A 72089-nucleotide genomic window follows, 5' to 3' on the forward strand; every position below is an offset into this window, starting at 1 on the left:
TAACGATAATAATAGTTGTATTTCTATATTATATATATGTGTGTATATAGTATGTATTAATAAATGTTGTCATGACAGAGAAAAAGTTTCTTAGCCACAAATCTTGCCTTTGTTATAACAGAAAAATCCCGTGACACGAGGGAAAAAGAAATGAGGCTAGAATCGAAAAAAAATAGGGAAGCTCCTTTATCTCCTTTTACTTTTAGTTTGTTTATCACGAGGACATGACATTATTTAAGCTTGGGGGTAGAGTAATATATATTTTTTTCTATTAAAAAAAAGGTTAAAAAAAGTATATGTTGTTACTGAAAATTGTGTTTTTTTAAAATTAAAAAAAAAACTGAAAAAATAAAATAAAATTTGAGTTGCCTTATTCCTAAGGTAACTTATTTCATACACTTCCATGGATTTCTTGTTCGGTTCTTTGCCATGGTCGTAATATTTTGAACCGAACATTTTTTGTTTTTTAACTTTTAGTTATTTTAATTTATTTTGGTAAATAAGTTGGCTAAAGTTGATTTGACTTGAAAAGGATGAGATTTAGAAAATATGAATTTGATTAAGTACCATTTATGGGTTTTAAGATTGCTTTTCTAAGCTCATACTTACTTATTGGTGATTGAAATTATAGTTTTCTTTGGTCCCAAGTACATTGTGCGGTTAGCTTATATTGTCTAGTTCTCTTGCTTACTTGGAAATCTAGAACTTGCCTTGAATGTTGTTCGAGGCGAAATTCTAGATAGATCTTTGAGTTGAAAAATAAAAGTAGGCATTTTTGTTGAGCTAGAGCCTAAATTGACCTACCTTGATGATTTTTATCCCTAGTTAGCCTAGTTGAGCTTAAATAAATATCTCTTATTTTGTTGGTCGCCAAGCTTCAACCCTTAGCCTGTTTGTTATTATGACTTATTATTTACTCACCTAATTCCCTTTTGTGCACTTTAAGAGTTGATCTAAATATAAAAAGCTAGGCGTGAGGTGCAATTGTGCAAAGAACTGGTGAAAGAAAAATTGTTTCAACTTGTCAATCTTTTGAAATGTTGCCATGAGAACTAAAAAAGATAGTTGCTTCTGAAATTCAAAAAAAAAAAGAAGTGAAAATGATAAAACAAAATAGAGGGTTATTGCTTAAATAAGAGAAAAGGCAATTGTACTTAAACGATAAAATAAATATGTAGTGCCTACAGGGAATTTGAGTCACTATTATCTATATGTATCCTACCCATCCCTAACCCTACATTACAACCTTGCAAAAGTCCTACAAGATCTCAACTCAAAGATTCCTATATTAGTGGAGAACCACATAATAGTCAAGCTTATGACAATTTTTAGTAGCTTGAGGTACTTCTTTGTTGAGAGTGAATGCATTTTTCTATTCATGTCCTTCTCTGTTCTTATATCTATATATTGTGTGATATATGGGCATCTCTTTTCATTTGGTGAGACACACTTGGGATTAGAAAATATTGTGATTTCAGTTCTCAATAGGTGAACATGATTACGGTTAAAATTATTTGAACTCGTGGATTTGTCTTAGTTAATTCTTCTATGTCAAAACTTCTCATGATTTCACTTAAAGTGTTTAGTTACTATGTTCATTTGAGTCTTTTGCCCGAGGACAAGCAAATGTTTAAGTGTGAGAGAATTTGATAGAAGCAAATATCATGCATAAAATAAGTAATTTTAATACTAATATATATATTTTTGTTTGTAGGAATACCAAATGACAATTAAGGAGACATGTGGGCGAAAGAGATTCAGTTTCTGCATTTTACAAAACAAGATCCAAGACAAATAAATTATATATATATATATATATATATATATATATATATATATATATATATATATAAACAGAAGAGAAAGCTGAAAATCAAAAGAAAAGAAGCCACTGTACATGTAGTCTATTATCATGTATATAAAAAAGCAAGTGGAAATTTTCTAATGAGCTCTTTGATTGGCAAAGTTACAATGGATTTCACGAGCACACAATTTTAAATAATTGGAGTGGAAACTTGCCAAATTGGACACAGAAGTTTCGTAACAAATTTTAAACAATGGTCAAGTTGCCAACTTGATAAAATATGAGGTGAGAAGATTCAATGTACGTGACCTGACGAAACATCTATAAATAGCGCCACATTTAGCATCACCTCCAGAAGAGAACAATCTCTTTGGGAGCTTGGCATAAAACATTCTTTGAGAGCTTCTTCTTTTCCTTTCTTCTTTTAGCCATTACTTTGGCTTCATTTCTAGTTCCGAATAAATTATAATATTATAAATTACTCTAATTCATGTTTTTAATTAAATAGAGGGAATTATTCTCTTGAATATTTCTTTCTATTTTCTTATTTAATGGGCAAGAATATTTCCGTTGTCAATACTAACTCCATTAAGGAGTAACTTTTCTTGTGTTGGGAGAATGACGGATCTTAATATTTCTATATAATAGTAGATATTATTTCTCAATTTTACATGCTTGAGCTGAAGCTTTTCATTTAAATTTTATTTGCTTTATAGTTAGGTGTTATTTAATTTGTTAACATCTATCTATTTCATACTACATATTAACTTCTTACTAATTCTGTAATCGAAAGAGGTGGAAGAAGTAATATAGTTAATTTTGGTATTGATAGATATTAACTTTTAGTGACATCTAGCTCTTCTATGTTAAAATTGATTCTACACTTATTTGTAATCGAAAGAGGCGAATATTGTAGTAATCAGTTATAACAAGTGGGTTAACCGAAAGGGACTTAATAAAAAAAGAGCATGTTTTAGTTCAAGTATATATTTTTGGATCTTTAATATTATCATTTTTAACTATTAATTTGTATAACCGAGAAGAGTGCAATTAATTATTCAACTATAGTAATAATATATAAATGTAATCGTGAGAGACATTTATACATTTATGAGAAATAGAAATTGAAGATAAATATATCTACTATATAATAAAAATATAAAGTGAAGTCAGAATCCGAACACCTTTTTATTATATTTGTGAAAAATAAAATATTCTTATTGCGCCATTCATGCATTTTAAGTTAGTTAATTCACAACTCAACTCTTTCTGATTTTCTCAAATAATAATTAAAACAAGAAACGTCTGTAGAATAGATAAACCAATCTCTGTGGGTTTGACATCTTTCTATACTATTATTTGACAGAGTACGAGCAATAATTTTACATACACTAGAAACTCGTCATCCATGTAGCATATTCCTAAGTGTATCTTTCCACACCTAGGGCATGGGGGCCTCCGCTGCTGCTGGAATCTACCACCATGCCGGCCCTGTTGGTAGGAGCCCTTGTTGCCCTGACTGGGCCTGAAACCGCTCCACTGCTGCTGACTGGCCCTGATGGCGGTACACTAGTCGAAGACTGAGCAAAGGATTGAGATGGCCCTGACGACCCTCCCCTGAATGCTGACCTGCCACCACCAGAAGAACCACCAAAGTTGCCCGCAGACCGGGCCTTATTGCTACCCTCTCGCTCCATTATGTTCTTCAATTTGCAGGTCTCTGTGGCTTGAGAAAATGCCACCATCTTCCCATAGTTCATATCAGAATTCAAGGCAGCTGTAGCGGCCTCATTAATTATTAAGGGACTAAGGCCATGTACAAACCGGCTCACTCTAGCCTCCATAGTGGGCATCATGTAAATAACATAATTGGACAGATGTGCGAATCTCATATGATACTCCCACACACTCAGGCTATCTTGCCTCAGGCTCTCAAACTCAGCGGCACGGGCTACCTTAGTCTTGGCAAGTAAACAATGATCAATGAAGGCATCGGCAAACTCACCCCACCTCGCCGAAGGGCTCCCCTCTTCATAGGACTCCTCCCATAGCTCAAACCAAGAATATGCCACCTCTTTTAGGCGGTCGGAGGCCAACTCCACTGCCTCTGTCTCAGTAGCACGCATAACTCGGAGAGTCTTGTGCATCTCATCAATGAAGTCCTGGGGGTCCTCCTCTGGGTTAGTACCCAAGAACACTGGAGGATCCAACTGGAGAAACTTATTCACCCTGGAACTAGCAGAATCCCCTGGCTGACTAATAGGAGTAGGTGCAATATTTGATCTCTGGGCCTAGGATGCCACTATCTGAGCCAACATCTGTATGGCTCCCCTAAGATTCCCATCAAAAATACCAGAATCGGAAGCTGGGGCTAGAGGTGGAACTGGAATATCAGTTGAAGGGACTGTTGCACCCTCAGTAGGTGTAGGAACAGGTGCGGTCTGATCAATTGTAGTAGAATCAGGCAGTGTAGTAATTGGGGGGGATATCTTCACCCCTTGGGTGCTCACCCGCATCATCAAATATAGAATCAACTACCACTCCTGGGGTGACATTGGCTCTCTGGGAAGTTTTTGCCTTCTTCTTAGGTTCCATGTACTAAAAATTATAGCAACGCACGAGTTAAAGGAAGAACAATCTTACAATCAGCTTTATCACACGATCAAGAACATAAAAGAAGTGTATTATTCCTAAATGCCCAAATAGCATATTAATTATAGATGTGGTCGACAATACACCGATAAGAAGGACTCTACTAGACATGGCTCCGAGATATCCTAAGACACTTTAAAATCTTAGGCTCTGATACCAAATTTGTCATACCCCGAACTCCAGGAGCGCGACCGACGCTCAACCGAGTGAACCCAGTCAAGCAAGCCTGTTAGATACTTTCTACCCAAACTCACTTATGAATAAAGATAATACATATTTTTGCTAATTAGACAATAAAGAGATCATGTGTACAATACCAATTTATTACCATTAGTTACTTCATTTTAAAGTCTCAAATTACACATATTTTCATGGTCTGAAGCGGAACAAGTAATTCAAATACAACATAACTTGTTTGACTTTACCCAACACTAATATACAACCCACACTATGTCTAAGAAGCCTCTAATAGATACGAAAGAGTACTATGATAGTGCCGACAATAAGGCTCCGGCTATACTTCAAACACAATACACGAGGAACAAATGATACATGAACCCGAAATGAAGTGGGGCTCACCAAGTCAGCTGGGAAGAGGGTGTACCGCTATCACTGATCAATGTCTCCTGCTGTAGAACCACCTGTATTCATTGAAGATGCAGCGCCCCTGGCAAAAGGGACGTTAGTACATATGGAATAGTACTAGTATGAATGACAAAACACCCTCTCAATAGAACAATCAATAATACAAGCAAGAATAATCATAATATTAGTGGTAGCCTCAAATAACATCAAACTTCAAGTTAGGACCAAGATAATGTTCAAATAAATTTCTATATTTTAAGTTGGGAGATCTTTAGTACCAATATGTCACAGCTCAAAATACCAATACCACTGTACTTTTAGCACGGAGTCTGATCACGGCTCGATCGGCTAGGCCGGCTCATCCGAGACATCAACCACAATCACGATTTCAATTATAATTTCCAGCACAATCACCACCATGTGTGCGGCATGGCATCCGATCACGACCCGATCGGCTAGGCCGTCTCACCACAATGATGTATGGATCGACATCATCCTTTTCTACCAATCATCTTGTTCCATACTACTTTCACATCTTTTCATTTTATTGGCACTAGTAGCCACAATTATAAAATCATTCTTGGCACGTCGTCCGTATTTAGTATTTCATGCTCACCTTTTTCACTTTCACACATCATCATCATCATCATCAACAAGCCGTTTCAAATCAAGATTTTTAGTACACACGTGAGCAATTAAGAGTCTTAGGCACATAGAGAATTTTCACAAACTTTGGCATAATTGCCTTCGTTTGAACTTGACTTGAAATCGAAACATTTTTAATGCACAACCCATACTTTGAATACATTCTCAAATGATAACATAACATGATAAAAGCATTTGGGATACATATTGAACAAATATATTTCAACACAAGCTTATTCGGAATAGCCAATTTTATAATTAACAACTCGGGAATTACATAAATTACATGAATACCATGGGATTCAATTCTAAGAGAGGAGTTTAGCCAACATACCTCGATTTGAGCTTTCCTTAAATTACTACAACACGACAAGGAATCAAAGAAGTGAAACTTTTCCTAACAGTTCCATAGCCTCACGAAGATAAGTACAGACGTCTCCATACCAATCCGCGAGACTCTACTAAACCTACTTGTGAATCATATCACATATGAACCTAGGGCTTTGATACCAACTTGTGACGACCCAAATTTCCCTCTATATGATATCGTAATGGCACTTAGTCTTAGCCTAACAAACATGCAGAAACATCGAAATAATAACTTAAATCTCAAACATCAACAACTATATAAAGGAAAACTGCCACTCAACATATACAAATCCCAAAACCCGGTGAAATATAAGTCACAAGCTCTAGATACAGTGTGGAACACTCCTATACATCACTTTCTATAAAGATATAAAGAAGTAAGAAAAAGAACATGATAGAAGGAGACTCTAAGGCCTGCGGATGCGGGTATGTGTACCTTGAAGTCTCCAAACCATCAACACAACGCACTAATACCGAGGCTGATATGATATAACTGGATCTGCACAAAATATGTGTAGAATTTTAGTATGAGTACACCACAACGGTACCCAGTAAATACCAAGCCTAACCTCGGTAGAGTAGTGACGAGGTCAGGGACATACTGGAAATATAAGAAATAAGGCAGAAAATATAATGATATAATAAAATGGCAGGGAAATGAAACAATAAGAATTTATGGAAAGTAACATCATGAAAATCAAAGAAATCAAATACAACACGGAAGAAAACAAGAATCTTACAGATTAAGGAAAAATAACAACAAACAATACAACAAATAGAAAAGAACAACAGGTCACTCCCGAGGTACCGCCTCGTAGTCCCAAAAGTAAAAATAGCTCACAGTCTTTCCTTATATCACCACGGGATCCTTTATATTTTTGTTTTGAAAATTATTTTCCCGAAATAACACCCCGCGTTTTAGCCCACCTTATCACACCACATGGCTTCTAGTAATTCCCCTACTAGCCACGCGTATCAAGCCCACCTTATCTCACCGCATGCGTTTTAACACACAGACCTTATACCCACCGCATGTGTATCAATAATCACAATGGCACGGCAGAAACCTCGAGCAAACAATAATAACCGCACGACAGAAACCTCGTACAACAATAACAACATCACGACAGAAACCTCGTGCAATAATAGCCACAACAAGGAAGAAACCTCGTGCAACAACCAAACAATCACCTCAGCAATAATCACAAAAAACCAAAACAGAACAACTGAAACATTGATATTTCCATGATAGCAATTCCAAGTAAAGAATCCCATAGTTAAATAACGATTACGAAAAGAAGAAAGCAGGTAAATCAACTAAGAATGTAGTGCAAGTTGCGAATAAGAGATAAGACAAGTAGACTTGCGAAATTAGGCTAAACATGATGACTATACATGCTAAAGTAACTCAATTAAGGCATAAAAAGGAAACTACTTAGCTAAAATCGGATTTTCAATATTTAGCCCGTGTACGCACTCGTCACCTTGCGTACAGGGCCTTCACATATTGCAAATTACTATAACAGTACCAAATCCTAATAGGAATTTCCTTCACACAAGGTTAGACAAGTCACTTACCTCAAACCTCGCTCAATCAATCAATAAGAAGGTCTTTCCCTCGATTTTTCGATACGGAACGACTCAAATCTAGACAAAAACAATTACATACTATAAATATAACTATAGGAAACTAATATAAATAATGAAATTATGATTTTTGCAAGAATTGGAAAATCGCCCCAAAAAGTCAACCCGGGCCCGCCTCTCGAAACTCGACCAAAATTACAAAAATCGAACACCCATTCGATATCGAGTCCAATCATAGAAGAATTATTCAAATCCGATCCCATTTAGCCTTTCAAAACTCAAGAATTTGGTCTAAGAACTCTTACACTTTTTCCCCAATTTTCAACCCAAATCCTTAATTAAATGAACAAATCGAAGATAGATTAATGAAATTTAATCAAAAATGAGTCAAGAATCCTTAACCAAATGTTTTCTCTGAAAATCCCTCAAATTCTCGCTTCAATCCGAGCTCTTAAAGTCCCAAAGTGAAAATGAAATCAAACCCTCGATTTTGAAATTTTAATCTGCTACCCAGTTAAATCCTTCTTCGCGAACGTGGAAATTGCCTCGCGTTCGCGAAGCACAGAAGTGTTACTGACCAAATTCCTCTTACGCGAATGCAAGGGGAAACTCGCAAACGCGGTGACCAAAGCTTCTCAAACTTCGCGATCGCGACGCCCTTCTCGCGAAAGTGTAGACCACGCGTGAAACATACCCAGGTTTCCTTCCTCATCGCGAATGCGTTAACCGGTTTGCGATCATGTAGTACCAAGACCTGACCTCTTCGCGAACGCGAAGGGTAAATTTCCATCCATCTCTGAAAACTCTACGCGAACACGGGAACACCTTCGCGAACGCGTAGAAGGAAACGAGAAGCACCAGATTCCAGCAATCTTAATATTACAAAATGCGCCGAACATTATCCGAATCACCCCGAGGCCCCCGAGACCTCAACCAATAATACCAACAAGTCCTAAAACATTATACGAATTTAGTCGAGCCTTCAAATCACATCAATCAATGCTAGAACCACGAATCGCACCCTAATTCAAGCTTAATGAACTTATAAACTTCTAACTTCCGCGTCTGATGCAGAAACCTATCAAATCAAGTCCGATTGACCTCAGATTTTGTACACAAATCCTGACATTACGGAAATATTCCAACTTTCGGAATCGAAATCCGATCCCGATATCCAAAAAGTCCACTCCCAGTCAAACTTTCTAAAATCTTTCAACTTTCCAACTTTCGCCAATTAACGCCGAAATGACCTACGGACCTCCAAATCAACGTCCGGACACGCTCCTAAGACTAAAATCACCATACAATTGGAACAGACAAAACTCCATTCCGGAGTCGTCTTCATACAAGTCAACATACGATCAACTCTTACAACTTAAACATCAAACTTGGGGACTATGTGTCCCATTTCACTACGAAACTCTCCCGAACCCGTCACCAAGCACCCCGACAAGTCAAGTAACCACAAAATGAAACAGAGGGAGCAATAAATAGGGGACGTGGCTAATACTCTCAAAACGACCGGCCGGATCGTTACAATACATAATGTATATATATACAAAAAAATATACATTTTTCGGTTATTATTTTAAGAACAGCTATACAGAATCATTTTATCAACAATCTGCTTACCTAATGAAGAAATTAATTGGGTAACACTAGTCATGAGGAGGTCATTAGATCGAAATAACATTAGAACTTGAATGATTTCCTATTTCTCATCGAACTGTCTTACACAAACTGAAAAAAACAAACCAAAAATGTAAAAGTAAAAGGTGGTTTTTTCGATCTGTATAAGTTTTGGTAGATAGAGTTATTTGAAATTTATGATGATAGAAGGTAGCAGGTACCACGTGAAATAGTCATGTGTCGCAAACTGATTCGGACACCACCGTTGTTAAAAAAATGTAAAAAAATATATGAATTAGAAATACTATTTACAAAAATGTACAGAATAAAAATACTGTTTACTGTTTCTTTCTATTGAGACATTAACTATAGCACAGCACTGCCAATGAAAACCTACTACATTAATTTTTAAGACAGTAATCATATATTTGAAAGGAATCATTAGGTTTAGTTTTTTTTGACTTGGTTTCTCTTTTTCAATATTTAAATCATACTCTAAATCTTAAACGAAAACTAATGGAAGGTTCAACTTATATTCTAAAATTACTTCTTTTACATTAAATTTATCTTTTCGTAGTCGATATGACATAACTTCAAAAATAGATTGACGTAGAGAAAAATGAAAAACTGGACAGGCTTTAACTTTCTTTATTGTAAATTAATTTTATTAATTAATATTATTGAAACTGGAGAGCTACCAGCGAGAATAAACGCAAAAAACTACTACTCCATGTTTTTCTTTTTTCCAATTGAAGAAGCGTTTTTTGTCACCGAACTACTTGTTTAAATTTAAAAATTAATCAAGTTTCTTTTTGGAATTGAGAGATTGTAGAATTATTTGGTGATACGCAAAATTATTTTTGTAAAACAAAAATATTTTTCTTGTGCTTGGTTGGTGAGCGAAATTATTTTGAAAAAAGATATATTAAAAATTAATAACAACATAAATAAATCAGAGAGTATTTTAATGAAACTTAATAAAAATAATAATAATGTCTAACTGTTAGCTGGAACAAGTAATACACGTGAGGGGAAGTCATTTTTTTTTCTTTTGATTGATGAAAATGTTTCTCCATACAAAAACATGTTCCGGTAACCAAATACAAATAATGACTTCTTTATCTAAAACATCTTCCTAAAATAACTTAACTTCCGTCGTATCAAATATGTTTGTTGAAATTTAAAAGGTAGAATATGAGGACAGCGTTTAAATCATGAGAAAAATGAACCAAAGAGAAGAATCAAAGCGACTTGTTCAAAGGGTTGCTTCATCTTTCATGATGAAATGACAAGATAGTATCACCATTTTGACTAATAAGGTCCTCCTAACCGAGGATCCAAAATTTCAACAAGATGGATGCACTACAACAAAGAAATGAATCTAAAATTTATAGTTGACGAGTTTAACATTTAAGTTTTTACTATTAACCCATTAACATTATAGGTTCAGAATTAAATTCTTTTTTTTGCCAAATTTCAATGTTTCGGAGATTTTGAATGAAAAAAGGAGCAATGCTGTGTATAAAGCATCGCGCATTTATGCAGGGTTCGGGGAAGGGTCACACCCTAAGGTGTGATATAGACAACCTACTCTAATAAAAGTATTAGTGGCTGCTTCCACGGCTTAAACTTGTAGAGGCCGCCAGACCCAACACTTGCTTTAGGCCCCAAACATTTAAGGGCCCCAAAATTACTATTTCTCTATATATATCAGTATATTATTTATATAATTATTTTTTATTGTTGATAAATTTATTTCTTTATTGTCATATTAATTTTTAATAACTCAATTTTTTTCACTAATTAATATAACCAAAATAGTTTTCTGTCAATCTTATTTTACGTTTCTACTGAATTATATTTCTCTATTTATTAGTTAGTCACGTAACTATATCTAATAATCTAACTTATTATTTATTTTTCTCACATAAATTACACTCTCTCCGTCCCAATTTATATGAAAGTGGTTGACTGGACATGGAGTTTATGAAATAAAGGAAGACTTTTGAAACTTGTAATCTAAAATAATTCATAGAAATTTGTGGGCTAGAAATCATCTCATTAAGGATAAAAATAAAAATCTAAAGTTGAATTGCTATCAAATATAGGAAGGGGGCTGACTAAAAAAAAATGAGTCACATAAGTTGGGACGGAGGAAGTATGTTTTTTGGGTTCTCCCATTTCAGTTGTGATACAATCAACATTATTCATTCAATCTTTTGTACCGTATAAAACCAACTTCTCATTTTTTTTCATTTCACATCCTCGCTTATCTAATTTTTCAAAAAAAGATGCTCATTAAATTATACACACACACACACACACACACACACACACACACACACACACATATATATATATATATATATATATATATATATATTAAGCTTTGCTTTAGGCCTCGAATGTTGTTGAGCCACCCCTGTAAACCCGTGACTTATAAGTCACATGGAGACAACTTTATCATTGCTCCGAGGTTTTCCTTCAAATAAAAAAAAGAAAGAAAAAGAAAAAATACTTAATTAAAACACATAATGAGGATACTAGACACGGCCACAAATGCGAGATTTGGAACCTAGCGTTCAATACTAGGAAGAAAAAAAAGGAAAAAATAACAACATAGGCTTTAGATTTGAACCCCCACCTTCACATGCAAATGTGCACAAAATAATTATTACACCATAACTCTTTGAATTTTGGTGAATTCATATATATATATATATATATATATATATATATATATATATATATATATATATATATATATATATATATATATATATATATATATATATATGTGTGTGTGTGTTTACCTGTAAAATGGTATAGTATAATTTATACGTGGTTTATAGACAAGTGAATTGATTTTATACAAAAAATAATAGATGAATTAGATAAAAATGTAAGACTTAGCCTTGAAATTGAATTAAAACGACAGATATCTTAGTCCCGAACGTAGAACTTTCGGAGGCAATAAGGACAATATAAATAAGCAAGAAAGTAAAATGTTATTGAGCTTTTGATAGAATATAGTGTATGCTTGTCAAAAATTTGTGTCCCCCTTCAATGATAATTGAGCTCACTATTTATAGTTACACATAGGGAACAAGGTCTTAGGATCAAACCCCTCTTAAATGACAATTATGAGAGCTATTGAAGAATGCGTAACGATGGGGCAGTGAATGTCATTTTCTCTATAACAAATCATTCATTTAAAGCTATTAAATATTTTTCATTGAATATTACCGGATGACAAGCATTTATTTTGCCTTTATGAATATCATTCTTTCCGATGACAAGCGAGATCATTACCTTCAGGTCCGACTATCTTCTGTCTTCGGCTACACGTGTCGATTTCTCATGCGATCATTAAATATATATATATATATATATATATATATATATATATATATATATATATATATATATATATATATATATATATATAACTAATTTTTTAAAAATATACTCCCTCAATCACATTTTGTATGACAGACACTCTTTTCTTGTAGCCAATCCCAAAAAGAATGACATCTTTCTATATTTAGTAACAATTCAACTTTAAATTTCTCCTTTTATCCTTAATGAGATGATTTTTAGCCATACAAATTTTTATGGATTATTTTAGACCATAGATTTCAAAATTCTTCCTTTATTTGTATAACTCCGTTCTCAGTCAAACACATTTACATAAAGTGGAACGAAGGGAGTAACATTGTTATATATAGTATATCTAGAGGAGCATGGGTGCACGTGCACCATGCTCCTCTAGATAGATATGCCCCTGCTATCTAAGGAGTCTTTTGGTAGGAGGTATAAGAATAATGCTGAATATGGTGTATTAGTAATACTGATATTAGTAATGATGAGATTAGTTATGATAAGATTATTTTTTATCCACTGTTTGGTTTGATGTATTAAAACATTGCATAATTTCTAAAAAATATGATTGTTTATAAAAACACCCTCAATATTCTTTAACTTTGTACAATATTTTTATTGCAATAATTTATTACCCTCCACATTCTTTACTCTCTCTAAAGTCAATTTTTTTTTACAGAATTGCAAATAGCGGTTCTTTTACACTATTCCATTTGCGAATATTATTATTAATCTTTTGTACACATGTTTTTCAGAAAATAGTTTTCATTTACTAAACAAACACCAGATATTCTTAAATATTTTCCCATCAATATTAAAATAGTAAACTGAAATAATGATCATGCGTATTCAAATGTCATCTATGAAATATTGGCGGAAAGTATTTGGAATAGGTTTTGAGGGATTGAGGGAAATTATATCTTTAACTATGTTTATGCAAGTATTAAAAACCTTTGCATTGCTAACACGGGCGAATGTAGTGTGTTAGCGATGGGTTCAATTAAACCCATAACTTTCATGTGGAGTAAAAACTTATGTATAAAAATTCTTTAAAATTACAAAAATAGTAATATGAACCCATAACTTTAAAAGTAAAATGGGTTTAATGCTAAAAATTTCAAAAGTTAAACTCATAAAATTTAAATCCTGGATCCGCTTCTTTTTGCTAATACCATAATTTTTCTATGTAGTAGTTATATATAGGATAATACCAAATAGGATATATAATGTAACGACCCGACCGGTCGTTCTACTTTTTAGATCTCTGTTTCCCTAAATAATACTCCATGTATGTGTTTTTACTGTTTTATGACTTGTAGGGATGGTTAGTTCGGGATTTAGAAGGGTTCGGGTTGAAATCGGAACACTTGGCTCCTTAAGGTAGGCAAAAAGGGCTAAGTTTGACTTTGCTCAACGTTTTCAGTAAACGACCTCGGAGCCATGATTTGACGGTCCCAATAGGTTCGTATGATGATTTTGGACTTGAGCGTATGTTCGAATTGGGTTTTGAATGACCCGGGAGCGTTTCGGCGCTTAATGTTGATAGTTGGCACCTTGAAAATTTTAAAGTTCTTTAAATTGGGTGTGGAGTAGGTTTTGGTATTATCGAGGTTCGCTTGAGAATCCGAGTCTGCGAATAGTTCTGTATGGTGATTTGAGACTTGCACGCAAAATTTGGTGTTATTCCGAGTAGTTTAAGTATGTTTCGGCGCGTTCAGAGTAAGTTGGAAGAACTTGAAGTTCATAAGTTGATTCAATTTAGTTTGGGGTGTGATTCTTAATTTTGATGTTGTTTTATGCGTTCTGAGGGTTCGAGAGAGTTCGTTTTATGATTTCAAACTTGTTGGTATGTTTGGGCGGGACCCCAGGAGCCCAGGGTGTTAATCGGATGAGGCGCAAAACTCATTTGGACTTAAAAGAATAGCTGAAGCACCAGGCTTCTGGTGTAATTGCACATGCGGAGGGCTAGCCACAGGTGCGAGCACGCAGAAGTGAGACAACAATCGCAAAAGCGGCCCAGTATAGGCAGCCCAGAAACCGCAGTTGCGGACAAGGTGTGCGCAAATGCGCGACCGCAGAAGCGGCCAAATGACCGCAGAAGCGGGAGCAAGCACAGGTGCGACTCGTCTCCCGTAGAAGCGAGCCATTTTTCCGCAAATGCGGATTTAGGCCAGCCAAGGGAGGATCGCATCTGCGATGAGACTTCCGCAGATGCGGCCAATGAACCGCAGAAGCGAGAGGTTTTCACCTAGCTATTGAAGGTAAGTAATTCCTACCCAATGTAAGTTTAATACATAGATTATGGGTAGATTGTAACATGAAAAATTATGAAAATTGTTGGTTTTGTTAAAAAACCTAGGTTTTGATAAAAATGGGATTTAACCACGAAAATGGTTATGGAATTGAGTGAAAATTATATATTTGAGTTCGTGAGGTTATGGGTAACAATTTTCTTCGAAAATTTCCTGAATCCGAGCACGTGGGCCCGTGGATGAATTTCAGAAATCCTTCAATTGGGGTTGGGTAACTACTCTAATAGTTAGGATATGAACTTTTGAACCTATATTGATTGATTTATTTAACATTTGACTAGTTTCGGATTGTTCGTCACTGAGTTGAGGCTTTAAAGTGAATTTGAGGTCGTAAAGTGAGCTTTGAGACGAGGTAAGTCTCTTGTCTAATCTTGTAAAAGAGAATTTACCCCATAGGTGATTTAAATTAATATTTGCTTCAAATTGTGGGGACTAAGTACGCACGAGGTGACTAGAGTCCGTGCGTAGCTGCTATTCATGCTTATGTTCGGGTAGCTTAGGACCCAAATCATAAATTACTTGTAATATTTGTACCCCCTTTATTAATTTAAGTGCTCAAATTATATTAGAACTTGCTAGAGGAATTGTAAACGACCGAATTTCACTTACTTGAATTTTAGCAAATTATTTGACAGTTAGTGGAAATTTTATTACATTATGTAATAGCCCTGTTAGAATGTTTAAGCTAAATGCTTATAAAGTATCCTCTCTTCTTGTGGAGCGGGCCGAACGCCTCGGCAGTAGATAGATTCATCTATGGATCGTACCACACGTCCCTCGGCAGTATACACATTATTCTGGATCGAGCCGTACTACCTCGACATAATTCGTTCTTAATAATACTCGGAGTCTAATCATACTCGATATTATTTTATGACTTATGGGGTTACACTTATAAATGACGGAAATTTATTTGAAAATAATTAATTTGTGAAAGAATTATTTGATCCTGCTTGTTAATGAATTATTACTATCATTTACATAACTCACGTTTATTTAGCATTTTTCTGTATTCATATTGTTAGCCCATAGTAAGTGTCGAAGTCGAACCCCTCGTTACTATTTCTTGGAGGTTAGACTTAATACTTACTGGGTACATGTTGTTTATATATTTACGCTACACTTCTGCACTAATCGTGCAGGATCTGAGGCAGGTGCATCTGGCGGTCCTACCGACGCGCATCCCAAATATCCCGAGGCCTAGTGGTGAGCTGCTTCCTGAGACGTTCTGCAGCACCTAGAGTCTCTCCTTTACATTTATTTCTGTCTATTTTCATGACACCTAATCTCTAAGACTAGGTAAGCCGGTTACAATTACATTTCAAACCATTTATTTTTTTATATACCAAGAGCAGAAATAATTATAAATATAACAACCTCCCAAGATTGGTAGTACTGAGTCACAAACTCTAACTGAATACATGGAATGATCACGAGAACTGAATATACAATACTGTTTGATTAAAAATTAACAGTATAATGAAATGAAAAGACTCCAGAGGACTGCGACGATCAAACAGCTCTACCTTGGATCCTTACGGTCCCGCTTTAACTCTACTCAAGTCCGATACCTTCAATACCTGACTCTGCACAAAAATGTGCAGAAGTGTAGTATGAGTACACCACGGTAGGTATCCAGTAAGTATAAAGACTAACCTCAGTGGAGTAGAGACGAGGTACAGTCAAGACACTCACTAGTCTAATAACCTGTGCAATATATTATACAAAATAATACTGGAAAATAACTAGCAATGATAACAAGAACATCATAATTATTGCTCAGACGAATAATAAATACAAATACACCCAATTAAATCAAATTCTTCAAATAAACGTCATTCACATATAATTCTACCAAATAACTCTCTTTCAAATATAATTTTCCTCAAATAAATATCTTTCAAATACAATTATTTCATATAATACTTTCTAAATAAAAATCCTTCCAAATAAATATTTTGAATATAATGCTTCAATTAAAAAGTCACCATATGACACCTCATTTCATAATCATAAAAATACGGGTCTCGACCCATTTTCATATTTCTCATAAACACGGGTCTCAGCCCATTTTTTATATCTCCACAGCACTTCGTGCCCATAATTAAATTATCATATTTTTCTGGCACCTTGTGCCATCATTTCATATCTCAACTATACGGACAACTCACGTGCCAATATCCTCAATGTATATACGATTCACATGATCAATTTATTTTTCAATAAAGTAAGGTTAAAATCTTTAAATCAAGTAAGAAATCAATAAATGAATGAATTTATTTTAGGATCATTTGGGTGGAGAAAATAACATTTCAACTAAAATAAAATATCAGATAAACTACTGATTTGGATATAAAATTTATTAAATTAAAACATAATAGAATTTTCTTTTATTTAAAATAACTCAATCATAAAAAACAAGTACAACCCAAAAATACAAATCCTCAAAGTCTCGTAGGAAAAAGTCGAGGTCAACACAATACATCAAGAAATACAAAACACTTAATATTAAGTGAAATAATACATCACGAAAAACATAAGAATTTATAAATTTCGAAAAAATAAAATAACCAAAGGCAAGAGCAGCCATAGAGAAATATCAATAAAAAGGCACTCCCGAGGTACCGCCTCATATTCTCAAATCATAAATAAATTCACAATATCTCATTTCCTTATATTACTGCGGGAGCCTTCACATTTAATTTTAAAGAAATTATTTTTCCCGAAATAACATCCCACATTTTTAGCCATCATTATCACACTGCATGGCTTCTAGTAGTTCCCCTGCTAGCCACGTGTTTCAAGCCACCCTTATCTCACCGCATGCGTTTCAACACCCTAACCTTATATCACCGCATGACTTCTAGTAGTTCCCCTACTAGCCATGCGTTTCAAGCCACCCTTATCTCACCGCATGCGTATCAATATCATAATATTTCACAAATCGCACCTCAAGTGCCCAAATATCACAGCATAATACAACTTGCACTTCAAGTGCCCAAATATTACAACATTTCACAAATTGCACATCAAGTGCTCAAATCTTACAACATATCACATATTGCACATCAAGTGCCCAAATATTACAACTTGCCACAAAAATCAACAATATATTATTTTCCACAATAAGGAGCCCATGGCTCGACCATAATGTGGACAACAGCCAAAACACAATCAATAGAGATAGAAATTACTCAACATAAAGCAAAGTCTTCATTAAATTCAAATTTTTCAATAATTATATAAACATCTCTTCTTAAGCTCATTTAATTAATTATTTGCATAGGAAAAATTCATATTGAAATTAAATTCCAAGAAATATCAAACCAACAATACTCACGAAATTACATAAATTTTTAAGAAACAATCACATCAAATTATCATATAAAAATTAATTCAACAACAAGGATTTAGGCATGACAAATAGATGATTTAATAAATACTAACGATTATCCAAATTACTACACAATTTGTCCAAGACTTTAACTCAATGAATTTTGCATATATAATCCCGAATACGTACTCGTCACCTCGCGTACATGGCTTTTCACATTTCACAAATGACATATAAGACTCGATGCCTAAGGGGTAATTCCCTCACTCGAGGTTAAGTAAGACACTTACCCTTTTGAAGTTAGGCCAATATTCCAAAATTGCCTTTTTGCTTGAATTGACCTACGGACAGCTCAAATCTAACCAAATTAATTCAATTCAGTGAATACTAATTATAGGAATTAATTCCATATGAAAATACTAATTTTCTAACAAAATTCGAAATTTAACTCAAACATTGCCCCAGGGCCCATATCTCGAAATCCGACGAAACTCATAAAATCCGACAACCCATTCAATTACGAGTCCACCCATACCAATTTTATCAAATTCCGATAACAACTCGACTTCCAAATCTTTAGTTTTTGTTTTTGGAAGATTTTGTAAAAATCTTGATTTTTCTTCCATAAATTCACGGATTCATGATGTAAATGAGTATGGAATCATGAAATATAATCAATATAGGTTAAGGAACACTTACTCCAATATTTTTTCGTGAAAATCACCCAAGAACCGTGCTCCAAAAATCCAAAACGAAATGAAGAAAATGACCATTTTTGGTCCTTAAGTTTCTGCCAATCCGTCACTAAAAATCTATTTTTCGTCACTAAAAGTCTACACCAGAACTTGCTTGTACCAGTCTTCATTCAATTGATCATAACTTTATGTACAAATATCTAAATGATGAATGGTTTAACTCTCTAAAAACGAGAATTAAAAGACTACAACTTTCATGTTTTGAAAATTTTTCGATTTCTTATGAATTGCGAGATATAAGCTTCCAAAGTCGGCTCCACGTATCAGAAATTTCTGGCGAAACTGCTCTACCAGCCTTCATTCAATCCATCATAACTTTCTATACAAATGTCCAAATAATGAATGGTTTAACTTTCTGGAATCAAAGGGCTACAACTTTTACGTTTTAAACCTTTTTTGATTCCTTATAGATTGCGAAATATAAACTTCCAAATTTGGCTCCATGCATCAGAAATTTCTGGCGCAATTTCTGGTAAAACTGCTCTACCAGCCTTCATTCAATCCATCATAACATTCTATAAAAATGTCCAAATAATGATTGATTTAACTTTCTGGAAACTAGATTCAAAGAGATACAACTTTGAAGTTTTAAACAGTTTCAGATTCCTTATATATTATGAGATATAAGTTTTCAAAATTGGCTCTACGCATCAGAAATTTCTGGCGAATAGCTCTGTAACAGAAATTTTCAGCAACCCTCTTTGTCCGAAATCCATTCCGTTAACCTTTTGAAATCCACCCGAAACTCTCGGTACCTTAACCAATTATACCAACATGTTCCAAAATACAATACAAATTTAGTCGAGGCTTCAAACCACATCAAAACGACGAATCACATCTCAAATAAAAATCTATGAACTTTGAACTTTCAAATTCTATATCTCGTGCCGAAACACATCAAATCAATTCAGAATGACTTCAAATTTTGCACACAAGTCATAAATGACATAACAGACCTATTCCAATTTCCAGAATTCAATTTCGACCTCGATATCAAAAAGTCAACCCCCGGTCAAACTTTCCAAAAATTTAACTTTTGGCATTTCAAGCCTAATTCCACTACGGACCTCCAAGTAATTTTTTGGGCATGCTCCTAAGTCCAAAATTACCATACAGAGCTATTGACATCATCAAAATTCTATTCCGGAGTCGTTTGCTCAAAAGTTAACTCTTTCCATTTAAGTTTCTAATTAAGGAATGTTTATTTTAATAATTCCGAATCTTCCGAAAAATCAAACTAGATCACACCCGCGGGTCATAATACTTATTACGAAGTTGCTCGAGACCTTTAGTCGCTGAACGAGGCGTTAATTCTTAAAACGACAAGTCGCGTCGTTACATGTACTCAAAATATATGGACTGTTATATGATGTATAAAAAATATAAATTATTTTATAATATATAAAAAGTGTATATATATTTTATACAAATGTATAATGTGTGTACTGCTTATACAATGTATACATCACTGCCATTCTCTTTATATATCATGGATATTTTTGCTTATGCAATATCATATTTCTTTTCCAAATTCAATCAATAAAACTTTCAGGGTCTTTGTCAAAGATAAAAAAGGGATTATATTGAAAAATATAGTTATATTGCTTTCGTTATTCTATTATGTTTAATTTTATGGGTGGAATAGAAGTAAACATATAATCCTAATATTTTCGTGAAATCATAATTATATTATTATAGAAATTAAAAAAAGAAAGAGAACAAAGTTAGAAAGGACTGATTACCATACACAACAAACAGTGTCAGGAGTTACACGACAAGAATTAATTATAGATGGTTCTTCGCTTCTTGGCATCTACGCATAGAAATTGATAAACACGATGAGATTAGGATAAGAATTAATCATAGCTAAGTCACTTATTTTCTACGAGGATATATACTTTCAAATAAGAGGAAAAGATATGAAACACGTTATCTTTGTAGCTTGGAACAAGAAATAAAAGAACAACTCAAATAAAAGGCAAAATAAATTGGATATAGTAGTGCAAAGAAGATGAATTCAAGCCACATAAATAAGCAAATGCTATTTTGAATGCAACTGCAAGTGCTAATATTTGTCGACATGCGGAGAAGACCAATTTAGGTTAGCCATTATGATTTGTTTGGTGCTATGAAGTGTATGACTTAATTTATGGCTAGCGAATGATAATTATTTTCACCGGCCGGCTATAAATGAATTTTACTCAAATATATTTCTTTATGCAAATTTAATAAATAAAATATAATGTACTTTTTATTTGAATGTTATGAAATTTCTAACTTATAAATAACAATTTTAATTAATATTAAGTGAAAGTAAACTATAACTACTACAACAATATTTGGATAAAAACTTCAAAGGTTTAAGAGTCTTATTTGTAACTTTTTTTTTTAAACTTGCAAATCAAAGTGTATATATTATAACAACAAAATTAAAGTGAAAGAGAGTACATTCAAGGAAGGCAACCCATTTCAGGTAGTAGTCACATATTTGGCACACAATATCATTACAATATTTGTCACGACCCCATTTTTCCACTATAGGGTGTCGTGATGGAACCTAGTCTCTAAGACTAGGTAAGCCTAACAATTTGGGGAATAACTGAATAACAATATGAACTCAAATCTCAACACATAATATATAGTTAGAACTGCGATTTAAATAATTACATCTCCCAAAATCCGGTAGAAATAAGTCACAAGCTTCTAAGAGAAAATATTAAGTGTCTCTATACATCAAGTCTAAAGAGAATAAAGGAAAATAACATAAAAGGGATAGAGGGGGACTCCGAGGTCTGCGGACGCTCACAGATATACCTTGAAATCTGCATGTGCAGCCCAACTCACTGGTATCTGGTCTGGTGGGAAGAACCTGGATCTGCACAAAAAGATGTGCAGAAGTGTAGTATGAGTACACTACAACGGTACCCAGTAAGTGTCAAGCCTAACATCGGTAGAGTAGTGACGAGGTCGGGTCAGGGCCTTACTGGTTTAAAAGATAAGCAAGACAGAAGATATAATAATATTTTAAAATGACTGAGAATTTAAAACAACGAGAAGTTTCGAAAATTAACAGCACATCAAATAGAGGTAAACAATAGGGGCACTCCCGAGGTACCGCCTCGTAACCCAAAAGTAAATGCTCAACATGAGGATCTCCGGAGGTACCGCCTCGTAGTCCCAAAGTAAATATGCAAAACAGAGGGATCTCCTGAGTAAACGGCTCGTATTCCCAAAGTAAATATGCAAGAAAGGGGGATCTCCCGAGGTATCGTGATAGGTTATATGTATCTATGTTATGTTTTCATGATCTAACAAATTTATTGATAAGAACCATATAAGGAACCTGTTACACATCCTCAAGTACGTAAAGAACAACAAGTCTCAGTTCGGGGATGTGGTTCAACTCTTCAGAATCAAAGAAACAACAGAGGGAACAGATGGCCACCAGTTCCCGTGGTGACTGTACAAGTCAATCCACACAGGTGTAAAGTTGCTGCCTACACACGCAATAATACAAAAATAGTGCAGCAGTCAACTTTATTGGGAATGCCCTTTACCTAACTTGATTACATCATTCAAGTGATGTCACAAATGAGTTATTTATATCAAGCAAAGGTCAAAAAACAAAACACTTGCACATTCAAGAATCGATCAAGCATTTTCTCTCAAGTATGTGCCAATCTTGCAAGTGATTCTTAAAGGTATCAAGAACAAAGAACAACATAACGAAGGACCAGTTTCATGTATTGAGTTATTACATGTCCCTAGTTGTGTTGCACCTTTGTTAAAGTTCTTTACTTGTAATTCCTACTTAGCTTAGTTAGAAGCATTGTGTAGGAAACCTTTGTAAATCATAAACCCTTGTGTTTGTGTCCTGTCTAGAGTTAGTCGAGTCGTAAGTCTTTGTAATAGAGTTGTTACAAAGTGGATTGTAATAGCTCCACCAAACTTCGAAGAAGGTCAATCTACCTACAGGACACCAAGATTTAATGGCCAATACTATGGATGGTGGAAGACTAGGATGCACGACTTCATCAAGGCTGAAGACTCAGAGCTCTAGGATGTCATCTGTGATGGACCCTTCATCCCCACAAAAAACCAGTTGCGACCCAGCTGTATCAATCCGTGAAACAAGAAAGGAGTTCAATGTTGTTGACTGAAAAGCCATAGAAAAGAATTTTCGTGCAAAGAAAATTCTTGTTTGTGGCATTGGTCCTGATGAATATAACAGGATATCGGTATGCCAATCAGCTAAAGAAAACTGGGAAGCCCTCCAAATAGCTCATGAAGGAACAACACAGGTCAAGCAATCAAAGATTGACATGCTTACAACTGAATATGAGCTCTTCAGGATGAAAGATGATGAATCCATCCAGGACATGCATACTCGGTTCACTTCTATCATCAATGAGCTACACTCTCTGGGAGAAATCATTCCAAGAAACAAACTCGTCATGAAAATACTCAGTGTTTTGCCCAGTTCCTGGGAAAGCAAAGTGAACGCTATCACAGAGGCAAAGGACCTGCAGAATCTAACCATCGATGAACTTGTTGGCAATCTGAAAACCTATGGAATGAAGAAGAAGAAGGACAATGAGAAAAGAGAGCCCAAAAAGGAGAAAACCGCGGTCCTCAAGAAGGACAACAATGATTCAGGTGGTGAGGATGGTGATATGGCTTACCTGACAAAATGATTCCAGAAAATGGTTCGCAGAAATGGAGGCTTTCCAAAAAGGGGCAGTTCCAGCAAACCCAAAAATTATGACCTTTGTCATAAGTGTGGTAAGCCAGGACATTTCATCAAGGATTGTCCTCTCCTCAAGAAAGATCAATACAGACACAACACAGATAAAGTAGTTAAGAGAAACCAGGTTCCTGACAAACGCTTCAAGAGGAAAAATGCCGCTTGCAATGTTGTGAAACAAGCTTTTGCTGCATGGTGAGACTCTTCTAGCAAATCTGAAGAAGATGATGATCAAGGTGACAACTCTATGATGGCAGTGGAAAGTGAAGTAGTTGAGTATGACTCCATCTTTGCCTTGATGGAACAGTCCGATGATGATGAAGATGACGACGATGATGATGAGGTAAATTTTCTAGATGTTCAAAGAAATCTGAAATCTTATTCTCCTAAAAAACTTAGGTCTCTGGCAAATGTTTTAATTGATGCTTATCACAGTCTTATAAATAATAAAAATGCACTGATGCTTGAACTAGGAGAAGCAGAACAGTTAAGAGATGACCTAGTAGTTGTTTTGGTAGATTTAAAAGAAACCACTGAGAGTCTAAAGAAAGAAAATGATGCTTTAACTGAAAAAATTACAAACGTAGAACATGAGAGAGATGATCTAGTGGTTGTTGTGGTCGATCTAAAGGAAACCATTGAGTGTGTTAAGAAAGAGAAAGAAGCCTTGACTGAAAAGGTTGCTAGTATAGAGCATGAGAGAGATGATCTATTAGTAGTAGTCGTAGATATGAAGGATACAATTGAGGAACTAAAAGGAGAAGGTAGACATGAGATTCTCAAATAGGGAAAGGAAGTTGCGGATAAAACACATCTAGGCTTGAAGATGAGATAAAATCAGTGAAATCTAGTTTGTGTGTTGAACTCAAGAAAAATAAACAACTTCAGGAAGAACTAAGTATAGTCAAGAGTGATCTTGAAAAATCACTCAAGTGGACCTGGTCCTCTGAAGCTATCACTGCCATGTACACGAACAATGGGGGAAACATGCAGGGAATCGGGTTTCAAAGGGAAAAAACTCCCTACAACCCTCATAGCAAGTACGTTATTGTACTTGACAACTGGCTCTGCACTCACTGTGGTAACACTGGCACTTTAAGGACACCTGTAAGGCCAAGTTTCAGTCTCCACAAAAAAATAAAGTTTTTGCTAAAAAGGTAATTACTGTTAGAGAACCTGGTCCAGGGTATAAAAGACGCATGATGCCTGCTTGGACCAAAAGAACCCTCATTCATTCCTTTCCTCATTACAAGGGACCTAAACTTGTTTGGGTTCCTAAGTCTAACGCTTAATTTCCTTGTGCAGGGAACAATGAAAGGAAGCAGCCAAAGATGGTACATGGATATTGTCTGCTCGAAACATATGACTGGAAGCACTAATGATTTCCTATCACTCAAAGCCCTGCAAGGAGAGAGTGTATCCTTTGGAAATGGCAAAAAGGGATACATTCTTGGAGTAGGAAAAATTTATCTTCGACAAAGGCTGATCAAGATGGAGAGTTATCAAATGTCCCTGGTGAAGTTATTAACATGTCAAATGGAAAGGCCGATATGATGAGTCAGGTCAAGGATTCAAATGATAATGGCACAACTGAATCTCCAGTTGACATAGAGGAACCCGGTCTACAGGTAATGATCCTCTTATGCCTTCTGAAGTTTCTTTGGAGTTACAAGAACATGAAGCTATAGAAAATATGCTTTCAATCGCTACTGATAGAAGTCTGATTGGCGGTTATGAGGCTATGTCTGAGTTTTAGGGGGAAGATAATGGTACAGAGGTCGGCGGAAGGGAACTGGTGCCTGTAAAAAATCTGGCACCAGACAGTACTACTGGGGAACTTCCTGAGGGAACTGATCCCTCTACACAATAGGAGCACTATGCTCCTACTTGGGATGAAACTCCCTATTCTTCTACAGAACCATATGTCAGTACTGATCCCGCTCCTCTCCTCATTTCTATGCTGAGCCATTGGCCATTGTTCCTCTTGAGATGTGATCTCTGTCCGAGGAGGAAAATGGAGGAAGTGAAGATGCCTATGACAATATGGATCTTGCGAACTTCATCAAGTCTAGTAGTAGTCAGGCAACTCCCCAATAGTCAACTTCTAAGACACCTATCACTAGGTTGCATAAGAAGGAAGAATTTGAGTCAGTTTTAAGGAAAAACAAAAAGGAAAAGAATAAGAGGAGATTGGTAAAAGATGGAAAGGTTGTAAATGAGAAGGTAGTGCCTCCTGCACTAGTCGTTGATGTTGACGATGAGGTAGAAGAGGAACCTGGTTCCTTGGTTCGTAAGTCCTCAAAGAAACTTACTGTTCCAAAGTCCAAAAGTGAGTCATCTGTGAGTGAAATCAACTTGAGCAAGGTTGAGGATGAAAAATCTTGTGAGAAAGTAGCTGAGAAATCTAGTAAAGAGTTAGTTGAACAAGTTTCTAAGAAAAAGGTGTCTGAGAAATCTGGCGAGAAAAGAAAAAGTGCAAGACAATCAGTGAAAAGGAAGGCTAGTGAACGGTGTTGATTTTGTGATGGACACTAGTGTACTGGGAGCCATTTTGGGTGTGCCCACTGATGGGATTTCATCCATTGAGGGGATCTGCTCTACAAATTTCAGAAATGCCATTGTGAAGGATAAGGCAGTACAACAAGGGGAACGAGTACATAAGAAGGCCCTCCTTCCAGTATACCAACTGTTGTTCGAAATGGTGAACAAAGTTCTGCTCCCACGTGCTGAAAGACGCTCTATTACATCACGAGCAGACTTGGTTCTCATGGAAACACTGGATGGATACACCACCATAAACCTGCCTGGTCTTATGATAGAGCACATGAAGAAAGTATCATAATTCAAGGAAGGTAATCATAGGTTGCCTTACGGGTTTCTCCTTACTAAAGTGTTTAAATTCTTCAAGGTTCCCTTGGGACAGGCTAAAATAGGAACTCACAAGCAATCTTTCTCCAAAACCACCCTTGAAGAGTGTGAGTGCATTGATAGGAGTGGAAGGGTAGGCAGCAATTCGACCATTTCTCAGTTGATCAACGCCCAAAACAGTGCCACTGATGAGATAAGGAAGCCGAAGGCAAGGAATGCCATTCTTGAGGGTCAGCTAAGTCAGCTTCAGGAGGTACCTGGTTCCCACAGCTCTCACAGCACAGAGGTTGCCCGTCCAACCAAAGAAAATGTCGACCTCAGGAAACAGGTTGAGGACCTGAAGGAGAACGAGCAGATGTCAACTAATGCTCGAATGGCCATCCTTCTTAAAAACCTTACTTCTTCATCTAAGCCTTCCCCTTCCAGTGCTCCCTAGAAAGTGTTCCCTTTCAGTGTCAAATCTTAGTGTTTGTTCTTTGTTTTAGTTCTGATGATGTTTATGACTGGTACTTCTGTTTTTGCTATTTTTAATTTGTGGATGTGTTGGTAACAAAGGAATTGCTCCCTGCCTAATATCCAAATGTTAATGAAAGCTTCCTCCTTTTGCTATGTATGCCTTGCTCTTTTGCTCTATTTTTAGTCATGATTGTGTACACACATGTGGCATGAGTTAATCAAGCTAGACTTCTTTTTGCTTCTTGCTTGCTACTGGTCTTTTTATGATTCCAAAAGGGGAAAAAATAATTGAGGGGGAGCAAGCTGGGGAACAGATTTAGGGGGAATATAGGAAACTAATCTACCATTCTGGATTTTAGGGGAAGTTTCAATTATAAGTTTGTTATCATCAATTAATCCCTGTTATGTTTTGATGATCTAACAAACTTATTGATAAGAACCAGATAAGGAGCCTGTTACACATCCTCAAGTACTTAAAGAACAACAAGTCTCAGTTCGGGGACGTGGTTCAACTCTTCAGAATCAAAGGAACAACAGAGGGAACAGATGACCACAAGTTCCCGTGGTGACTGTACAAGTCAACTCCCCACAACTGTAAAGTTGCTGCCTGCACACGTAACATTGCAAAAACAATGCAGCAGTCAACTTTATGGGGAATACCCTTTACCTAACTTGATTACATCATTCAAGTGATGCCACAAACGAGTTATTTACATCAAACAAAGGTAAAAAAACAAAATATTTGCATATTCAAGAATCGATCAAGCATTTTCTCTCAAGTATATGCCAATCTTGCAAGTGATTCTCAAGGGCATCAAGAACAAAGAACAACATAACGAAGGACCTGTTTCATGTATTGAGTTATTACATGTCTTTAGTTGTGTTGCACTTTTGTTAAAGTTCTTTACTTGTAATACCTACTTAGCTTAGCTAGAAGCATTATGTGGGAAACCTTTGTAAATCATAAACCCTTGTGTTTGTGTCCTAGATAGAGTTTGTCGAGTTGTAAGTCTTTGTAATAGAGTTATTACAAAGTGGCTTGTCATAGAGTTGTTACAAGTTAGTAAGGGATTAAGAGGTTAATTTCTAGGTTACAATAGGTCGTAATCTAAAGTTTGCTCAGTAGTGAAGTTGAAATCCTACAAGGGTAGGTCGTGGTTTTTAATTCCGTGAGTTGGGAGTTTTCCACGTAAAACTTCTTTGTGTTATTTACCTACAACAGTGTACGTATGTTCTGTGGGAACTAATAGAGAACCTGGTTCTCTATATAGTTTGGTGTACCCTCGAATTCTATCATACCGCCTCATAGTCCCAAAGTAAATATGCAGCAGATAACCGAAGGAACAACGAATTTACAACAAGATATCTTACAGTTAAATATTTAATTAAAATCAAGGGAAACAGTTAATTCAACTAAGCATGTTGCACAAATTGCAAGTAAGAGTTAAGGCACGTAGACATGTGATACTAGGCTAAACATGATCACTACATATGTTAAGGCAAATCAATTAAGGTATTTAAAAGAAGACAACTCAGCAAGAACCAGAATTTCCACATTTACCTCGTGTACGCACTCGTCACCTCGCGTACACGGTGCTCACATATCACAATTGTTACAACAGTACCAAATCCTAAAGGGATTTCCCCCACACAAGGTTAGACAAGTCACTTACCTCAAATCTCGCTCAATCAATCGATAAGGATGCCTTCCCCTCGATTTTCCGACTCTGAATGGCTTAAATCTAGCCAAAAGTAATTATATATCATGAATACAACTACAAGAAACTAATTTAAATCATAAATGTATGACTTAGCAAAGAGTCAAAAAATCACCCCAAAAAGTCGACCCAGGCCCACGTCACGGAATCGGGTAAAAGTCATAAAATACAAACACCCATTCGATATCGAGTTCACCCATACCAAAATTACCAAAATCCGACACCAAGTCGCCACTCAAATCCCCAAATTTAACTCTCCAAATCCCTAGCCTCAAACTCACAAATTCCACCTTAAACACACACAATCTAGGTGGGCAAATCAATGGGGAAACAAGGTTATTGATCAAACATAAGTACAAGAGACTTACCTCAAGAAATCTCTCAAAAATGCTCTCAAGAATTGTAACGACCCGACCAGTCGTTTTGCTTCCTAGAATATCGTTCCCCTAAATAAGACTCCCCATATATGCTTTTACTATTTTATGACTTGCGGGGATGGTTAGTTCGGGATTTGGAAAGGTTCGGGTTGAAATCGGAACACTTGGCTCCTTAAGGTTGGCCAAAAATGCTAAGTTTCACTTCTATCAACGTTTTGAGTAAACGACCTCGAAATGGGGATTTGATGGTTCCAATAGGTTTATATGATGATTTTGGACTTGGGCGTATATTCGGATCGGGTTTTGGATGAGTTGGGAGTGTTTTGGCGCCTAATAGTGAAAGATGGCTCCTTGAAGGTTTTAAATTTCTTTAAATTTGGTTTGGAGTACATTTTGGTGTTATCAAGGTCAAATTGGGATTTCAAAATCAGGAATAGTACCGTATTGTGATTTAAGACTTGCCCGCAAAATTTGATGTCATTCCGAGTAGTTTAAGTATGATTCGGCGCGTTCAGAGCGATTTGGAAACTTGAAGTTCATAACTTGATTCGATTTGGTTTTGGGGTGTGATTTTTTGTTTTGTTGTTGTTTTACGCATTTCAAGAGTTCGAACAGGTACGTATCATATTTATGGACTTGTTGGTATGTTTGAATGGGGACTCGGGGGCCCAGGACGCCATTCGGACGATGCGCAGATTGAGTTAAGACTCAAAAAGGGCTGCTGGTGCACCAGTTCTGGTGTGCCCGCACCTGCGAGCTTTTGGCCGCAGGTGCAAGCCCGCAAATGCGTCCTCTTGGCCATAGAAGCGGCTTTGGAGCCTTGGCTAGTGGTCCGCAGAAGCAAAGAGTTGAGCACAGAAGCGACCCCGCTTCTACGATGAGGAGCAATAGAAGCGAGACCGCAAAAGTGAAAACCCGTCCGTAGATGCGGCCTACACTGAGCGTGTGGAGTTCCACAGAAGCGGGCCTTGTGCCACAGAAGCGGTACCGCAAATGCGGCCCAATGACCGTAGATGCGGAAGTTCTGTTGGGCAGAACCCTCATTTAATGTCGGGACACAACCCTTTTGGGTTCATTTATTTCATTCTTTGGGCGATTTTTGGAGCTCTTAGAGAGGGGTTTCCACCTATCACTGTGAGGTAAGTAATTTTCTTATAATATGAGTTAAATACATAGATTATGGGTAGATTTAACATGAAAAATTTGTGAAATCATGGGTTTAGTTGAAAAACGTAGGTTTTGATAAAAATGAGATTTTACCACGAAAATGGTTATGGGTAACATCTTTCTTAAAAACTTTCCGGAATCCGGGCACGTGTGCCGGAGGTGAATTTTAGGAATTCTTCAATTAGGATTGGAAAATCACTTTAATAGTTAGGATATGAACTTTTGAACATGTATTGACTATCTTATATAACATTTGACTAGTTTCTTTGACACCGATTTGAGGGTTTAAAGCACAATTGTGGACCGAAAAGTAAGCTTTGAGACGAGGTAAGCCTCTTGCCTAACCTTGTAAGAGGGAACTCTTCCCCTTAGGTGTATTTTATCTATGAATTTTATGTGTGGGGAGCTACGTACGCACTAGATGACGAGAGTCCGTGCGTAGCTATATTCTATGTGAAGTCCAGGTAGACTTAGCCCTACACCATGCCTTGTTTGCACTGTATTGGTTATACACATTAACTGCTTTGAAATGAGCTGAGATTAAGCATTTAAATATTTAAAGTCTCTAGTTTAGATTTCTTGTGTTTGCAAAGAATTTAAGGATATTATGAGAACTCTGACAATTTTATGTTCACTCGCGTCATAAGTATTTTTGCGAGCGAGGTAAACTCTCCTCTACTCTCATGGGAACGGGCCGTTCACCTCGGCAGGTTAATAGATGCATCTATGGTTCATGTCGTTCGACTCTCAGCAGTGCACAGTATATTTCTGGATCAGACCATACGACTTCGACATAAATCTTGCGTGATAATACTCAGAGCCTAACTTTTATTTGATAATAATTTATGGCTTGAGCGGTCACTATTATTTAAAGGACATGAACTAATTTGAAGTTATTGTTAGTAAAGGGAATTATAATTCACTGCTTGTTTCTGTGTGGTATTAATTGCTTTCATAATCCATGCTTATTTATGATTTTCACATTTTATTTATAGCCCATAGTAAGTGTCGATGTCGACCCCTCGTCACTATTTTTTCGAGGTTAGACTTGATACTTACTGGGTACAAGTTGTTTATGTACTCACGCTACACTTCTGCACTGACCGTGAAGGATCTGAGGCAGGTGCATCTGGTGGACATACTGGCGCACACCTCCGTTACCCGGAGGCCTAGTGGTGAGCTGCATCCTGAGTCATTCTACAGCACCTAGAGCCTTTCTTTTATACTTATTTTCTGTCTATGCTATTTCAGACTGTAGTTAGAGTTTTGTATATTCTATTAGTGCTCATACACTTGTAACACCGGATCTTGGCACATACCCTAGTAGACTTTTACTATCTTGGGGTAGTTACATATTTATGCTTGCATTCAGTTGTCTTCATTTTTAACCATTTGAATCTGTATCTCTCAAAACTCTAAACAAATGGGATTTAATTACTTGAAAATTGGTTAAAAGAAGAAATCACGTAGTAACTTCCACATAGGCTTGCCTAGCGGTGACGTTAGGTGCCATTACGGCCTATAGAAGAAATTGGGTCGTGACAAGAATCGCCAAAACCCGAGCTCAAAATGTTGATATGAGGCAAAATCGCGAACCCTTGTATTTAAGTGTTCTGTCCAGCACTTCCGCTTCTGCGGGAACTTAGCCGCTTCTGCGAAAACTTAGTCGCATCTGCGGCGTCGCAGAAGCGACAACTTATCCGCTTTTGCGGTTACCCTCGCACCTGCGGTCTCCTCATCCGCTCCTGCGGAGTCCCAGCCGCCTCTGCAGTCCCTGCTTCCTCGCCCATTTTCGCTTCTACGGTTCAGGACCGCTTATGCGGGTGCGCATCTGTGCATACTCGTCTGCTTCTGCGGACAGGCCTCCCAAGCACTCGTCCGCTCCTGCGATCACTCTTCCGCAGGAGTGACTTCGCTTCTGCGGTCTTCACGTTGCATCTGTGACCACTTTCCAATTCCCCCAGCCCCGCATCTGCGCCCAATTGCTCGCTTCTGCGGGCTCGCACCTGCGGTCAATCTTGCGTAGGTGCGATTACACCAGAGGTGGTGCCTTCAGCCATTCACACAAGTCCAAATTTGATCCGTTAACTATCCGGAATCCACCCGAGGCCCCTGGGACCTTGACAATACTTACCAACAAGTCCTAATACATCATACGAACTTAGTCGAGCCTTTAGATCACCACATCAAACAACACTAAAAATATGAATTGCACATCGATTCAAGCCTAATGAACTTTAAAACTTCAAACTTCTACATCCGACGCTGAATCCTATCAAAACAAGTCTGATTGACCTCCAATTTTGGACACAAGTCATAGTTGACATTACAGACCTACTCCAACTTCAGGAATCGGAATCCGACCCTGATATCAAAAGGTCCACTCCTAGTCAAACTTCCCAAAAATCATCAAATTTCGCCAATCAACGCTAAAATGACATACGAGCCTCCAATTCAACATCCGAACATGCTCCTAAGACCAAAATCATCCTGCAGAGCTATAGGAACCGTCAAAACTCCATTCTAGAGTCGTCTTCACACAATTCAAACTACGGTCGATTCCTACGACTTAAACTTCCATTTTAGGGACTATGTATCCCATTTCACTCCGAAACCAAAACAAATCCTTCTGGCGAGTTAATAAGGGTCCGGGGCAACTACTCGCAAAGCGACCAGTCGGGTCATTACATACTCCCCCTCTTAAAACAAACATTCGTCCTCGAACGAGTATAGAGACATACCTGGAGTGGTGAAAAGATGACTATAAAGGTTGCACATATTATGCTCGGTCTCCCAAGTCGCCTCCTCGACCGGATGACCCCTCCACTGAACCTTTATAGAAGCAATGTTCTTTGACATCAACCTTCGAACATGCCTGTCCAAAATAGCCACCGGCTTCTCAACATAGGATAAATCTTTGTCCAACTGGACTAAGCTGAAGTCTAACACATGAGACGGATCGCCGTGATATTTTTGGAGCATGGAAACATGGGATACTAGATGAACTGCAGAGAGACTAGGTGGTAATGCAAGTCTGTAAACCACTTCTCCAACCCTCTCAAGAATCTCAAAAGGCCTGATATACCAGGGCTCAAATTTCCCTTCTTTCCGAACCTCATAACACCCTTTATGGGCGAAACCCGGAGCAAAACTCGCTCCCCAACCATGAATGTAATGATGCAAAACTTCCGATCCGCATAACGCTTCTGCATGGACTGGGCTGTACGAAGTCGATCCTAAATCAATTTAACTTTTTCAAAGACATCCCAAACCAAGTCTGTACCCAATAGCCTAGCCTCGCCCGGCTCGAACCAACCCACTAGAGACCGGCACCGTCTACCATACAAAGCCTCATACGGTGCCATCTGAATACTCGCCTGATAATTGTTGTTGTAGGCAAACTCCGCAAGTGGCAAGAACTAATCCCAAGCACCCCCAAAATCCATCACACAGGCAAAAAGCATATCCTCCAATATCTGAATAGTGCGTGAGGACTGCCCGTCTGTCTGAGGGTGAAATGTTGTGCTCAACTCCACACGAGTACCAAACTCACATTGTACGGCTCTCCAGAACCGTGATGTAAACTGCGTACCCTGGTCAGAGATGATAGATACTGGTACGCATGAAGCCTGACGATCTCGCGAATGTAAACCTGAGCCAGCTTCTCCGAAGAGTAAGTAGTAACCACAGGAATGAAATGAGTTGACTTAGTCAATCTATCCACAATCACCCAAACTGCATCGAACTTCCTCTGAGTCTGTGGGAGAGCAACAACTAAATCCATAGTGATTTGTCCTATTTCCACTATGGAATCTCTAACTTTTGAAGCAATCCACTTAGTCACTAAGGCTCATATTTCACCTGCTGACAATTTAGGCAACGAGCTACATATTCCACTATGTCCTTCTTCACCCACCTCCACTAATAGTGCTGCCTCAAATCCTGATACATCTTCGCGGCACCTGGATGCATGGAGTACCGCGAGATGTGAGCCTCCTGGAGAATCAACTCACTCAAACCATCTACATTTGGCACACATCGCCTGCCCCGCATCCGTAATACACCGTCATCTCCAATAGTGACTTCCTTGGCATCACCGTGCTGAATCGTATCCATAAGGACAAGCAGATGGGGGTTATCATACTGCCGCTCTCTAATATGATCATAAAAAGAAGACTGAGAAACCACACAAGCCAAAAATCGGCTCAGCTCAGAAACATCCAATCTAACAAATTGGTTGGCCGACGCCTGAACATCCAAGGCTAAAGGCCTCTCTGCTACTGGTAGATATACTAAACTGCCCAAACTCTCCACCTTGCAACTTAAGGCATCGGCCACCACATTGGCCTTCCTGTTGTGATAGAGAAAGGTAATGTCATAATCCTTAAGCAACTCCAACCATCTCCGCTGCCACAAGTTAAGGTATTTCTATTTAAATAGATGTTTTAGACTCCGGTGATCGGTGAAAACCTCACAAGGAACACCATACAAATAGTGTCGCAAGATCTTCAAGGCATGAACAATAACTGCTAACTCAAGGTCGAGGACATGATATTTCTTCTCATGCACCTTCAGTTGTCTAGATGCGTAGGAAATCACCATACCATCCTACATCAACACCGCGTCGAGACTAATGCGCGACGCATCATAATACACCATATAAGACCCCGACCCAGTAGGCAACACTAACACTGGGGCTGTAGTCAAAGAAGTCTTGAGCTTTTGAAAGCTCTCCTCAAAATCCTCGGTCCACCTGAACGGAGCACCCTTCTGGGTCAAAGTCTTGAGCTTTTGAAAGCTCTCTTCAAAATCCTCGGTCCACCTGAACGGAGCACCCTTCTGGGTCAATCTGGTCATAGGTGCTGCAATAGATGGGAAACCTTCTACAAATCGACGGTATAATCCCGCCAAGCCAAGAAAACTCCAGATCTCTGTAGTTGAGGATAGTCTTGGCCAACTCTGCACCGCTTCAATCTTCATCGGGTCTACCTTGATCCCCTCACTCGATACCACATGACCCAAAAATGCCACTGAATCTAGCCAGAATTCACACTTCAAAAATTTTGCATACAACTTCTTTTCTCTCAAGGTCTGAAGCACAGTCCTTAGGTGCTTCTCATGATCCTCCCAACTCCGGGAGTACACCAGAATGTTGCTAATAAACACAATGATAAAAGAGTCAAGATAGGGCTGAAATACACTGTTCATCAAGTGCATGAATGCTACTGGGGCATTGGTCAGCCCAATAGACATCCCGAGGAACTCGTAATGACTATATCGAGTCCTGAAAGTAGTCTTTGGGATATCTGGTTCCCGAATCTTCAACTGATGATAGCCTGAATGCAAGTCGACCTTAGAGAATACTCTGGCATCCTGAAGCTGATCAAATAGGTTATTAATACGTGGCAATAAATACATGTTCTTCACTATAACCTTGTTCAACTAGCGATAGTCGATACACATTCGCACAAAACCATCCTTATTCTTCACAAACAAAATAGGAGCACCCCAAGGTGACACACTGGGCCGAATGAAGCCCTTATCGAGCAACTCTTGCAATTGTTCCTTTAACTCCTTCGACTCTGTTGGGACCATACGATAAGGTGGAATAGAAATGGGCTGAGTACCCGGTAATAAATCAATGCCAAAGTCAATATCCCTGTTGGGAGGCATGCCCAGAAGATCCACCGGGAATACATCTGAATAGTCCCTCACTATTGGAATAGACATGACGATAGGAGTATCAATACTAACATCCCACACATAGGCTAGATACGTATCACACCCCTTCTCAACCATTTGTAGAGCCTTAAGAAATGAGACAACCCTACTAGGAACACGATCTAAGGTTACTCTCCACTCTAGTCGCGGTAGACCTGGCATAGCCAATGTCACCGTCTTGGAATGACAATCAAGGAAAGCGTGATAGGGCGACAACCAGTCCATGCCAAAAATAACATCGAAATTCACCATACTGAGCAATAATAAATCGGCTCTGGTCTTAAAACCACAAATATTAATCAAACACGATCGATACACATGGTCAACAATAATAAAATTACCCACGAGTGTAGATATATAAACAGGCAAACTAAGAGAATCATGAGATACACCCAAATATGGGGAAAAAAAAGATAACACATAGAAATAAATGGAGCCTGGATCAAATAAGACTGATGCATCTCTATGATAGATCAGAACAATACCTGTGATAATAGAATCTGATGGAACTGCCTCTGTCCTAGCAGGAAGGGCATAATATCTGGCCTAGCCTTCCCCTCTAGGGTGACCTCTACATGTCCGACCTCTACCTCTAGCTGGCTGTGCAGGTGGGATGGTAGTTGGTGCTGTAACCATAGCCTGAGAAGCTAGTGGAGCATTCGGTGCCTGAGAAATTTATAGAGGTGCACCCCTCTTAAATCTGAGGCAATCCCTCACCACATGGCGAGTATTACCACACCTAAAACAAGCTCTCGAAGGATGTGGCTGCTGCGACTGGCTCGGGCCAGATTGACTAGACTTCCTATTAAAATCACCTCGTACATGAGGCACACTAGATACTGGCGGTGCATAATAAGGATCCTGGGGCCTAGTAGTGGCCGGAGCACTGCTGGCAGCTGGAAGTGCTAAATGAACAGGGTGACCTATATAACCTATATCCTGATAAGCTGTAGTTGGGGCATGAGTACCACTATAAGTGCCAGACTCTCGAGACCTCTTGGCCTCTCTCTCCTCTCTATACTGAGTGTGCATACCCTCCAACCTCCTAGAAATCCCTACTACCTTCTAGTACGCAATATCCATCTCCAACTTTCGCGCCATGCTCAATCTGATACTGGGGTTGAGCCCCTCAATAAACCGACGAACCTGCTCTCGAACAGTAGCAACCAAGGCTGGTGCATGCTTGGCCAAATCACTGAATCCGACAACATACTATGGCACGGTCATAGCACCCTGCCTCAACTTCTCAAACTCTACGCGTCAAGCATCTCAGAGACTCTAGGGAACATACTACCTCAAGAACATATCTAAGAACTGAGTCCAAGTGAGTGAAGCTTCCTCAGCCGGACTATCCAACTCGTATGCGCATCACTACTGATAGGCCGCTCCTCTAAGTTGGAACGTAGTGAAAAAAACCCCACTAGGCTCTGCAACACCCATAGTATGGAGGATTCAGTGTCTCAAGAAAACTCTGGGCATCCTCTGATGCCAAGCCACTAAAAGTAGGAGGGTGGTACTTCTTGTACCTCTCGAGCCTAAGCTGCTCTGCCTCAGAAACTGCTGCACTAAACTCGGGCTGAACTGGAGCTACCGGCTGCATTGGTATGATCTTTGGAACCTAGTCAACATAAACTCGCTGCTCGGGGGTACTAGCGATGGGAGTCTGTGCTCCTCCCCCGGCCTGAGATATGGCAGGAGTAAGTGGTATCAATCCTGCCTGAGCCAAGGTGCTTAACATGCTCAGAAACTGGGCTAGAGTCTCTTGAAGGGTTGGTGTAGTAACAGGCGTCTCAGGTGCCTGTCCTCCAACTAGAGTTACTGTGGCTCCTCTGTAGTATCTTGTGCGGGTGCTCTGGTTGCACCATGTGGACGTCCTCAACCTCTACCCTAGCCCGACCTCTCGCGACTCTAGCAGGGGCACGGGTGTTTGATCATCCGATCCAGCTATACGTGTTCTCATCATCTGTGAGAGAATAGAAAGACAGAAATTTAGAATCCGAAGTCAAAATGTTGCATGATAAGGAATCAAAGAAGTGAAGCTTTTCCTAACAGTTCCATAGCCTCCCAAAGATAAGCACAGACGTCTCCGTACTGATCCGCGAGACTCTACTAAACCTGCTTGTGACTCATAACACCTATGAACCTAGCGCTCTGATACCAACTTGTCGCGGCCTCATTTTCCCTCCGTAGGATGTCGTGAGGACATCTAGTCTCTAAGACTCGGTAAGACTAATAATTTGTGGAATAACTGAATAACAATATGAACTCAAATCTCAACACATGATCTATAATTAGAACTGCGATTTAAATAATTACAACTCCCAAAACCCGGTAGAAATAAGTCATAAACTTCTAAGAGAAACTACTAAGTGTCTCTATACATCAAGTCTAAAGAGAATAAGGGAAAATAACATAAAAGGGATAGAGAGGGACTCTGAGATCTGCAGACGCTGGCAGATATACCTTGAAGTCTTCACGTGCGGTCCAACTCACAGGTATATGGTCTGGTGGGAAGAACATGGATTTGCAAAAAATATGTGCAGAAGTATAGTATGAGTATACCACAACGGTACCCAAGCCTAACCTCGGTAGAGTAGTGACGAGGTCAGGTCAGGGCCCTACTAGGTTAAAATATAAGCAAGGTAGAAGATATAATAATATTTTGAAATGACTGATAATTTTAAACAATGAGAAGTTTCGGAAAATAACAGCACACCAAATGCAGGTAAACAACAGGGGCACTCCCAAGGTATCGCCTCGTAACCCAAAAGTAAATTCTCAACAGGGGAATCTCCTAAGGTACCGCATCGTAGTCCCAAAAGTAAATATGCACAACATGGGGATCTCCTGAGGTACCGCCTTGTAGAGCCAAAGTAAATATCCAAGACAGAGGGATCTCCCGAGGTACCGCCATGTAGTCCCAAAGTAAATATGCAGCAGATAACCGAAAAAACAACGACTTTAAAGCAAGAAATCTTACTGTTAAAGATTTAATTCAAATCAAGGGAAACAGGTAATTCAACTAAGCATGTTGTACAAATTGCAAGTACGAATTAAGGCACGTAGATATGCGATACTAGGCTAAACATGATCACTACATATGCTAAGCCAAATCAGTTAAGAGAATTAAAAGAAGACAGCTTAGCAAGAATCGGAATTTCCACATGTAGACCGTGTACGCACTCGTCACCTCGCCTACACGATGCTCACATATCACAATTATTACAACAATACCAAATCCTTAGGGAATTTCTCCCACACAAGGTTAGACAAGTCGCTTACCTCAAAGCTTCTAGCCAAAAGCAATTACATATCATGAATACAACTACAAGAAACTAATTTATATCATAAATCTATGACTTAGCAAAGAATCAAAAAATCGCCCCAAAGAAGTCGACCCTGGCCCACATCACAGAATTAGGTAAAAGTCACAAAATACGAACACCCATTCGATATCGAGTTCACCCATACCAAAACTACCAAAATCCGACACCAAGTCACCATTCAAATCCCCAAATCTAACTCTCCAAATCCCTAGCCTCAAACTCCCAAATTCCACCTTAAACACACACAATCTAGGTGGGAAATCACTGGGGATACAAGGTTATTGATAAAAAATAAGTACAAGAGACTTACCTCAAGAAATCCCTCAAACACACTCTCAAGGACCGCCAAAACCCGAGCTCAAAATGTTGAAATGAGGCAAAATCGTGAACCCTTGTATTTAAGTGTTTTTGTCCAGCACTTCCATTTTTGCGAAAACTTAGCCGCATCTGGGGCATCGCAGAAGCGACAACTTATCCATTTATGCAGTTACCCTCGCACTTGCGGTCTCCTCATTTGCTTATGCGGACTCGCTTCTGTGGGCTACCAGTCACTTCTGTGGTCCCCACTTCCTCGCTCATTTTTGCTTCTGCGGTTTAGGATCGCTTTTGTGGGTGCGCATCATTGCATACTCGTCCGCTTCTGTGGACAGGCCTCCCAAGCACTTGTTCGCTTCTGCGATCACTCTTCCGCAGGAGCGACTCCGCTTCTGCGGCTTATACGCCGCATCTGCAACCACTGGCCAATTCCCCCAGCCCCACATCTGCATCTAATTGCTCACTTCTGCGGGCTCGTACATGCGGTCAATCTTGCGCAGGTGCGATTACACCAGAGCTGGTGCTTTCAGCCATTCACACAAGTCCAAATTTGATCCGTTAACCATCCGGAATCCACACGAGGCCCCCAGGACTTCGACAAAACTTATCAACAAGTCCTAAAACATTATATGAACTTAGTCGAGCCTTTAGATCACATCAAACAATGCTAAAAATATGAATTGCACATCGATTCAAGCTTAATAAACTTTAAAACTTCAAACTTCTACATCTGACGTCGAATCCTATCAAATCAAGTCCGATTAACCTCAAATGTTGCACACAAGTCATAATTGATATTACAGACCTACTCCAACTTCCGGAATCGGAATTCGACCCCGATATCAAAAGATCCACTCCCAGTCAAAACTTCCCAAAAATCATCCAATTTTTGAAATAGACGCTAAAATGACCTACGGGCCTCCAATTCAATATCCGAACACGCTCCTAAGACAAAAATCACCCTACGGAACTATTGAAACCGTCAAAACTCCATTCCGGAATCATCGTCACATAATTCAAACTACGGTCGATTTTTACGATTCAAACTTTTATTTTAGGAACTATGTATCCCATTTCACTCCGAAACCTAAGCAAATCCTCCCGGCAAGTCACAAAACCCAAAAATGAAGTAGAGGGAGAAATAAATAGGGGTTCAGGTCTACTTCTCTCAAAATGACCGGCTGGGTCATTACAATATTAGAAGTAGTCATACTCTTCACCGACTTCCTGAAAAAAAGGTTTATATTAGTTCAGACTTGATCATGTAACGACCCGATCAGTTATTTTGAGCATTTGTATTATATTGAGCTGTTTGAAGTCTCGAGTAGCTTCATATGACATATTATGACTTGTGTGAATCATTGGTTTTGATTTTCAGGTGATTCGGGATCGATTCGGAAGAAGGATTCTCATGTTAGAAGCTTTGAGTTGGAAGAGTTAACCAAGTTTGACTTTTGTATATTTGACCCTAGATCGGAGTTTTGATCATTCTGTTAGGTCCGGGGTGATAATTTTGGAAATATTCCCGAATTTGCATTTGGATGTTGCTTGAAGATTTTGGCGTTAATTGGCGAAAGTTGGCAATTTGGAGTTTTGGAATGTTTATAAGTTTGACCGAAAGTTGACTTTGATCATATTAGGTTTGGATTTTAGTTCTCAGAGTTGGAATAGTTTAATTATGTCATTTGGAACTTATGTGCAAAATTTAAGGTAATTTCGAGTTGATTTGATATGGTTCGGCACGAGTTTTGGAAGTTGAAAGCTCAAAAGTTCATTTAGTTCGATTTGAGGTGGGATTCGTGGTTTTGATGTTGTTATGTGTGATTGAGGCTTCGAGTATGTCCGTATTATATTTTGGGGCTTGTTGATATGTTTGGACGGGGTTCCGAGGGGGCTCGAGTGAGTTTCAGATCATTCCGGGTTGGCTTGCAGTTGCTGGTTTCTGATGTTTGCTGATGTCTCTAGTGTTCTTCGCAATCGGGAAGAAACACTGCGATTGCGTTGTGATTTATGGAACTGGGGGATTTTCTTCATCGCGTTCGCGACAGGTCGACCGTGTTCGCGTAGATACTGAAGTCTATACTTGAGTTGAAGATCATGCTTGAGACTTGTTGAAATACTTGAACAATAAGGTTCTTGAGGTTTATTGAATTGTTATTGGCTTGAAAGCTGTGATTGATGTGCATTTGGAATATTCACTTAATCACTCTCCTTGATATTATTCATGCTTCCTACCTTGCTTATTATTGATATACATGTGTTTGGTGAGGAAGAGTATAAAGCATGAAGGGTGATGCCGTACCATTGCATATACATTATCATGTGAGGAAGATTGTAAAGCATGAAGGGTGATGCCTTTCCATTTCATTTACATTATCATGTGAGTATGAGAGTAAAAACACGAAGGGTGATGCCGTGCCATTACATTTATATTATCATGTGAGGATGAGAGTAAAAGCACGAAGGGTGCTGCCGTGCCATTTCATTAACATTATCATGTAAGGATGAGAGTAAAAGAACGAAGGGTGATGCCGTGCCATTTAAATTATATTATCATGTTTTTATATTATCATGTGTTCATGGCACGAAGGGTGTTTTTGTGCAAGAGAGGACAACAGACATGCAATATATTATGATATATTTTCCTTGTGTATATATTCATGCCTTTATCTTGAGTTGTTACTGTTGCACCTATGTTTTCTATATGACTTGTCGTTGTGGTTTTATCTTCGTCTCCTACCTCAATTGTAGTTGTATTATCCATGTATTCTATCTTCTTAACTTGCAAATATCATTCTTTCCTTCTTGTTTGTCATACCTACATCTATGTCATTCCTCATTTGTTGCACTTTCGTATAAGCCTTCTACCATGTTAGTTATCTATGCCTTCTATTTGTTAGCTCATAAAGATCATGATTTCTCTCTTATTTGTTATATCTACATCTAGGACTTCTCCCATGTTAGTGAGTGAAATTTATGTTCTTCTTTCCTAACTGCTGTTATTACTTCTATGCCTTCTACCTAGTCTGTTACCATTGTCCATATGTATTGCCTTTTTCATTATTGCTACATGTGTATTTCCCACTTTGTCATTACTATTATTGGTATTTCTTTTACCTGGTTGGTATTGTTATACGTATATTTGGTGGGGATGAGATAAATGCACGAAAGGCGTTGTCGTGTCGTTGGATTAGATATCTTGAGTACTTTTCTCACACTATGAAAGTTATGGGTTTACTGGCGTGGTTTGTTGCTTATCTCTAAGGAAAAGATTGGTCGTGATATTGAGAAATATTAATCGTCACTTTTTCTAGTAATCATTTACTACTTCGCACATCTAGTATTGTTCTATTGCTAGTCTACTTCACATGTTTTATTAGTGAGTATCTTTTAACTATAAATCCCCGTCACTACTTCAACGAGGTTAGTCAAGATACTTATTGAGTACATGGGGTCGGTTGTACTCATACTACACTTCTGCACCTTGAGTGCAGATCTTGGAGCAGAGCTGTGGTGGATGACGGGAGATGACTCTGAAGATGTTCGTGCCTTCCGGATGTGACTACCACTAGTCCCTATGTAGCTTTGATGGATATAGATTATTCATGTAATTTCATATGCAAACGATAAGTTTTTAAAATAAAATATGAATAATGATATCATATCCTTGCATATTTTATATTCGCAAATATGGAATATACATATAGGCTTATGAAAAGAGATAATTAGAGAAGAAAAGGAGCATAGATGCTAATGTGGAATCTATATACGCAAGGTCACATTTGCATACATGGAACCTACATTTACAAGTCTAACTCATGAAGTCAAGAATGGAAGCAAAAGAGTCATAGATGCATGTGTGGAATCTATATTTGCAAAGGTCACATTCGCATACATGGAACCTATATTTGCAAGACTAACGCACGAAGTCAAGAGTGAAGCACAAGTGCCATAGTTGCATATATTGTAATGACCCAACTGGTCATTTTAACTTTTAGAACCCCGTTCCCTAAAAATAAAACTCCCCGAACATGCTTTTACTAATTTATGACTTGCGGGGATTGTTGGTTCGGGATTTGGAAGTGTTTGGATTGAAATCGGAACACTTGGTTCCTTAAGTTAGCTTTAAATGGACAAGTTTGACTTCGGTCAACATTTTGAGAAAACAACCCCGGAATCGGGATTTGATGGTTCCAATAGGTTTGTATGATGATTTCGGACTTGGGCGTATGTTCGAATCGGGTTTTGGATAACCCGGGAGCATTTTGGCGCTTAATAGTGGAAATCAACTATTTGACAGTTTAAAGTTATTTAAATTTGGTTTGGAGTAGGTTTTTGAGAAATTGAAGTACGTTTGGAATTCCGAGTTTGGGAATAGTTCCGTATAGTGATTTAAGACTTGCACGCAATCTTTCGTGTCATTCCGGGTAGTTTAAGTACATTTCGACGTATTGGAAGTAATTTGAAGAACTTGAAGTTCTTAAGTTTGATTCAATTTGGTTTGGGGTGTGATTCTTAGATTTGATATTGTTTTACATATTCTGAGAGTTCGAGCGAGTCCGTTTTATGATTTCAAACTTGTTGGTATGTTCGGGCGGGGCTCCGGGGACCCCGAGTGTTAACCAGACGAGGCTTCCAGCTTCTGGTATGATCGCACCTGCGCATGGTCAGCCGCAGGTGCGAAGGTGGAGGATTTGCCCGGCCATCGCAGATGCGAAGAATTGGGCGCAGAAGCGGACGCGTAGGTGCGGTCCTTTGGGCGCAGGTGCGGAACCAGTCCAAGAGGAAAATCTCGCACCTGCGAGGCTTTTTCGCAGGTGCGAAAGACGCATGTGCGAACACCTTCTGCAGGTGCGAAAAACCTGTCTGGGCAGAATGGTTAAAAAGTCGGGGCTCAGACATTTTGAGCCCATGTTTTCTCCATTTTCGGGCGATTTCAGAGCTTTTGAGAAGGGAGTTCAACTAACAACTTGAAGGTAAGTTAATTCTACTCCCCTTGAGTTAAATATATAGATTATAAGTAGATTATAACTAGTAAATCTTAGAAATCAAAGGTTTAGGTGAAAAACCTAGATTTTTATAAAAATACGATTTTAACCACGAAAATAGTTATGGAATTGGGTAGAAATTATATATTTGAGTTCTTGAGATTATGAGTAACATTTTCATCCGAATATTTTCAGAATCCGGGCACGTGGGCCCGTAGTGAATTTTAAAAATTTTACCATTTTTGGATAGGGTAATTTATTTAATAGATGAATTTCGAAATATTGAACATATATTAATTATTTTATATAACTTTTGAATAGTTTTGGATTTTTCGGCATTGAATCGAGAATTTTACGCGACACGATAATCGGAACTTTAAAACGAGGTAAGTCTCTTGTCTAATCTTGTGAGGAAAAAATTATCCTATAAGGATTAAATTGAATAATTATTGATAATTGCGGGGGCTACGTACGTACGAGGTGACGAGAGTCTGTGCGTAGCTACTATTAATGCTAAAGTCCGGGTAGTTTAGGACTAAAAGCATGAATTACTTGTGTAAATTGTATTCCTTATTTAATTAATATTATTTGATATATATATATATATATATATATATATATATATATATATATATATATATATATATATATATATATATATATATATATTATGAATTGTTAGATCAAAATATTAAAGAATGAAAAAATTTATATTCTTGATTTTCTGTTTAAAATAATTAATTGTTAAAAGAAATTATTCTCCTCCCGAAATTATCTCATAATAAATATACTCTCCTTACAGAGGTACATAAGAAAATATCCTCCTTTCTTGTGGAGCGGGCCGAATGCCTCGGCAGTATAGATACATCTATGGATCGCGCCGCACCTCCCTAGGCAGTGTACACGATACTCTGGATCGGACCGTACGTCCTCGGCAGAAATAGTGTTTAATAATATTAATAATTACACGATACTTTAATAATTTATTACAGCTTGCGAAGCAAACTGATAAATTGAAAAATCCTTGGAATCTAATGAATTATTATTCTTGCTTGTTAAAGAATTAATTGTTATTCCTGTAAATGATATTTAATTGATAAATTAAAAATTATTTGAATTGAAGGAATTTAATTAATGTATTGAGAATTATTGCATTTGGAGAAATTTAATTATTTTCGTTGATTAAATAAATTATTTTAAACTCTATAAATCATACTGATTTAAATATCCTAGTTGTAGTTCAATTATTATTATTATTGACCCATAGTGAGTGTCAAAGTCAGCTATCTCGTCTCTACCACTTCGAGATTAGGCTTGATACTATACTTGCTGCACTTCGAGATTAGGCTTGATATTATTCTTACACGTTGTTTACGTACTCATACTATACTTGCTGTACTTTTTGTGCAAGAACTGAGGCAAGTACTAGTGGGGGACCTATCGTCTTGCCCCCACGTTATCCAGGGGCATAGTGGTGAGCTGTTTCTCTGATCAGTTCTGCAGCTACTAGTGTCTCTCTTTGTATTTTTTATTATGTCTATTTTTATTTTAGACAGTATTTGAGGTTTCGTATAATCTACTAGATGCTCATACACTTGTGACACCAGGCCTTGGCACACACATTGGTAGAGTTTGGGTTTTATTATATTTTCCTGGTTTAAATTTTATCAATGTATGCTTAATTTATTAGTTGGCTTGCCTAGCTGTAATGTTGGGCGCCATCATGACTTATAGGTGAAATTGAGTCGTGACATATATGGAATCTACGTACACAAAGGTCACTTCGTATACATGGATTTCACATTCGCAAAAGTGAAACATGACAAAAACTACTCATCTTTTCCTATAAATAGCAAGCTCTCTTTGTATAGGGATATCTAATCTTTTGGAAGACAAGAACTAGTCATGGTCTTCTTTCTTTGTAGTAAAAGTATTTCCTTAGTCTTTTAAATATTTCTAGTCTTCTAAATATCTTTTTATCCTTTCTTACTCCATAATGGAGTAATCTCTTTTCATTGTGATAGTTGATGAATCTTGATATGTTTTATAATACTATCCCAGTTTTTATATTCTTGGCTTAAAACGTTTTATTTACATTTCATACTGTGCTTAAATGATGGATTTTAATTACTCTATTATCACATCTATATATTTTATCTCTAAGTTATTCATATATTAATTTTGTAATTCCCGCAGAGCAAAATAAATATATATTAACTGATGAATAAAATTGTAGAGTGAAAGTAATTTTTCAGTAAACTATTATTTCAAGTCAGTAATCTTGCTTGCCTCAGTTTTAATTCTCACGGAGGAATTGTTGTATGCAAGATTATTGATCCTTAGTAAAAATATTCTCACGAAGTTTTTACTTTCTTTTAGCATAATTCAAGCAAGAAAAATATTTCGGTTTAAACGTCACTAGTCTTAAGTTGATTAATTAACATAATTCTCACGGAGTGTTATTAATTGGTTATTTTTTAGTGAGAAAAATATAATTTTTTTTAGAAATAAGCAATTATTCTTTAAAAAAATAAATGTAGAAATTGAGATTTTATTATAGTAATATTATCAAGTGAATTCAATAATTCCCAACTCTTTTTTTAAAATTATAAATCTTCCATAAGTTATTTGTTTTGTTTAAGTAATTCACAAGTTTTAAACCTCACTCACTTTTCATAAATTTGATTCTCTCAAATAGTGATTAAAATATTATAAGTATGTAGCATAGATTATCCAGGCTCTGTGGGACGATATCTTAAACTATATTAGAATTTGACAGAGTACGAGAAGTAAATTCCAGTACACATTGGCCTCGTCAAATATTCGGCGCAGTTGCCGGGGATTGGCATACATATAATTCAGATTAAATATTTTGTTACTAATTTGAGAATTTATTATTATTATTTTTATTGCTGTTTATATTTTCACTATCTACTAATAAATATTTCTTCCTATTACTTATATCATTACCTTTACTGTAGTATATTAAATATAATATTACTAGTATTTTACCTACAATACTATTCTAGCTTTATTTCTAATTACTATTATTTACTAGTACTACCTTTACTTATACTTAATATATTATCGTACCTTTTTTTTCTAACTATTTTTGTTATCTTTGAAAATTTCTTTAGTTATTTTATTAACTACTAGTACTGCTAAATTAGTGTTAATTTATTATTATTTTTCTTCTCTTTAAAATTTTAGGTAGTTTATGACCCGTTCTTCTACAAAAAAGTTGGCTAGTTACGATCGAGAAACTAAAAAATCTCTTCGGTTGTGTAGCAAAGGATAAACATCATCTTTTCAAAGCATAGTTCGTGAAGGAATCGAGAATCCGAGAGTAGAAGACATTCAACCACCAGTACATGTGAAGGATCAGTTTGATAAAACCAAGGCCAGCAAACAGAATCCTAAGGGATTATGCTAGACCTGACCGCTTCAACTTTGAAATCAGGACTGGCCTGAATTAGTGTCACAAAACCACCAATGGCAGCCAACAACTTTGAAATCAGGACTGGCCTGATTCAAACGATTCAACAGTCTTGCATCTTCACTGGAGACGCAAGTGAAGATTCACACAATCATTTAATTGACTTTTTTGGAACTTGTTGAAATAGCTAAGTATAATGGAGTACCTCCTCAAGCTATCAAGTTAAGGCTATTTCCTTTTTCTTTAAAAGGTTGTGAAGTTTTCCACAAAGTTCCATTACTACATGGGACCAAATGACTGAGAAATTTTTAAACGAAAATTTTTCCACTGCTAAAACCACAAAGTTAAGACAAGGCATATCTAATTTCTTGCAGATTGACATTGAGTCAGTTTATCAAGTTTGGAAAAGATTAAAAGCAGTGTTAAGAAAATGCCCATACCATGATATTCCTGGATATATGTAATTGTATATTTTTTATAACGGGTTAAAAATCTCTGCTAGAAATGTGATTGATGCTACTGCAAGAGGATCTGTAATGGGTAAAACTATGGAGGAAGTATTGCAATTGTTGAACGAGATTTCTGAGAATGCCATCCAATGGCCATCTGAGTGTGTAATCATCAAGAAGGCTACTACGGTGAATACACAACAACCAAGCTAGTCTGAGGCTTGTGATATGTGTGGAGGAAACCATCTGAACCATGAATGTCAAGCAACCAATCATAATGATGAACATGTCTATTTTGTTGGTTATAAACCGTACCCTTTTGGGAGTCCAATTGCATAAAAGTATCCAGGATTTCAATGGTGCAATCCAAATGATGCAGAGAACTCTCAAAGCTTCCAGAAGCAACAAGTACAAGGTCCATCGGGATACCAGAATCAGAAAAGTGGGCGACCAAACGACAGACCTTATCAGCAAGCAGGGTCATATCAACAAAGACATCAACAAGCTCATTCAAGTCTTCTTGATCTTTTGTATAAGTACATTAAGGTCACTGATGAAAAGATGGAAAACTAGGGTTCAACCCTCAAAAATCTAGAAATTCAATTAAGCCAACTGGCAACTCTTGTGTCAGAAAATATTCAAGGTCCCTGTCACGACCCCAAATTTCCCTCCGTAGGATGTCGTGATGGTACCTAGTCTCTAAGACTAGGTAAGCCTATCAATGCGGAATAACAATAGAAATATGAAATAACTAAATTTGCAAACTCACATAATTATAACTCCCAAAACCCGATAAAAATAAGTCACAAGCTTCTAAGAATTTATCTTCAATGCCTTTATAAATAAAGGTCTAAACAAAATAAGGAAACAATATAATAAGGATAAAAGGGGACTCCGGAGTCTACAGACGCTGACAGATATACCTCGAAGTCTCCTCGTACGGCTAATTCACTGAAGCCTGGTCGGATAAGATGTACCTGGATCAGCACAAAAAGATGTGCAGAAGCGTAGTATGAGTACACCACATCGGTACCCAGTAAGCGCGAAACCTAACCCCGGTAGAGTAGTGACGAGGTCAGGTCAGGCACTAGTGGAATAATAAAAGACATGTTAACATGTTTAACAATATAATAAGAATGAATGACAATGGAAATGAATCGAGTAAGTAGTATATCACCATTAAATTACACAGAATAAGGGCAAATAATACCTCATGGAAAGAAAACAGAAATTTACAACATTAGGAATATCATGACAATAATCAAAGGCAAATGCATCCATAAAGAAATATCAACAAGGGCACTCCCGAGGTACCGCCTCGTAGTCCCAAATCATAAATAAATTCACAATATCTCATTTCCTTATATCACCACGGGAGCCTTCACATTAAATGTTTTTAAAGAAAATATTTTTTTCGAAATAACATCCCACTTTTTAGCTACCCTTATCACACCGCATGACTTCTAGTAGTTCCCCTTCTATTCACGCATATCAATCCACCCTTATCTCACCGCATGAGTTTCAACACCCAGACCTTATACCACCGCATGCGTATCAATATCACAATATATCAAAATTTTCATCTCAAGTGCCCAAATATTTTAACTTGCCAAAATAAATCAATCAACAAGAATATTTTCCACAATAAGGAGCTCACGACTCAATCACAGTAAATACAAAAGTCTTCACAAAATATTCAGCAAAATAATATCCATTATTTCCACAATAAGGAATTCATGGCTCAATCACAATGAATACAAAATTCTTCACAAAATATTCAGCAAAAATAATATTTCCACAAATTTAACATCTTGACTTAACATCCAATTATTAAATGTAAAATACTTCACTTTTAATAATATTTAATTTAAGGAAATTCAACCTTCAAATAATGCACAGAATAAAAGAAAACAAAGTTTCAACTAAGCATGTAAAAACAATTAGTAGGAAAATGTCAGGCAAATTTAAGAATATAAAATAGATCAATGATGATGAATATAACAAGATAAAATAATTTAATTAATAAGCATCAGTGATCTACACAATTTAAAGACATAATCTCCTATATTTAGCCCGTGTACATACTCGTCACCTCGTGTACACGACTTTCAACACATTACAACTATCACATCACAACAAATCCTAAGGGAAATTTTCCCACACAAGGTTAGACAAGTCACTTACCTCGAACCGTGCTCAACCAATCAATTAGTATGCCTTTTCCTAGATTTTCCGACTCCGACTGGCTCGAATCTATTCATAATTAATTTGATACAGTTAATAAAATTTATAGAATCAATTCCATAAGAAAATACTACATTTGTCAATAAAAATCCGAAATTAACTCAAAAATCGCATGTGGGGCCCACGTCTCGGAATCCGACGAAAGTTACGAAATATGAACGACCGTTCAACCACGAGTCTAACCATACCAAAATGACTAAATTCCGATAACATTTCGACCCTCAAATACTCAAATCTATCCAAGAGTGTTTTCAAAATTTTCCAACTTAAATCACAAATAAAATGTTAAAAACAACGATGGATTCGAGTAATCTAACCAAAATTGAGTTAAGAACACTTACCCCATTATTTTCCTTGAAAATCTCCCGAAAATCGCCTCTTCCCGAGGTCCAATTTGGGAAAAATTATGCCCAGTGATTTCTTCTATGCGAACGCAGACAAGGTCACGCGATCGAGAAGTGCAATTGCAAGCTGCCCAGAAAAGACCCTACGCGATCGCGGTGTCCTTCACGCGATCACGAAGCAAAGTATTCTTAGCCCTACACGATCGTGGACCGCCATACGCGATCGCACAGAGCAAACGCGTGGCCCAGCCTTCTGCCCCATTCCTCTTTGTGAACGCGGCATTTCCCACGCGTTCGCGTAGCACAACTTGGCCAAAACTACGCGATCGCGGATGCCTTCATGCGATCGCATAGCACAAAATCGCACTACTCCAACTTATCCTATGCGATCGCGGAGATTTTCAAGCGATCGCGTAGAAGAAAATCAGTGATAGAAAACCAGCATTCTTTAGCTGGAATGCAAAGTCCAAAATTGATCCGTTAACCATCCGAAACTCACCCGAGGCCCTCGGGACCTTAACAAAATACACCAACAAGTCCAAAAAATCATACGAACTTAGTTGAAACCTCAAATAACATAAAACAACGCTAAAACCATGAATTTTACCCCAATTCAAGCTAAAGGAACTTAAGAATTTCTAATATCTACATTCGATGCTGAAACCTATCAAATCAAGTCCGATTGACCTCAAATTTTGCACACAAGTCATAAATGACATAACTGAGCTATGAAAATTTTCAGAACTGGATTGCGACCCCGATATCAAAAAGTTAACTCTCCGATCAAACTTTCCAATAATTCAACTTTCGCCATTTCAAGACTAATTCCACTACGAATTTCAAAATAATTTTTTAGACACGCTCCTAAGTCCAGAATCACCAAACAGAGCTATTGGAATCATCAAAATTCTATTCTGGGGTCGTTTTCACATAAGTCAACATCCGGTCAACCTTTTCAACTTAAGCTTTCAACCTTCAGACTAAGTGTCTCAATTCCTTCTGAAATCTCTTCGGACCTGAACCGACTACCCCGACAAGTCACATAATAGTTATAAAGCACAGAATGAGAAGTAAATAGGGAAACGGGGCTACAACTTTTAAAACAACTGGTAGGGTCGTTACATTCTCCCCCTCTTAAACAAACGTTCGTCCTCGAATGGGTTTAGAATTATACCTGGAGTGGTGAAAAGATAAGGATAACAGCTGTGAATATCATGCTCGGTCTCCCAATTCACCTTCTTGACCGGATGACCCCTCCAATGTACTTTCACTGAAGCAATGTTCTTTGATCTTAGCTTTCTAACATGTCTGTCCAAAATGGCCACTAGTTCCTCGACATAAGATAGATCCTTGTCCAACTGGATTGAGCTAAAGTCTAACACATGAGACAGATCGCCGTGATACTTCCGGAGCATGGAAACATGGAACACTGGATGAACTACAGAGAGACTAGGTGGTAGTGCAAGTCTGTAAGCCACCTCTCCAACTCTCTCAAGAATCTCAGAAGGTCCGACATACCTCGAGCTCAACTTGCCCTTCTTTCTGAACCTCATAACAACCTTCATAGGCGAAACCCGATGCAAGACCCGCTCACCAACCATGAATGCAACATCACGAACCTTCTGATCCGCATAACTCTTTTGTCTAAATTGGGTTGTACGGATTCGATCCTGAATCAACTTAACCTTTTCCAAAGCATCTTGAACCAAGTCCGTAGCCCAATAGTCTAGCTTCGCCCGGCTCGAACCAACCCACTGGAGACCGGCACCGCCTACCATACAAGGCCTCATATGGATCCATCTGAATGCTCAACTGGTAGCTGTTGTTGTAAGCAAATTTCACAAGTGGAAAGAACTGATCCCAAACACCCCCAAAATCCATCACACACGCACGAAGAATATCCTCTAATATCTGAATAGTGAGCTCGGATTGTTTGTCCGTTTAAGGGTGAAATGTTGTACTGAACTCTACCCGAGTACCTAACTCTCGCTGTACAGCTCTCCAGAACCGTGATGTAAAGTGTGTACCCCGGTCAGAGATGATAGATACTGGTATGCCATGAAGCCTAACAATCTCGCGAATATAAACCTGAGCCAGCTACTCCGAAGAGTAAGTAGTAACTACAGGAATGAAATGAGTTGACTTGGTCAATCTATCCACAATCATCCAAACTGCATTGAACTTCCTCTGAGTCCATGGGAGCCCAACAACAAAATCCATACTGATCCGCTCCCATTTCCATTCTGGAATCTCTAACTTCTGAAGCAATCCACCCGGTCGCTGATGCTCATACTTCACCTGTTGACAATTTAGGCACCAAGCTACATACTCCACTATGTCTTTTTTTCATCTGCCTCCACCAATAGTGTTGTCTCAAGTCCTAATACATATTTGCAGCACCCAGATGAATGGAGTACCAAGAACTGTGTGCCTCTTTGAGAATCATCTCACGCAAGCCATCTACATTGGGTACATATTGCCTGCCCTACATCCGTAATACACCGTCATCTCCAATACCGACTTCCTTGGCATCACTGTGCTGAACTGTGTCCTTAAGGACAAGCAGATGGGGGTCATCATACTGACGCTCCCTGATACAATCATAAAGAGAAAAGTGAGACACCACATAAGCCAAAACTCGGCTTGGCTAGGAAATATCCAATCTAACAAACTGGTTGGCCAAGGCATGGACATCCAAGGCTAAAGGCCTCTCTGCTACCGGTAAGTATGCTAAGCTGCCAAAACTCCACCCCTTACGACTCAAGGCATCGGCCACTACATTGGCCTTCCCGGGATGATAGAAAATGGTGATATCATAATCCTTAAGTAAATCCAACTATCTCCGCTTCCGCAAATTAAAATCCTTCTGTTTAAACAGATGTTATAAACTCTGGTGATCGATATAAACCTCACAATGGACACCGTACAAATAATGTCGCCAAATCTTTAAGGCATGAACAATAGCTGCTAACTCAAGGTCATGGATCGGATAATTCTTCTCATGTACCTTTAACTGTCCGGACGTATAGGCAATCACACTATCATATTGCATCAATACTGCGCTGAGATCAATATACGACGCATTACAATACACAGTATAAGACCCTGAACCTATAGGAAATACCAATACTGAGGTTGTAGTCAAAGCTATCTTGAGCGTTTGAAAGCTTTCCTCACATTCCTCGGTCCACCTGAACGGAGCACCCTTCTGGGTCAATTTGGTCATAGGTACAGCAATAGAAGAGAAACCCTCTACAAATCGGCAATAATACCCTGCCAAGCAAAGAAAACTCCTAATTTCAGTAGCTGATGACGGTTTGGGCCAACTCTGCACTGCTTCAATTTTCTTCGGATCTACTTGGATCCCCTTATTCGTTACCACATACCCCAAAAATCCAACTAAACCAAGTCAGAATTCATACTTTGAAAATTTAGCATACAACTTCTTTTCTCTCAAAGTCTGAAGCACAATCCTTAGGTGTTGTTCATGATCCTCCAAATTTCGGGAATACACCAGAATGTCATCAATAAACACAATGACGAAAGAATGAAGATAGGGTTGAAATACACTATTCATTAAGTTCATAAATGTTGTTGGGGGCATTGGTCAGCCCAAAAGACATCACCAGGAACTCTTAATGACCATACTGAGTCCTGAAAGTTGTCTTCGGGATATCTGGCTCCTGAATCTTCAACTAATGATAGCCTGAACACAAATCGATCTTAGAGAACACTTTGGCACCCTGCAGCTGATTAAATAGGTCATCAATACGTGGCAATGGATACATGTTCTTCACTGCAACCTTGTTCAGCTGGCGGTAATCAATACACATCAGCATAGAACCATCCCTCTTCTTCACAAATAAGATAGGAGCACCCCAAGGCACTACACTGGTCCGAATGAAGTCTTTATCAAGTAACTCTTGTAACTACTCTTTTAATTCTTTCAATTCTGCTGGGGCCATATGATATGGTGGAATAGAAATGGGCTGAGTGTCCGGTAATAGATCAATGCCAAAGTCAGTATCCCTGTCGGGTGGCATACCCAGAAGATCCGCGAGAAATACATCAGGAAATTCCCTTACTATAGGAACTGACTCCACGGTAGGAGTATCAACACTAACATCTCTCACATAGGCTAGATACGCATCACACCCCTTCTCAACCATTCGTTGAGGCTTAAGAAATGAAACAACTCTGCTAGGAACATGATCCAAGGTACCTCTCTACTCTAGCCGCCATAGACCTGGCATAGCCAACGTCACCGTCTTGGCGTAACAATCAAGGATAGCGTGATAGGGCGACAACCAGTCCATGCCTAAAATAATATCAAAATCCACCATACTGAGCAATAATAAATCATCTATGGTCTCAAAACCACTGATAATAATTAAACATGACCGATACACGCAGTCCACAATAATAGATTCACCCATGATTGTAGATACATAAGCAGAAGAACTCAAAGAATCACGGGATACGCCCAAATATGGGGCAAAATAAGATGACACATAAGAATAATACATGTGATAACAGAATCGGATGCAACGGCCTCTATCCTAGAAGGAAGGGCATAATATCTGGCCTGGCCTCCCCCTCTTGGGAGACCTCTACCTGTCCAACCTCCGCCTCTAGCTGGCTGTGCAGGTGGAGCAGCAACTGGTGCAGTGATCATGGCCTGAGAAGACTGGGGGCCCTGTGGAATGGGCGGGGCCTGAGAAATCTATGGAGGTGCACCCCTCCTACGTCTGGGGCACTCCCTCGTGAAATGACGAGTGTCACCACACTTAAAACAAGCCCTCAGAGGACGTGGCTACTTGGACTGGCTCAGGCCTGATCGACTAGATTGCCCGCTGAAGACACCTCGTACAGGAGGTACAGTAGACACTGGCGGTGCATAATATGGAACCTGAGGTCTGGGAGTAGCTGGAATACCGTTGGAAGCTGGAAGTGCTGAATAAATAGGACAACTCACATCGCCTCTACCATGACGGGCTACAGCCGGGGCACGGGAATTATTATATGTTCCAGAATCTCAGGGTCTCTTAGTTTCCCACTCTTATCTATCCCGAGTCCATATACCCTTCAATCTTCTAGCAATTGACACCACCTGTTGGTATGTGATGTCCATCTCTAGCTCTCGGGCCATAGTGAATCAGATACTAGGGTGGTGACCCTCAATAAATCGGGGAACCCGCTCTCGAGCAGTAGAAACCAACGCTGGTGCATGCCTAGCCAAATCACTAAATCGGACCGCATATTCTGACACGGTCATAGAACCCTGGCGCAGCTGCTCAAACTATGTGCTCCATGCATCTCTAAGACTCTGAGGAACATACTCTCTCAAGAACATATCTGAGAATTGAGTCCAAGTGAGTGAAGGTGCTTCAGCCGGACTATCCAACTCATATGCCTGCCACCACTGGTAGGCCGCTCTTCTAAGCTGGAATGCCGTGAAAGAAACCCCACTAACATCCACAATACCCATAGTACGGAGGATACGGTGACATTTCTAAAGAATACACTGATCATCCTCCGAAGCCAATCCGCTGAAAGTAGGAGGGTGGTACTTCTTGTACCTCTCAAGCCTGAGCTGCTCCCCCTCTGAAACTGCTGCCCTAACCTCGGGCCGAACTGGGACAACTGGTTGTACTGGTATAACCTCTGGAGCATGGTCAACCTGGTCCCGTGGCTCTGGGGTACGGGTGGCGGGAGTCTGTGCTCCTCCCCCGACCTGAGATGTGGCAGGAGCAAGTGGAATTAGCCCTGCCTGAGCTAGAGTGCCAAACATGCACAAAAACTGGGCAAGAGTCTCCTGAAGTGCAGGGGTAGTAACAGGTGTCTCAGGTGCCTGCCCAACTAGAGCTGCTGGTAACTCCTCCGCAACAGTTCGTGCAGGGGCTCTGGCTGCACCACATGGTCTTTCTCGACCTTTGGCTCGGCCTCTGCCTGGGCCCCAGCCCCGGCCTCTCGCAGCTATAATAGGGGGTGCGGGTGTCTGATCGTCGGATCCAGTTGTGGGTGTCCTCACCATCTGTGAGAGAATAGAAAAACAAGGGGTTTAAAATTTCAAAGTCAACAAACACGCATGATAAGGAATCAAAGAAGTGATATTTTCCTAACAGTTCCATAGCCTCCCGAAGATAAGTACAGACGTCTCTGTACCGATCCGCGAGACTTTACTAAACCTGCTTGTGACTCATAACACCTATGAACCTAGACCTCTGATACCAACTTGTCACGACCCCAAATTTCCCTCCGTAGGATGTCGTGATGGCACCTAGTCTCTAAGACTAGGTAAGCCTATCAATGCGGAATAACAATAGAAATATAAAATAAATAAATTTGAGAACTCGCATAATTATAACTTCCAAAACTCGGTAGAAATAAGTCACAAGCTTCTAAGAATTTATCTCCAATTCCTTTATACATCAAGGTCTAAAGAAAATAAGGAAACAATATAATAAGGATAGAAGGGGACTCCGGAGTCTGCGGACGCCGACAGATATACCTCGAAGTCTCCTTGTACGGCTAATTCACTGAAGCCTGGTCAAATAAGATATACCTGGATCTGCACAAAAAGATGTGCAGAAGCGTAGTATGAGTACACCACAACGGTACCCAATAAGTGACAAGCCTAACCCCGGTAGAGTAGTCACGAGGTCAGGTCATGCCCTAATGGAATAATAAAAGACATGGTGACATGTTTAATAATATAATAATAATAAATGACAATGAAAATGAATCAAGTAAGTGGTATGTCACCATTAAATTACACAGAATAAGAGCAAATAATACCTCATGGAAAGAAAACAAAAATTTACAACTTTAGGAAGATCATGACAATAATCAAAGGGAAATGCATCCATAAAGAAATATCAACAAGGGCACTCCCGAGGTACCGCCTCGTAGTCCCAAATCATAAATAAATTCACAATATCTCATTTCCTAATATCATCGTGAAAGCCTTCACATCAAATGTTTTTAAAGAAAATATTTTTCCCAAAATAGCATCCCGCGTTTTAGCCACCCTTATCACACTGCATGACTTCTAGTAGTTCCCCTACTAGTCACGCGTATCAAGCCATCCTTATCTCACCTCATGCGTTTCAACACCCAGACCTTATACCATCGCATCCGTATCAATATCACAATATATCACAATTTGTACCTCAAGTGCCCAAATATTTCAACTTGCCAAAATAAATCAATCAACAAGAATATTTTCCACAATAAGGAGCTCACGACTCAATCAAAGTAAATACAAAAGTCTTCACAAAATATTCAGCAAAATAATATCCATTATTTCCACAATATGGAGCTCACGAATCAATCACAATCAATACAAAAAATCTTCACAAAATATTCAGCAAAAATAATATTTCCACAAATTTAACATCTTGACTAACATCCCATTATTAAATGTAAAATACTTCATTTTTAATAATAATAAATTTAAGGAAATTCAACCTTCAAATAATGCACAAAATAAAAGAAAACAAAGTTTCAACTAAACAAGTAAAAATAATTAGTAGGAAAATGTCAGGCAAATTTAAGAATATAAAATAGATCAATGGTGATGAATATAACAGGATAAAATAATTTAATTAATAAGCATCAGTAATCTACACAATTTAAAGACATAATCTCCCACATTTAGCCCGTGTACACACTCGTTAACTCGTGTATACGACTTTCAACACATTACTATTATCACATCAATACAAATCCTAAGGAGACTTTTCCACACACAAGGTTAGACAAGTCACTTACCTCGAACCGTGCTCAATCAATCAAGTAGTATGCTTTTTCCTCGATTTTCCGACTCCAGTCGGCTCGAATCTAATCATAATTAATTCAACATAGTCAACAAAATTTATAGATTCAATTCCATAAAAAATACTACATTTTTCAATAAATATCCGAAATTAACTCAAAAATCGCACGTGGGGCCCACATCTTCGAATCCAGCGAAAGTTACGAAATATGAAAGCTCGTTCAACCACGAGTCTAACCATAGCAAAATGACTAAATTCCGATAACAATTCAATCCTCAAATCTATCCAAGAGGATTTTCAAATTTCTCCAACTTAAATCACCAATTAAATGTTAAACACAATGATGGATTCGGGTAATATAACCAAAATTGAGTTAAGAACACTTACCCCGTTGTTTTTCTTAAAAATCTCTCAAAAATTGCCACACGCGATCACATAGAGCAAACGCGTGGCCCAGCCTTCTGCCTCATTCCTCTTCGCGAACGCGGCATTTCCCACGCGTTCGCGTAGAACAGCTTGGCCAAACCTACGCGATCGCGGATGCCTTCACGCGATCGCATAGCACAAAATCTTACTGCTCCAACTTAGCCTACGTGATCATGGATATTCTCATGCAATCGCGTAGAAGGAAATCAATGACAAAAAACCAGCATTCTTCAGCTGGAATGCAAAGTCCAAAATTGATATGTTAACAATCTGAAACTCACCCGAGGCCCTCGGGACCTCAACACAATATACCAACAAGTCCTAAAACATCATACGAACTTAGTTGAAACCTCAAATCATATAAAACAATGCTAAAACCACGAATCATACCCTAATTCAAGCTGAAGGAACTTAAGAATTTCCAATTTCTACACTTGATGCTAAAACCTATCAAATCAAGTCCGATTGACCTCAAATTGTGAACACAAGTCATAAATGACTTAACTGAGCTATGAAAATTTTTAGAAGTGGATTTCGATTCCGATATCAAAAATTCTACTCCCCGGTCAAACTTCCCAAAAATTCAACTTTCGCCATTTCAAGCCTAATTCCACATTTCTAGTCAACCTTTTCAAATTAAGTTTTCAACCTTGAGACTAAGTGTCTCAATTCTTTCCGAAATCTCTCCGGACCCGAACCGACTACCCCGACAAGTCACATAACAGTTATAAAGCACAGAATGAGCAATAAATAGGGGAACGGGACTGGAACTTTTAAAAGGACTGGTCGGGTCGTTACAGTCCTTTGTCAAGCAATACAGATAAAAATCTAAATGAACGCCTTAAGGCCATCACCTTACGGTCAGGTAAGGAGCTTGATGAACCCTATGCAGACCAGTCAGAACAATAGGTAAACAATGGTAATAATATTGAAATACCCTCTAAACCATATGAAAAATTGACTCATTTCCCTGTGACAATTCATTTCCCACAAAAACTGAAAAGAGAAAAGCTTGATAATCAATTTTTAAAATTTTTGGAGATTTTAAATATCAATATTCCTTTCACTAATGCTTTGTTGAAAATGCTTTCTTATGCCAAATTTCTAAAAAAAAATTTGTCAAGTAAAAGAAAATTGGAAGAAGTTTCACTGGTGATGCTTACTGAAAAATGTAGTGTTATAATTCAAAATAAGCTACCACAAAAATTTGGTGATCCAGGTAGTTTTACAATTCCATACACTTTGGGAGGAGTATATTTTGAAAAAGCACTTTGTGATTATAGAGCTTCAATTAACTTGATGCCATTTTCTATCTTTAGAAAATTAAATCTTGGTGAAATGAAATACATAGGTGTTTCTCTTCAATTTGCAGATCAAAGTACTAAGAAACCTAAGGGAATAATTGAAAATATGCTCGTAAGAGTAGATAAGTTTGTTTCCCCTGTAGATTTTATAGTACTTGAAATGAAGGAATGTCCCGATGAACCAATTATTTTGGGTAGACCATTTCTTGCCACAGGTAGAGCAATCATAGTTCTCCATCAAGGATAACTAAGTTTGAGAGTTGATGAAGAAAAATTTATTTTTGATATGCAAAAGATATTAAAATTTTCAGGAGATGAGACATCATCTTCGTGTTTTTCGATTGACATGCTTAATTATCTTACAGATGAATTCAAAGACGATCAATTAATTCCAGACTCAATAGAAAGATGTTTGGCCAAATCTGGCACAACACAAGATGACGATCTTATCATCAGAAGAGAAGCCAAAATACTAAATTATGATTCTGAAGATGAGGAGATGCAACCAGAACAAGTTCAACCAAAAATTGAACTCAATGTTCTCCCATCTCATTTAAAATATGTTTATCTTGAGGAAGAATTATTTTCAGTAATTATTTCATCTTTTCTTACTGCAGGACAAGAAGAAAAATGGATTAAAGTGTTGAAAGCACATAAAGGAGCCTTGGGTGGACTATATAAGATATCAAAGGGATTAATCCAGCTATTTGTAAACACAGAATCCTCATGGAGGATAGCTACATGCCAATAGTCCTGACCCAAAGGAGATTGAATCCGGCAATACAGGAAGCAGTAAAAAAAGAGATCGTAAAGCTTTTGGAGGCAAATAATATGATTAGAAGATGTGTGCCTAAAGAAGAGATGAACAATTTTTATATCACTGTCATGATAAAGCAATTGGAGGTCATTATGCAGTAAATCGAACAGTCTTTAAAGTTGTGGAAATCGTATTTTTCTGGCTGACTCTGTTTAAAGATGCCCGAGCATATGTTGCACAATATGATAGGTGTCATAGAACATGTAACATCACTAAGAAAGATGAGATGCCATTGCAATCAATACAGGTATGTGAAATATTTGATGTTTGGGGAATAGATTTCATGGGTCCTTTTCCTTCTTCTCATTCTTTTGAATATATCCTTGTGATTGTGTATTATGTATCAAGATGGGTTAAAGCCATCCCCACAAGAAAAAATGATGCTCGAACTGTATGCAATTTTCTCAAAAAAAAAAAAAAAAAAATTTACCAGATTTGGCACACCACAAGTTATCATTAGTGTCACGACCCAATTTTTTATAAGTCGTGATGGCGCCCAACGTCGCTGCTAGGCAAGCCGATAGAGAACTAACCGTGTATCTATTCTTTTAAAATTTTTGAAAAAGTTGATTTTTAATTATTACATAAGTATTAGAAGAGAAAATTAATAAAATAAAACGTAAAAAATTGTAAGATCAAGTGTAGTGAAATAAATACTCAAAAATCGTTAAGCGTCTACTAGAAAATCCCAAGACCTGGTGTCACAAGTGTATGAGCTACTAGTAAAATACGCAAAATAGTAAACTACTGTCTGAAGTTAAGTAGACAGAAAGTAAATACAAAAGAAAGACTTCGGGTGCTGGAGAACGGCTCGGAAGGCAGCTCACCGCTAAGTCTTGATATATCAGGAGCGCGCTCTGGGATGATGTCTAGATGCACCTGCTTCAGATCCTGCACGGTTAATGCAAAAGTATAGTGTGAGTACATAAATAACAAGTACATAGTATCTAGTCTAACCTCGAAGAAGTAGTGACGAGGAGTCGACTTCGATACTTACTATGGGCTAACAAAATAAAACCGAAATTTTAAATAACCATGAGTTATGTAAACAACCATAAATCTCCATAACAAGTGAAAAAATAAATATTTCTTTCACTAATAATAAATCCCAAGTCAATTTTCATCATTTAAATAATTGTAACCTCTCCAGCCAATAAAATCATATCAAGAAGATTAGGCTCCAAGTATTATTACGCACTATTTATGCCGAGGTCATACGTCCCGATCCAAAATATATGTATATACTGTGTGCACTGCCGAGGGTCGAACGGCACGAACCATAGATGCATCTATTAACCTGCCAAGGCGAACGGCACACTCCCATGAGAGTAGAGGAAATTTACCTCGCTCACGAAAATACTTGCGACGCGAGTGAACATAGATTTCTCAAAGTTATTATAAAATTCTTCCATTCTTCCCCACACATAAGAAATTTAAACGGGATACTTTAAATCTTAAAATCCTTAATCTCAGCTCTAGTTAAGATAATTAATATGTATGACCAATATAATAGAGCAAATAAAGCATGGTGTAAGCCTAAGACTATCCGAACATCACATAGAATATAGGTACGCATGGACTCTCGTCACCTAGTGCGTACGTATCTCCCCACATATATAATTCACAACACAAATACTCCTAAGGGGATGAGTTCCCTCTTACAAGGTTAGGCAAGAGACTTACCTCGTTCTCAAGCTCACTACCGATCTACAAATATGCCTTAAATCCTCAACTCATTGCCAAACGCCCGAAACTAGTCAAATGTTATATAAATTAAACAATACATGTTCAAAAGTTCATAATTTAACTATTAGAGTAATTACCCAACCCAAATTGAAAGATTCCTAAAATTTACCTCCAGGCCCACGTGCCCGGATTTCAAAAATTGTTGAAGATAATCGTTACCCATAACCTCACGAACTCAAATATATAATTTTCACTCAAACCCACAACCATTTTCGTGGTTAATTTCCATTTTTATCAAAACGTAGGTTTTTCATCTAAACCCATAATTTTCACAATTTTACATATTAAAATCTACCCATAATCTATGTTATAAACTCATATTGTATAGAAATCACTTACCTCAAAGTGCTAGGTAAAAACCTTTCTCCAAACGATCCAAAATTGCCCAATGGATGAAAGAAAATGAGTCAAAAATGGTTTAACTCCCGGCTTAAATGAACCTTACTGCCTCCAGGACTTTTGCACCTGCGGTCATTGGGCCGCATCTGCGGCACCGCTTCTGCGGAGAAAGGTCCGCTTTTACGGAATTCCACAGGCCCAGCACTGGACGCTTCTGCGAACGGGATGCCGCTTCTGCGGTTCCGCTTCTGCGGATGGTCAGGCGCATCTGCGATTCCATCGCACCTGCGGGCTATTCTTCATAGAAGTGAGGCCGCTTTTGCGCGTGGTTCTCTGCTTCTACGGCCACTGGCCAAATGCCACAAATCTGCTTCTGTGGCCATAAGCTCGCATTTGCAGGCTCGCACCTGTTGCCATAATCTTGCAGGTGCACGCACACTAGATCTGGTGCACCAGCAGCTCCTTTTGAGTCCTAATTCGATCCATGCATCATCTGGATAGCATCCGAGGCCTCGTCCAAACGTACCAACAAGTTTGTAAACATAGAACATACTCGCTCGCACCCTCGAAAGACCAGATAACAACATTAAAACTAAGAATCATATGCCAAAACCAATAGAATCAACTTATGAAATTCAAATTCTTCCAACTTACTCCGAACGCGCTGAATCATACTTAAACTACTCGGAATGACTCCAAATTTTGCATGCAAGTCTTAATTCACCATACAGATCTATTCTCAGGCTCGAAATCTCAATTGGACCTTGATAACACCAAATCCTAATTCACACCAAATTTAAAGAACTTTAAAACCTTCGAATGTGCCAACTTCTAATATTAAGCGTTGAAATGCTCTCGGGTCATCCATAACCCGATCCGAACATACACCTAAGTCTAAAATCATCATACAAACCTATTGGAACCGTCAAATCCCAGTTCCGAGGTCGTCTACGCAAAACGATGACTCAAGTCAAACTTAGCCCTTTTTAGCCAACCTTAAGGAACCAAGTGTTCCGATTTTAACCTGAACCCTTCCAAATGCCGAACTAACCATCCCCGCAAGTCATAAAACAATAAAAGCACATACGAGGAGTCTTATTTAAGAAAACGAGGATCTAGAAAGCAAAACGACCGGTCGGGTCGTTACATTCTTCACCTCTTAAACAAACGTTCGTCCTCGAACGTGTCTAGAATCATACCTGGAGTGCTGAACAAGTGTGAATATCTACTCCGCATGTCCTCCTCGGTCTCCCAAGTAGCCTCCTCGGCTGGTTGACCCCTCCACTAAACCTTTACTCCAAAAATCTTCTTAGACCTCATAATGGAAACTGGCTCCTCCTCAGAACCCAGGCTCTCATCTAACTGAACTGTGTTGTAGTCCAACACATGTGACATGTCGGCATGATACCCGTAGCATAGTCATGTGGAAAATCGGATGAACTCCCAATAGACTGGGAGGCCAAGCAAGCTCATAAGCAACCTCCCCAACTCGTCTTAACACCTTGAACGGACCTATAAACCTTGGGCTCAACTTTTATTTCTTTCCAAACCTCATGATCCCCTTCATCGGCGAGACTTTCAAGAGAACTTTCTCGCCCACCATAAAAGATAAATCACGTGCCTTCTAATCCATGGTACTCTTCTGTCTGGACTGTGCTGTGCGAATTGCTCCTGAATCATCTTTACCTTTTCCAAGGCATCGTTCACCAAATTAATACCATATAACTTAGCCTAGCCGGGCTCAAACCATCCGATGGGGGAACGACATCACCGACCATATAAAGCCTCAAATGAAGTCATCTCAATGCTGGACTGAAAACTGTTGTTGTATGCAAACTCGGCCAAAGGCAAGAGTCGATCCCACTGCCCTCCGAAGTCAATCACACATGCTCTAAGCATATCCTCCAAGATTTGAACTGTCCGCTCCAACTGCCCGTCGATTTGCGGATGAAAGGTCGTGCTGAGCTCTACCCGAGTCCCCAACTCACTCTCTACTGCCCTCCAGAAATATGAAGTAAACTGAGGGCTTCTATTCGATATGATGGATTCAGGCACACCATGAAACCGAACAATCTCCTAAATATAAATCCGGGCCAACTTCTCTGAAGAATACGTGGTCACAACCGGAATAAAGTGCGCCAACTTTGTCAACCTATCAAAAATGACCCAAGCTGCATCAAACTTCCGTAAGGTCCGCGGAAACCCAACTACAAAGTCCATAGTAATGCGCTCCCATTTCCACTCAGGTATAGTCATCTGGTGAAGTAGGCCACATGACCTCTGATGCTCATACTTAACTTGTTAGCAATTAAGGCACCTCAATACATACTCAACTATGTCCTTCTTCATCAGCCGCCACCAATAATGCTGTCTCAGGTCGCGATACATCTTCATATCACCTGGATGAATAGAATACCGAGAACTGTGTGCCTCTTCTAGGATCTTCTCCCTCAAGACATCAACATTGGGAACACATAGGCAACCCTGGAGTCACAGAACACCATCCTCACCGAGAGTAACCTCCTTGGCACCACCCTGTAGTACCGTCTCTCTGAGAGCCAACAAGTGCGGATCATCAAACTGGCGAGCCTTGATCTGCGTAAATAGTGAAGACTGAGCAACGACGTATGCAAGAACTCGGCTGGGCTCTGAAATATCCAACCTCATAAGTCTGTTAAGCAAGGACTGAATGTCCGAAGCTAATGGCCTCTCCTCTGCTGAAATGAAGGCCAAACTACCCATACTCTCCGCCTTTCTGCTCAAGGAATACGCAACTACATTCGCCTTGCCTGGATGATAAAGGATGGTGATATCATAGTATTTTAGTAACTTAAGCGACCTGTGCAGCCTCAAATTGATATCCCTCTGCTTGAACAAGTGTTGCAAGTTGCGATGATCAGTGTAAACCTCACAGGACACCCCATAAAGATAATGCCTCCAGATCTTAAGAGCATGAACAATCGTGGCCAACTCCAAATCATGCACAGGGTAATTCTTCTCATGGGGCTTCAACTGACGTGAAGCATATGCAATAACTCACCCCTCCTGCATCAATACACAACCCAAACCAATGCGTGAAGCGTCACAATACACAATATACATCCCTGAACCAGAAGGCAACACTAACACTGATGCTGAAGTCAATGCGGTCTTGAGCTTCTGGAAGCTCGCCTCACAATCATCGGACCATCGGAACGGAGCACCCTTCTGGGTTAATCTAGTCAAAGGTACTGCAATAGATGAGAATCCCTCTACAAACCAGCAATAATGACCTGCTAACCCTAAGAAGCTCCTGATCTCGGTCACTGTGGTGGGACGAGGCCAACTCTGAACTACCTCGATCTTCTTGGGGTCAACCTTAATACCCTCGCCTGATATAACATGTCCTAAGAATGCCATAGAATCTAACCAGAACTCAAACTTGGAGAACTTAGCATAGCTTCTATTCTCGCAAGGTCTAAAGCACCAATCTCAAATGCTGCTCGTTCTCCTCTATGCTATGTGAGTAGATCAAAATGTCATCAATGAAGATAATGACAAACGAATCGATATATGGCCTGAACACCCGGTTCATCAAATCCATAAATGCCACCGAGCGTTAGTCAAACTGAAAGACATCACTAGAAACTCATAATGGCCATAGCTAGTCCGGAAAGCTATCTTCGGAACATCCGAATGCCAAATCTTCAACTAATGGTACCCCGATATCAAGTCGATCTTGGAGAATACCCTAGCACCCTACAACTGGTTAAATAAATCATCAATACACGGTAACAGGTACTTGTTCTTAATGGTAACTTCTTTCAACTGGCAATATTCAATGCACATCCGTATAGTCCCATCTTTCTTCTTCACAAATAACACTTGTGCACCCCAAGGCAACATACTCGGTCTGACGAACCCCTTTGCTAGCAACTCCTCAAGTTGTTCCTTTAATTTCTTCGACTCCTTCGGAGCCATGTGGTATCATGGGATAGTGATAGGCTGGGTACCTGGTGCCAAATCAATATCACGATCTGGTGGCATGCCTGGAAAATTAGAAGGAAACATATCGAAGAACTCCCGGACCACGGGCACTAAATCAATTTCCAGAGTATCTGCAGTAGTATCCCGAACATAAGCTAGATAAGCCAAACACCCCTTATCGACCATGTGTAAAGCCTTTAGAAGGAGATAACCCGACTAGATGTACTGACGGACGAATCCTTCCACTCCAATCTAGGCAACTCTGGCATCGCCAAGGTAATAGTTTTGACATGGCAATCAAGGATGGTGTGATATGGAGACAACCATTCCATGCCCAGGATGACCTCAAAGTCGGTCATACCAAGCAACAAAAGATCCGCTCGGGTCTCATAACCACAGAAAGTAACAATGCAGTACCGGTAAATCTGATCCACAATAACAGAATCACCCACTGAAGTGGACACATAAACAGGAGTACCCAAGGACTCCCGAGTAACACCTAGGAAATGATCAAACAGAGATGAAACATACGAATAGGTAGACCTTGGATCAAATAGTACCGAAGCGGAATTCGACCCCAATATGAAAATTTCCACTACCGGTCCAAAACTCCAAAAATTTGACTTTGGCCAATTCAAGCCTAAATAAGCTACGGACCTCCAAAACACAATCCGGACACGCCCCTAAGTTCAAATCACCTAACAGAGCTAACGGAACTGACGAAACTCTATTCAGGGTTAGTCTTCACACAGTTCCGACTATGGTAAAAATTCTAAGACTTAAGCTCCCATTTTAGGGACAAAGTGTCCCTAAAACACTCTGAAACCAAAAACAAAACCTCTCAGCAAGTCACATAAGCATAAAAAGGTACGGGAGAAACAGTAAATAGGAGATCGGGGCTATAACTCTCAAAATGATCGGCTGAGTCATTGCACTAAAGTAGGTCTAGGCCAATTCTGGTTAGACTCAGTTGACTTTTTGGGACATGTTGTATCGGCAGAAGGCATAAAGGTGGATCCTAAGAAGATTGAGGCTATTCAGCATTGGCCTAGACCTACTTTGGTTACAGAGATCTGGAGTTTCCTGGGTTTGGCAGGTTATTATCGTCGGTTCGTGGAAGGGTTTTCATCTATAGCAAGCACATTGACCAAACTAACCCAGAAGGGTGTTCTATTCAGATGGTCAGACGAGTGTGAGTTGAGCTTTCAGAAGCTCAAGACCGCTTTGACTGCGGCGCCAGTATTGGTATTACCCACAGGCTCAGGATCGTATACGGTATATTGTGACACATCTCACATTGGGCTTGGTGCAGTATTAATGTAAGATGGCAAGGTAATTGCATATGCATCGCGGTAGTTAAAAGTTCAAAAAAATTATCCTATTCATGACTTAGAATTGGTAGCCATTGTTCATGCACTAAAGATTTGGAGGCATTACCTCTACAGTGTCTCGTGTGAGGTATTTTCTGATCATCGTAGCCTTCAATATCTGTTCAAACAAAAAGATCTTAATTTGAGGTAGTGAAGATGGTTGGAGTTGTTAAAAGACTATGATATCACCATTTTTTATCACCCCGAAAAGGCCAATGTGGTGGCCGATGCTTTGAGTAGAAAGGCTGTGAGTATGGGCAGTCTTGCGTATATTCCGGTTGGTGAGAGGCCATTAGCTGCAGATGTTCAGACTTTGGCTAATCAGTTCGTGAGGTTAGATGTTTCAGAACCCAATCGGGTTCTAACTTGTACAGTCGCTCGGTCTTCTTTATATGAGCGCATCATAGAGAGGCAGTATGATGATCCTCATTTACTTGTCCTTAGGGACACAGTGCGGCACGGTGATGCCAAACAGGTTGCTGTGGGGGAAGATGGAGTTCTATGAATGCAGGGTCGTGTTTGTGTGCCTAATATGGATGGGCTTCGTGAATTAATTCTTGAAGAGGCACACAGTTCCAGGTATTCTATTCATCCAGGTACCGCTAAAATGTATCAAGATTTGTGGCAACATTATTGGTGGAGGAGAATGAAAAAGGATATAGTTGCACATGTAGCCCGGTGTCTGAATTGTCAGCAAGTTAAGTACGAGCATCAAAGACCTGGTGGTTTGCATCAGAAGTTAGAAATTCCTGAGTGGAAGTAGGAGCGTATCACTATGGATTTTGTTGTTGGGCTCCCACGGACACAGAGAAAATTTGACGCAGTTCGGGTCATTGTGGACAGGTTGACCAAGTCAACCCATTTCATTCCAGTGGCAGTTACCTATTCTTCAAAGAGGTTAGCTGAAATTTACATTCGTGAGATTGTCCGCCTTCACGGTATGCCCGTGTCTATTATTTCAGATCGAGGTACGCAGTTTACCTCACATTTCTAGAGGGTTGTACAGCGTGAGTTAGGCACGCGGGTGGAGTTGAGTACATCATTTTATCCACAGACAGACGGACAGTCAGAGCGCACTATTCAGATATTGGAAGATATGCTTCGCGCTTGTGTTATAGACTTTGGACGTTCTTGGGATCATTTCTTACCACTTGCGGAGTTTGCTTATAATAATAGCTACCAGTCGAGCATTCAGATGGCTCCATATGAGGCATTATACAGAAGGTAATGCCGATCGCCAGTTGGTTGGTTTGAACCGAGAGAGGCTCGGTTGTTGGGTACCGATTTGGTACAGGATGCCTTGGATAAGGTCAAGATTATTCAAGATCGACTTCGCACAGCTCAGTCTAGGCAAAAGAGTTATGCTGACCGTAAAGTTTATGATACTGCATTCATGGTTGGAGAACAAATATTGCTCCGGGTTTCACCTATGAAAGGTGTAATGAGGTTCGGAAAGAAGGGCAAGTTGAGCCCTAGGTATATCGGACCCTTTGAAATTCTTGAAAGGGTGGGTGAAGTAGCCTACAGGCTTGCATTACCACCTAGTTTATCAGCGGTTCATCCGGTGTTCCATGTGTCTATGCTCCGAAAATATCATGGTGATCCGTCCCATGTGTTAGATTTCAGCTCAGTCCAATTGGACAAAGATTTGACTTACGAGGAGGAGCCGGTGGCTATTCTAGCCCGGCAGGTCCGACAGTTGAGGTCTAAGAGTTATCCTTCAGTTCTGGTTCAATGGAGAGGTCAGTCAGTAGAGACATCTACCTAGGAGTCCGATTCAGACATGCGGAGTAAATATCCACACCTTTTCTCCAGCTCAGGTACTTTTTTCTAACTCCGTTCGAGGACGAACGTTTGTTTTAGAGGTGGAGAATGTGATGACCCAAAATGTCATCTTTAAATTTAATAAGTAATTCTGTGTTCTAAGACCTCGAAAAGCACCATTTATTATTTCTCGACTTGCGTGCGCAGTCCGTACATTTGTTCCGAAAAGTTTTTATGTGAAAAATGGATTAAAATGGAAAATAGAGCTTTAAAACTCAACTAAGTTGACTTTAGTAAATATTTTGAGCAAACGGACCCGTATCAGTGTTTTAAAAATTCCGGTAGGTCCGTATCGTGATTTGGGACTTGGGCGTATGCCCGGAATCGAATTCTGAGGTCCCTAACCCGAGTTATGGAATTTTGATGAAATATTAAAAGCTTGAAAGCTTAATGATTTCTAAGAAATTACTGATGTTGGATTTATTGACCTCGGGACCATATTTTGGTTCCGGAGCCCGGTATAGGTCCACTATAATATTTATGACTTGTCTGCCAAATTTGGTGAGAATCGGAGTTGATTTGACGTGATTCGGACGTCCGGTTGTAAAAATATATGTTTTAAAGTTTTCTTGAAAACTTTCTTTGATTTGGTGTCCGATTCGTAGTTCTAGGTGTTATTTTGGTGATTCGATTATGCGAGCAAGTTCGTATGATGTTTTAGAACTTGTGTGCATGTTTGGTTTGGAGCCCCGAGGGCTCGGGTAAGTTTCGGATAGGCTACGTGATGATTTCGGACATAGGAAATCTGGTTTTCTGCAGACTTCAGGCTTCTGGTGTGTTCTTCTTCGCGTTCGCGACGCGAAGAGCAAATTGGACTGGCACGTTTTGTGCTTCACATTCGCGCCATAGTGACCGCGTTCACGAAGGCTTGAGGTTCAAAGTTTCGCCTTCACGATAGAAGCCTCGCGTTCGTGAAGGGAAAGAGACTGGCTAGGAAAAATTAGCCTTCGCGTTCGCGAAGGGCATATCGCATTCGCGAAGGCCAAACCATGCATGAATCGCGTTCGCGAAGAGTAAAATTTGACAGCACATAATTGTGCTTCACGAACGTGAGACACTGACCGCATTCGCGAAGGATAAAAATCCCAGAAACAGAACTTAAGTTCTGGAAATGGGGTTTCGACCCATTTTCAATTCTTTCCCATTTTTGAGCTCGAGTAAGGCGATTTTTGGGCAATTTTTACGGGAAAACAATGGGGTAAGTATTCTTTATTCTATATTGATTATATTTCATGATTTCATACTCATTTATATCATGAATCCGTGATTTTTTGGAAGAAAAATTAGATTTTTATAAAATCTTCCAAAAATGA

General features: G+C 38.7%; 5 protein-coding genes across 5 annotated transcripts; 3 read left to right on the forward strand and 2 right to left on the reverse strand.

Annotated features, from left to right (window-relative positions):
- Positions 1-3225: 3225 nt before the first annotated feature.
- On the reverse strand, positions 3226-3951 carry LOC138895758 (uncharacterized). Its single transcript, XM_070180483.1, has one exon. The coding sequence runs from the start codon at positions 3949-3951 to the stop codon at positions 3226-3228; it is 726 nt and encodes a 241-aa protein (XP_070036584.1).
- A 20096-nt stretch (positions 3952-24047) lies between these two features.
- LOC138895759 (uncharacterized) lies at positions 24048-25667 on the forward strand. The gene is made up of 4 exons (XM_070180484.1): positions 24048-24561; positions 25103-25131; positions 25279-25425; positions 25554-25667. Exons 1-4 carry the CDS (start codon positions 24048-24050, stop codon positions 25665-25667), a joined length of 804 nt encoding a protein of 267 aa, XP_070036585.1.
- A 144-nt stretch (positions 25668-25811) lies between these two features.
- On the forward strand, positions 25812-26314 carry LOC138895760 (protein PXR1-like). The gene is made up of 2 exons (XM_070180485.1): positions 25812-25879; positions 25921-26314. Exons 1-2 carry the CDS (start codon positions 25812-25814, stop codon positions 26312-26314), a joined length of 462 nt encoding a protein of 153 aa, XP_070036586.1.
- A 9511-nt stretch (positions 26315-35825) lies between these two features.
- Positions 35826-36356, reverse strand: LOC138895761 (uncharacterized). Its single transcript, XM_070180486.1, has one exon. The coding sequence runs from the start codon at positions 36354-36356 to the stop codon at positions 35826-35828; it is 531 nt and encodes a 176-aa protein (XP_070036587.1).
- A 24137-nt stretch (positions 36357-60493) lies between these two features.
- LOC138895762 (uncharacterized) lies at positions 60494-61465 on the forward strand. Its single transcript, XM_070180487.1, has 2 exons — positions 60494-60929; positions 61026-61465. The coding sequence occupies exons 1-2, from the start codon at positions 60494-60496 to the stop codon at positions 61463-61465; spliced, it is 876 nt and encodes a 291-aa protein (XP_070036588.1).
- Positions 61466-72089: the final 10624 nt, after the last annotated feature.

Source organism: Nicotiana tomentosiformis, chromosome 7 (genome assembly GCF_000390325.3).
Source record: "Nicotiana tomentosiformis chromosome 7, ASM39032v3, whole genome shotgun sequence".
Lineage (NCBI taxonomy): Eukaryota > Viridiplantae > Streptophyta > Magnoliopsida > Solanales > Solanaceae > Nicotiana > Nicotiana tomentosiformis.

What these genes read in the sequence shown, in the direction of transcription:
- LOC138895762 (XM_070180487.1), top strand. Translation starts at nt 60,494, where the DNA reads ATGCTTTCTTATGCCAAATTTCTAAAAAAAAATTTGTCAAGTAAAAGA. An exon ending in TAGACCATTTCTTGCCACAG is followed by an intron (nt 60,930 to 61,025) that starts GTAGAGCAATCA and finishes TAAAATTTTCAG; the next exon opens with GAGATGAGACATCATCTTCG.
- LOC138895758 (XM_070180483.1), bottom strand. Translation starts at nt 3,951, where the DNA reads ATGCACAAGACTCTCCGAGTTATGCGTGCTACTGAGACAGAGGCAGTG.
- LOC138895761 (XM_070180486.1), bottom strand. Translation starts at nt 36,356, where the DNA reads ATGGTGAATTTCGATGTTATTTTTGGCATGGACTGGTTGTCGCCCTAT.
- LOC138895760 (XM_070180485.1), top strand. Translation starts at nt 25,812, where the DNA reads ATGGAGGAAGTGAAGATGCCTATGACAATATGGATCTTGCGAACTTCA. An exon ending in TCAAGTCTAGTAGTAGTCAG is followed by an intron (nt 25,880 to 25,920) that starts GCAACTCCCCAA and finishes ACCTATCACTAG; the next exon opens with GTTGCATAAGAAGGAAGAAT.
- LOC138895759 (XM_070180484.1), top strand. Translation starts at nt 24,048, where the DNA reads ATGGCAGTGGAAAGTGAAGTAGTTGAGTATGACTCCATCTTTGCCTTG. An exon ending in TGAGGAACTAAAAGGAGAAG is followed by an intron (nt 24,562 to 25,102) that starts GTAGACATGAGA and finishes TTCCTTGTGCAG; the next exon opens with GGAACAATGAAAGGAAGCAG. An exon ending in TAGAGGAACCCGGTCTACAG is followed by an intron (nt 25,426 to 25,553) that starts GTAATGATCCTC and finishes TCTGAGTTTTAG; the next exon opens with GGGGAAGATAATGGTACAGA.